Raw genomic sequence first — 72,089 nt, forward strand, 5'->3', positions numbered from 1 at the left:
CTTAGGCATCGGTAAAGCCGAATACAACCCTTATCAATATAACTCGGTGGATTAACACTTTAATCGATTCTACATTTAGAACTCTTGGTCGATAAAATTACATTAATATTTATCTTTAGCCCGAAACACATCCGGCAACCGTCAAGAATACTTTCGTTGAGTTCAACCCAAATTTCGAATAAATGTGTCCATGATCCAAATTTACATCAACTTGGGCATCGGTAAAGCCGAAAACAACCCACATCTTTATAAATTCAGTGGGTAGACATTTATCACCCACTTCCCCTACGTAACAAGGTTTGTACCCCGGTAAAGCCGAGTGCACTCCCTCACGAAATAGGTTTTCATGGTTTCTACTTTTTGGTAAGGCTAAGTCTCAATTGTTTATTTTTAGCGAGAGGTCATGTCAATTTATTATCTATCACGTTTTAAGTGAACTAAAGCGGTGAACTACGATAATTATAATTGACACGGTCGATAAACTCGATTAAAATGATGATGCATGTTTTAGTTATGGCGATTTAGCGATGCATGCAACATATAAATAAAATGCAAAGCATAAATTAAATCCTAGTATGGCCTTCCTAAAATAGAAAATCTAATTAACTATTACACATGGGGAAACCAACTCCATGGTCCCTTGAACTTCGGTTTTGGCACGCATCTCGAGGTAACACCGTCTTTATGTATCGCCTTCTTGAGTGACACCGTCTTCAAGGAACTCCGAAATAAATAAATTACATAACAAATTACATAATTTCCTATTATACATTTGTAATTAAAATAAAATAAATCTATTAAATTACAAAACGGTGATACGAGATCACAATAAATTACAACCGAATCGATATTCCCATACATTTCGGGTAATACCAATTAAAAACTAAGGTCATACTAAGTAAAATTACATAAAATAAAATTACATAAAATAAAATTATGACAATCATAAATAAAATGCAGCATTATAATATGTATGAATATGCCCAATTTTATGCTAAATCGCCTTTAAGGAGCCAATATCGTATATTAAACGGTTTTTACGGATTTGCGTGATTTAACCTTTTATAATCACAATAATTTCATAAATTCATATTTATGTAAAATTTAATTACCCTAACCAACTTAGGACTCAAAATTAGTCTCCACTAACATATTGACAATAATTAACTTATATTTCTTAAAATTGTTCATTAATGGACTCAAAATTACAGTAAAATGCCATAAACTCCAAATAAATCATAAAAATTTCAAATAAATTTGAAATTTGAAATTTAAACTCATGAACATTCTGGATAAATACCATGACACTCATAATGTTCAAAAACTTAGGTTAAAATTTCGAAAATTTATCGAAAAAACTATGTTGCGGTTTATCGGATTTATCAAATATAATCGTAAAACATGAGAAAAATTATATTTATCAACTTTTCAATTTTAGATCGTAAATGAGTAATAAAAAGCAACATGTGACGTTTTTCCTTAGTCATGAAGTATGTTTTAGCAATTATTCACTAATTGAAGTCACTATTTATGCTATTTTTCATCAAAAATTCATAAATCATGCATAAAGACTTCATTATAGCCTATTATTTAACACACAACTTGTAAAATTTCATGTGACAACATACTAAATTTCTATGACCAAATTCGAAATATATCTCATATTAACCTATTTTTCATCTAAATCCGATTTTTATAATAAAAAATCCATATTTCGAGTATAAGAACTCCAAAAGTTATGAAAATTTACATGTCATCTAAAAATAATATATGTGAAAACATATCCATAAACCACTGAACAATTCGAAGTTCAGCTAATTTTAGTCCGAAAATGACATTTTTATCATAAAATCACATTTTAATGCCATTATTATATAAAATGAACAATAAAAATCCATAAATTAACCAAAAAATCCTAAATACATTTTGGGACCAGAAACTTTAACATGCATAATTTATTTCGTGATATATCATAATAACACAAATTTATAAACTTTATATGTTAATCGTATAACTCGGAAAAACTATAACCGATTTGCATGCACACAACCTAAGGCTCCTGATACCGCTTGTTAGAAATCTATATCTCATTACTTAACATATTCATATATGTTACATTTTAATTTAGTCATAAAATTAAATACAAATCTTATGCATGCAAACTAAAATAGATAAGTGAAGAAATCGTTTTCCTTACTATAAATTTCGGATTAAAAGGGCACCAACAAGATCTCCTTCTTGTTAGTTCTTGAGCATTCTAAATAATGGATGAACAAAGATTCAAGTATAGAATCTCTCCCAAAAGTGAATACCCAAGGAAACCTCTCAATGACAAATATTATTATGATCTAGTAATAATAAAAGTCTAACTTAAAAATTGACACAAAATATTAATTTGTCTCTCTACTATTTCGGTGGAGAGGAGGAATTATTTGGAGTTTATTTCTCTAGAATTTTCACAAATTGTAGAGAGTATACATTTTTCTTATACTAGAAAAATTATATGTAAAATGATGAATGAATAAATTGAAAAGAAAAACTCTTTTCTTTTCCTCTATGGTGGCCGAAATTATTGGCCTTGGGTAGCATGCCCAATGCCTTTTATTTTTGCTCTTCTCAAAAGCTTGTAGGGTTGCATGGCTAGAGATTAGGCTTTAATAATTATGTTTTCTCTTATTAAAATAATCAACATAATTTTTCCACTAATACTCCCTCCAATTTTCGGTACATACAAAATAAAATGGAAGGTCCATTTTATTTTGTCATTTGTCAATTGTGACATATGTGACATGTTACTTGACATGTGAATTTGTAATGTATTTTTAACATATTAAAAATCAACATACTCATAAAATATGTCATTTACAAAATCGACTAGTAATTCGTAATTACTTGTACCAAAACGGTTTATCAAATTATAAATTACAACGTTTTGTATTTATAATAAATTATTCCTTCAATTTCAATTCCAAATTGTTTCGTAAACAATAATTTTATCTAAGTAATAAAACAATTCAATTAATTAGACCGTATCTAATATAATCGAATTACAATAAGACACGTTAATTTTACTCACAAAATCATCCCCCAATTTTTAAGCAATTTAATTAACTCGTATCGGCATACGATTAATTAAATAATCAATTAAGAGTATTTCCCTATAGGTATGACCTAAGGGGATCAACTGATCACTACCGTCGCACGACAGTAATGTCAAACTCTAGTTAGCCAATCATTACCGATATGTGTGGACCAGTTGACTGTAAAATATTACATCCCACATGTATTCTTAAAATGAGATTTAAACATGTGATCATTATGATCAACAGTTGTGATCGCATTATTGTCGGAGGACACATATTCCAACACTCATGTGGGCAACCATATCGACAGATGATATTGGTTTGTACGAACTTTGCCACATGTTTAGCTGTAAGAGCAGTATAGGATGCCGCTTCGACCCATTTAGTAAAGTAGTCGATAGCTACCAAAATGAAACAGTGACCTCCTGTACCGGTTGAAGTAATCTTTCCGATGATGATGATTCCCCAAGCAGAAAATGGCCATGAAGATGTCATGGTGTAAAGCATTGAGGGAGAAACATGTTGCACATTCCCGAAAATCTGGCAATTATGGCAATGTCTGACGTATTTAATACAATCTGACTCCATTGTCGTCCAGTAATATCCCAGACGCGTGATTTTCTTTGCCAACATGGGTCCGCTCATGTCAGGACCACACTCTCCATCGTGAACTTCTTCCATCACCTTATGTGCTTGTGATTGATCAAGGCAACGCAAGATGACACCAAGAGGTGTTCTTTTGTACAATTCTCCCTTCATGAGGAGGTATTGAGAGGTTAGTAGGCGTATGGCGCGTTGTCCCCTCTTATCCATATCTGGTGGGTATGCACCATTGAGTTTGAAGTTTAGAATGGCTTGGAACCAGGGTTCCTCTGAGCTTTCTTCCTCATCTGTAAGGAAGTGTACGTAGGCTGGTTCTAACCGTCGTTCGATGCATAAAGGCATTTCGACCATGTTGTCTGGCATATTGATCAAGGCCGCAAGTTTCGCAAGAGCGTCTGCAAATTGATTTTCTTCACGAGGTAGGTGTAGATAAGTGACTTGATCGAAGAATTGGGGGACTTGATCTATCCTAGCCTGATAGGGTGCTAGATTTCACTTCGAATTTTCTAAGAACCTGTACTTGGTTAATTATCAAGGACGAGTCTCCGTGAATTCGAATATTCATAATGCCTAAACTTACTGCTGCTTGTAGACCAATGAGGCAAGCTTCATATTCTGCTGAGTTATTTGTCCCTTCGAAATCGAGTTTGACAGAAAGTGGTGTATGCTAGCCTTTAGGAGAAATGAGAAACACTCCGATTCCAAAGCCTCTTAAGTTTGATGCTCCATCAAAATAAAGATCCCAAGAGTCTACATTGGTCTGTAGGATGTCCTCGTCTGGAAATGACCACATGTCTATTGCTTGGGTATCATTGATAGGATTATCGGCGAAGAATTCGGCAACGGCGCGTCCCTTTATAACTTTCAAAGGTACGTACTTGAGATCGAACTCTGAGAGAATCAAGGTCCACCTTGCCAAACGTCCGTTGAGAACGGTTTTCTCGAAGAGGTATTTGACAGGATCCATTTTAGAATACACTTTGACAGAGTAGCTAAGCTTGTAGTGGCGTAGCTTCTTCGTTGCCCACACAAGAGCGAGGCATGTCTTTTCGATAGGCGTGTATTTACACTCGTATTCTAAGAACTTCTTACTAAGGTAGTAGATAGCTCTTTCTTCTTTCCCAACAGTCTGTGCGAGCATAACCTCATGGCTGGTTCGGTGACTATGAGATATAAACCAAGAGGTTGATCTCGTTGGAGAGGCATTAGCACTGGTGGCTTAGCAAGTATCTCTTTAATCCTGTTAAACGCCTTTTGACAGTCATCGTCCCATATGGTGTGATCCGTTTTCTTGAGCTTCTTAAAAATGGGTTCGCAGATCATAGTATGCTTTGATATGAATCGGCTTATATACTGCACTTTGCCTAGAAATCCTCAAACTTCCTTCTCTGTCTGATGTTGTGGCATTTCGATCAAGGCTTTGATCTTGGATGGATCAATTTTTATTCCCCTCTGGCTGACGACATATCCCAGAAGCTTGCCTGACGTTACTCCGAATGCACATTTCTGAGGATTGAGCCTGATGTTGTACTTGCGCAATCTGAGGAAGAATTTGCGAAGGTTATCGATGTGCCCCTTCCTATCTTTGGATTTTACAATCATATCATCCACGTACACCTCTACTTCTTTATGCATTATATCATATAGCAATGTGGTCGCAGTGCGGTAGCTCCAGCATTGATTAGTCTAAATGGCATAACCGTATAGCAATACGTGCCCCACTGAGGGACGAAGGCTGTCTTATGCATATCTTCTATGGCCATCTTGATCTGATTATACCCTGCATACCCGTCCATGAAGGATAACAACGCGTGATCTGCTGTATTATCTACCAATATGTCGATGTGCGGTAGAGGAAAGTCGTCCGTTGGACTCGCTTTGTTCAAGTCTCTGAAATCAACACAAACCCGGATTCGCCCATCCGTTTTGGGTACGGGGACTATTTTAGCCACCTAGTCTGAATACTAGGAATCTTTGATGAACCTGGCTTTGAATTGCTTATCGACTTCTTCTTTGATCTTAAGAGCCCACTCGGCCCTCATCCGACGGATTTTCTGTTTTACGGGTTTGAAGCCTGGTTTGATTGGAATTCGATGTTCTGCAATATTCCTGTCGATTCCTGGCATGTCCTTGTAAGACCAAACGAAAACGTCCTTGAACTCGTGTAGGAGGTCGATGAAATTTGCCCTTTCGGTTAGGTTTAAGGTCGTCCCTATCCTAAGTTCTTGGGGTTCTAGTTCGGTTCCTACGTTGATGGGTTCGATGTTCTTTATAACTGGTGCCCCTTCCCCCTCTTGTAGTATTTCTTTAACTATATAGGGAGGTAATTCGACTGAGTTTGGGTCAGGGTCATCCTCATTATCATCATAGAATTGCATTCAGAAAAACACAAGGAGTAAGCAGAATCTGATTTATTCATATTAAATTTTGAAAATAGCTGAAACAAATAAGCCATATGTTCAGTAGTCAGTGGCAGTAAAGGGACAGCTGCTGGGACATTTCCCAAGGTACTATTACTATTTGATGCTATGCTAGGAGAAATAACGGGATGTGGAGTGACGGCAGAAGAAGACTCTCTAGCGACTTCTCTAGACTCATACTCTGGTTCCGACTCCGACTCCGACTCTGACTCGAATTCGTTGTCTTCAGGTTCTCCTTTAAACATCTCTCCTTCTCCAGTAGTGACCTTGAAGAGCTTTCCTTGGTTGTTAGTCCACTTGATCTTCTTTCTCCATCATTTCTGCTGATTCGGGCTGGTGTCAGTGATTAATGTTGTGGGGTTGAAATGGTCATCGTGAAGTATCATGGTAATAATCTCATCCTGCACTGCTCTGAGAAATCGGTCTTCTCCAAATAGAAGGCTAACGGCTTGTTCGTCTAAACAAGGTGCTTGACGAGTTTTGATGGTAGGAACCGTTTATGAAGGGATGAAGTAGCAATCGTGCAAGACCTCAATTCCAGCTAGTTATATTCCCTTATAATGCCAAGGTTCGGGAAACCCGTGAAAGTATTCTTGATTCCCGTTGTTTGGGCTAAAAATAGCACAATAAGGAAGGCCCACTTAATAAAATAAAATGCTAGGGGAGGAGTAATAAGGAGGAAGGAAGCCCAAAATTGGGAGAAAAGGGAAACAGGCTAAAGGAAGATCAGGAGCCCATCATAGAAGGCGTCCGAATTAAGGAAAGAGAAGTTAGGGAGAAGTTAGGGAGAAGTTAGGGAGATCAGGGAGAATTGGGGAAGGCGGCCGAATATGGAAAGAGTTCTTATGGAAATTACATTCCCTTTCCATAATCAAAGTAGGACATATCTAGGGTTCTCACCCTATAAATAGCCAAGGAAGCAAATCAAGAAGGACATTCACACATTCACATTCAAGAACACATCAACACCACGGCATTACCATATTATTATCAAATACACATCCGTTCAAGATCTTGCAGGCCAGACGCCTAGTGCCAGCAGGACTAGCCTTGCACCTCAATTGTAATCATCCTCCTATTCAAGTATAGTGCAACAATTGGCAGGGTATCGTCCCTCCCGCGGTTGTTCCCACATTGGGTTTTCCACGTCACCGAATCTCACGTGTCAATTTACTTTATGCGCTCTATTTATTAAACATACGAACGATCATACAATCAACCAACGAGTAAGACCGCATTGACCTTAATTAATCAACTCGGTAAAAAAATACCTAAACAGTTTGGCGCCCACCGTGGGGCATTGTGGTCGTCAATCGTTGATACTCTAGATACACAATGGATAAGCAAGCATCGGAAACCGTGTCAGGGAGCAGACAACCATCACCACCACCGCCCTCTACTCAAAACCCAACATCAACGGTGGCTACACAGGCTCCCGGACACACCTCAAGAATCATACCGACAACAAAAACCTCTTTACCTCCTAGGACCCCTGCTGTCGTGGCCCAAGCCAGATTAGATAAGGTAGCAGCAAGTTCAGGCCTCACCCCGCCACCTAGTCCCACACAAATCTTACCCACCGGCGTAGAAAATCTTCAGAAAGCTATGGAAAACATGAGAGAAGACCAGAGGAAAGCTGAAGCTGAAGCAAGAAAAAGGGACAGAGAGCTCTGGGCAAAGATAGACATCCTGAAAAAGCCATCTGCCACCCCAGCAAACAGGGCAGACGTGGGAAGGTCTCCACTAGTAGATCGACATGGGGGCATCGCAAGCAGAATCCACTTCGACAGATACCGATCGAATCGGTAACCAAAGGTTGGATCTGCCCACAATACCATCGAGATGGAATAATAACCCACAAGGGCCGGGATACTCACACCGGATAATCGCCGCGGCTAGCTATATGGAAGCACGAGCAGGTAGCATCCCCGTCAGTAGCCCCGCCACAATCGATCAGACACCTGGAGTAGGATCCGAGTCAAACCAACAAATGGACTGGCAACATGGGACAGTCGTTACAACAACTCCTCTAGCAGCTGGAACACATCAGAACCTTCAAGAACTCGGATCAGGAGGCAATATATTGAACCAAAGAAAAAGCGACGAAAGCGGACCCCCATTCAGCAAGATAACAAATCAAAGAAGATTGAGTTAAAAGAAATACTGAGTAGGGTCCCAGGATTGCCACTCCCACTCGAGAAAGCAGCATTAGACAGCTATGCCGACTCACCATTCGTGGACACCATATCTATCATAGCTATGCCAAAGGGATTCACAAATCCAAATATGCCTCTCTTCGACGGCACAGGAGATCCCTTCGATCATATAAGCCAGTACAAGCATAAAATGATGACAGTAACAGCTGTAGGGCAAGTCAAGGAGGCTTGCATGTGCAAAGGGTTTGGGTCCACCCTAACAGACCGGATTGATGGTTTGTGAGCACGCCAACAGTCGATATCTACATTTGCTGAATTGGTGAACGCATTTTCTCAACAGTTCGCAAGCAGTAGAAAACCACAGAAACACGCAGGAGATCTGTACAGAATCGTCCAGGGGGCAGTAGAGAGCATTGGAGAATACAATACTAGGTTCAACAATGAGAAGGTAGTAGTACGAGAGTGCGATGTCTCGACAGCAGTAGAAGCCTTCAGAAGAGGCCTCCACCACGACTCCGACCTGTACAAGCAGCTAACTATGCAGCCCTGCCACAGTTTCGAGGCAGTGCAGGAGAAGGCAGCTGCCGCAATCAGATTGGAGGAAGATATTCTAGCCAGAGCCAACTTACTAAGCACGCCAAGTATTTCTAGTACCTCAGCCGTGGAGAAATCAGGAAGAAAGCAAACCACCAGCAAGAAGGATGTGAGGTACAGACCATATGGAAGGGGAGTCAACAAAATCGAGGAAAATCAGCAACTCTCAACTCTGGCAGAGTATGGATTCACTACATGTATCGGGGGAATCTTGAAGGCACTCAGGGAGATGGGAGATGGAGTCTGGTGGCCCAACCCATCAGTAGGAGAGCAAGCATGGAGAAAGGATAGCAAGAAGAAGTGTGAGTTCCACCGTGATATTGGGCACAACACTGAGGATTGCTACACATTACGAAGAGAGATCAAGCGCCTGTACGAACAAGGAAAGCTGAGCCACCTATTACCAAGTGGGGGGCAAGCAGCAAGATAAGGTAGGCTCTGCCAAGCCTGCAGATCCACCCACATGCACCAAAATCATAAACGTGATAACAGGCGACTCAGACTTAAGCGGACTGACATACTCAACAGCTAAAAGACGTGCCACCGAGACCAAAGGAGACAGGCCAGCCAATTCTTGCAGGATTTCTCACAGTGACCTACCAGCGGTCAACTTTGATGAAGGAGATACATATGACGAGCGAGAACATCACGACGCACTTATTATCACCTTGTCAATGGCCAATTGCACAGTCAGGAAGGTCTTGGTAGATACAGGAAGCTCGGTCATTCTAATCATGCTAAAAACTATAGAAAACATGGGATTCAGCGAGAAGGATTTGCAAAAGAAGACTATTCCGCTAGTAGGCTTTAGTGGAGAAACAGCCAGCTCATTAGGCGAGATAGTCATCCCAACCTATGTGGGAGGAGTCAACAAGCAAGTCAGGTACCTGGTTATAGACGGCCCCTCCACCTACAACGTCATCTTTGGAAGACTATGGTTGCACCAGATGAAAGCAGTACCCTCAACATATCACCAGTGCATAAAGTTCCCCACACCATGGGGAGTAAAAACAATAAGAGGAGATCAGGAGGAAGCTAGAGGCTGCTATAAGAAGGCACTTAAGTGCACTGCTAGCCCTCCCGCATAACAATTCTGTACGGCCTATCCGGACGAATACATCGAACCCCCAGCACAAGAGCTGGATCAAATCAATCTGGACAATCTGCACCCAGAAAGAACCGTGCTCATTGGAGCAGGATGCACAGGAAGCTTAAGACAGCAACTATTCAAGTTCTTACAGGATAACATGGATTGTTTTGCGTGGTCACATGATGACCTGATAGGAATAGATCCGTCCATCATAACGCATAAGCTTAGTGTGGACCCAAAGTGTAATCCCATCCAGCAGAGAAGAAGAAAGTTTGCAGCGGAAAGAAACAAAGTGATCAACCAAGAGGTAGATAGCCTGCTGGCAGCGAAGAAAATAAGAGAAGTAAAATATCCAGAATGGCTGTCTAACGTAGTGGTGGTGCCAATGAAGAATGGAAAGTGGAGAGTATGTGTGGACTTCACCGACCTCAACAAAGCATGCCCTAAAGATCCATTCCCGCTGCCTCATATTGATGCAATGGTGGACGCAACAGCTGGACATGAGATGCTGACATTCCTGGACGCATGGAGTGGGTACAATCAGATTAAAATGGATCCTGCAGATCAAGAGAAGACGACATTCATGTCCGAAAGAGGAATATATTGCTACAACGTCATGCCATTCGGCCTAAAGAACGCAGGCTCCACATATCAAAGGCTAGTTAACCGAATGTTCAAAGAACAGATAGAAGAACAATGGAGGTGTATATTGATGACATGGTGGTTAAGTCAGAGAAGGCCAAAGATCACATGCGGCATCTGTCAGAAACATTCAGCACCCTCAGGGAATACAAAATGAAGCTAAACCCATCTAAATGCACCTTCAGAGTATCTTCTGGCAAATTCTTAGGCTATATTGTAACTCAAAGAGGGATAGAAGCCAGCATCGAGAAGATCAAAGCTGTCTTGCAACTAGAATCACCTGAAAAGCCTAAGGATGTTCAAAGACTAGGAAAGGTAGCAGCCCTCAACACAGTTCATTTCAAGATCTTGAGATAAATGCAGGTACATTTTTTACGACATACTAAGGAAAAGACGAAGTTTGAATGGACCTCGAGCACGAGCAAGCCTTTAGAGAGTGAAACACTACCTCAAAGCCCGCCACTCTTTGCCAAAGCCAAAGCTGGGGAACCGCTATTCCTATACCCGGCCGTCACGGAGGTGGCAAAGTGAGTCTTTGGTCGAGAGCAGGAAAAAGAGCAGAAGCTAGTATACTACGTGAGCAAGTCTCTACTGTCGGCAGAGACCAGGTATACATCCCTTGAAAAATTAGTGCTAGCATTGGTAGTAGTATCTCGCAAACTGCGCCCCTATTTTAAATACCACATCATACATGTCGTGACCAACTACCCGCTAAAATCTATCATGAGGAAGCCTGAACTATCAGGAAGAATGTCAAAATGGTCTGTGCACCTCAGTGGGTACGATATCCAATATGACCCCAGAACAGCAATCAAATCACAAGCACTGGCCGACTTCGTGTCAGACTTCGGCCCATCCATCCAGAATCTGGCACATACGGAGATCCTCACCCTAGAAGGAAGCAAGGAGACATAAGTCTGGCAGATGCATATTGAAGGAGCCTCCAACCAAAGGGTGGCAGGTGTGGGATTAATCCTGTGATCACCACAGGGAGACCTGATAGCGCAAGCAGTAAGATGTGAATTCAAGGCAACCAACAATGAAATAGAATATGAGGCCTTGATATTGGGAATGAAGCTAGCTCTGGAATTAGGGGTCAGGCACCTGTACATATCCAGTGACTCTTTGATAATAGTCAACCACGTAAATGATGAGTTCATAGCCAGAGACTCAAAGATGATTGCATACTTGAAAATAGCGAAGGAATTAAAACAAAAATTCGCAACTTGCAAGCTTAGGCAGATTCCCAGAGATCAGAATATCGAAGCAGACGCCTTGGCAACTCTGGGGGCAACATTTAAGCCAACAGAGCTGTCCAGCATTCCAATAGCACACATGTTGGAGCCTTCTATCCAAAAGGCAGACGGAGTAGACAAGGGAGAACTGGAGGATCCACAGAATGAAGAAGGAGCCCAGGCGGTTACAGAGGAAGGTGAGAGCTCACAAATCACCGATAAAACATCGAGCAGTGCAGATGACGGGATTGGCGTACACCTTACCTAGACTGGCTGCGTCATAACAAGCTGCCAGACGACAATAAAGAAGTGAGAGCTTTCAGAGTGAGGGCTTCCAGGTTCATACTCATTGATGACATATTATTCAGAAAATCACTAGCAGGCCCCTACTTACGGTGCCTGGACAAGAAAGAAGCACAGACTGTGTTACATTCTCTCTACAGTAGCGAATGTGGAAACCATGCAGGGGGTAGGAGTCTGGCAAACAAAGCCCTCAGGCAGGGATACAATTGGCCTACAATAAAGGCAGATGCAGTAGAGTACGCACGCAAATGTGATGCCTGCCAGTGCTCAGCACTAATGATCCATCAGCCAGCAGAACCCTTGCACCCTATCATTTTCCCCTGGCCATTCATGCCATGGGGCATGGACATAGTAAGACCTCTGCCACGAGCCACAGAAAACATAACCTGGATGCTGGCAATGACAGATTACTTCTCCAAGTGGATGGAGGCAGAAGCATTCACAGAAGTAAGAGATGAACAGGTCATTTCGTTTATAAAACGAAACATCATTTGCAGGTTTGGTATCCCATCAGAAATCATATGTGACAATGGTCACAATTCATCTCCAACGATACCGAGGGATACTGTGCAAGGTGGAACATCACCCTAAAAAAGTCAGCACCCAGGACTCCAAAGTCCAACGGGCAAGCTGAATCCAGCAACAAAATCATCATAGAAGAAGGTTACAGGAGTTAGGAGGAAAGTGGGCAGATGAATTGCCACTAGTGTTGTGGTCAGACAGAACGACACCAAAGATAGCAACAGGTCAAACACCATTCAGCCTGGTGTTTGGCGTGGAAGCAGTCATTCCGTCAGAAGTCCTAGTTCCCACTCACAGGTATGAAAATATGACAAGGGAACTAAACAATACAGAGATGACCAGAAGCCCGGACACAATTGACGAGCTGCGAGCAAGCGCAAAAATCCGTCTGGCCGCCTACAAACAGTCAGTGGCCAAGAGCTATAACAAGAATGTAAAGGTCAGGCTCCTGGAGGTAGGAGACCTGGTTCTCCGAGAGGTGTTTCAAAACACCAAGAATCGAAAAGCAGGCAAATTCGTCTATAAATGGGAAGGACCATACCAGGTAGAAGGAGTTGTTGGCCATGGCGCATACAGACTGATGACTATGGACGGTCAAATCATACAACGCCCATGGAACATACTTCACCTGAAGAGATATTACTTTTAATAATAAGTAGACTTTAGCTTTCAGAATGATGTATTATGAAAAGCCAAATCATTTTTAAAATTAAAATAAAAATCCCGGTAGTAGGCATCGCCAATTTCACTTTTATTTCTGGTGTCTCTAACTCTTTCAAAGCTTTAAACTACTATTAGATGGCGTGGTCTGGTAGCGTCCTGGGACCACAATTGCTCTGGTACCCCATGAGATGGTGGCAGGTACTTCACATCATTTTAATAGATTTTCTTATTTTTAGGCTTCTCTAAGTACATCACTTTGAACCCTAGTGTCTATGGTACTTTGAAAGGATGTCTAGCAGGACTGTCAACGCGGGGTGACAAGGCACATGGCACTCCAACATGCCTAACCTATTTTCTCCACAAGGAACACCCTCACCAGGCGAACTGTGGAACATATGAAAGGGAGCCTGGTTGACAGCTAAAAACACTTACACAGCTACCCCTGATACCACCCCCTGGACGTAGCTCGCACTAATCGCAATTAATCAGGGCCCCAGCATGCATGCACACGAACATGGAACGTAGGGATATCTGCGCTACGAGAATCTGCAGTCGTCCCATTGGTCCTAGAATGACGATAAACTTGCCTAAATTACGCCCTTGTTGGCTTTAAACGTGATGAACACACCTTGCGTCATGAACAAGGTTAAGTAGTCCAAAACTGCGGCATACGGCTAAATCAGCCATCAGGCTGACACGGCAACTAGCTTAGTCTGGGTCAACCTTTTCAGGCTGACCAGGCTGGTCTAAATTACCCTCTTAGGCTGGCGCGACCACTTCTCCTTACATTGTGGCACATGCCTAAATCAGCCATCAGGCCGACACGGCAGCTAGCTTAGTCAGAGCGTCATCCTTTTCAGGATGACAGGACTCGCCTAAATCAGTCAAGCAAGCTGACACGGCAAACCTCCTAAACTAAAGAAACTAGATAACAAGCACACAATATGAAGGATAAAACCTTGCCAAACTATGGCAAGGGGCATTCCAAAGAATGGCCAAAATACGGCCCCAAGTTTAACCGCCACCTTGGCGGAGCAACCACAAAAAGAGAGTTTTAAAATTTACAAGTCTGCCACCTCTGGGCCAGACTGGCAAAAAAGTTCATCAAAACATAAAAATACTTAATTATCGGTCATATTAATGACCTCCACCTCTGGCATCTCCTCTGCCTGCTGACCTCCCGTTTCAGGTCTTGCACCAGCTTGCACATCCTCAGCTGCCATAGCTTCCTGAGCTCCATCAGCAGCATCCTGGGACATTCCGGCGCCACCTCCAGCAGCTTGCTCAGCCAATGTAGGAGAATTCACCTCCCCAACTTCAGGCATCAGCGCACTCAGATCAGGTTGGGTGGGGTAGAGCATCTCCAGTTGCTTCTCCTCCTCCTCTATAGCTTGTTGGGTGGGAGCCTCCTCAAGAGCAGCACGCATCCCGCGGATCTTTCCCCGCCAGGTAGCATAGGCAACAACGTTGGTGGCCAGGGAGATCAGCTCGCTGATCTTCTCATCAGAGCGCTTGAGGGAGTCAGAGAAAGTGCTGCACACCACTTGAGTACGAGCCAGCTGATCAGCCCCCTCCTTTAGCTTCTTCTTGGTGACAGCAAGCTCAGTCTTCAGCTTCACCACACGTTCCTTCAGATCAGCCCGCTGCTGTGCCAGGTCAGCAATAGTCCCCTTCAGCTCCTTGTTTTTGACGTTGGTGGCACGGCTGGTGGTCTGCACTATGTTGATCATCTTCCTATTATAGAGTGCAGACTGGAGGGTCTGGTTCAAGAAAGTCATAAGTCAGCAAGAGGAAACTAAGCAAAAGCAAACAGACATGTAGAAAATAAAGAGTATTTACCATGAAGGCATTGTGCACGTCGTTCTCAGCCATCTCCTCTGGGAAGAACTCTGAGAATGTCTCCTTCAGAGGAGGGAATAGCAGCTGATCGATCTCCGGCCAATATAGCACTATGTCCACATTCCCAAAACCCTCTGGGAAATAAGCGGTAATGCCTCCGCTGGATGAAGCACGTGGACTGGCAGGAGGAGTAGGCGGATGACGAGATAATGGGTCAACCTCCAAGGGCTCGGGGGCAGCAGAACTAGAAAACGTAGGAGGAGTCTGGAAGGAAGCAGCAGGAGCACTCCTCTTAGAGGCAGAGGCCACATTAGGGCTGGCAGAAGGTCTCTTCCTTTTGGCACTTTGGAGGATGATTTCTAGAGGATCAACTTTGGAGCCTGCAAGCAGACATCACCTCAAGCGTTAGGGTACTTAAAATATCAGGAGAAACAACATGCAAATTAAAACAGTTGTAGAAGCCTTACCAGAAGACATGCTGTGAGCCGACTGGGGAGGGTTGGAGGAAAAGGCAGGTGAAAATCCAGGGAGCAGGTCTGGGAACCTTCTCTCAGACTCGAGATCTCGAACAATTCTGCGCAGGGGGATCTTGGCACCAATGCGGGTCAGGTCACAGGGGCCTGCACGAGGACGATGAAGTAAGCTAGTAAGCGGCGAGATAAAATAAATCAGGTGACAGGAAGGCTACTTACTCGAAGTCATAACCCATGTCTCGAAGATGTAATCAGCAGGAGGCTGGATGGATTTCTTCTTAGAGTCCTTCCTCACAAAGAAGAAATCCTCAAACCATTTCTCATCACGGGATTTGGACACGTGTTTGAAGGGAGCCTCTCCACGACCCCGGAATGAGAATTGACCCCTGCCCAGGGATCTGGTGTTGTACATATGGGCTAGATCGCCCAGAGTGACAGGTTTACTAGTGTTCTGGCCAGCAGCCAGAGAATAGAGAAGAACCCTCCAGATGGCAGCAGAAATCTATGCCATGGCGAAGTTGTTGGTAAAAATGAAGTCTTGGATAAGTTTAGGGAAAGGAAAACGGAGGTCGTATCTAAATGGGTAGAGATAAAAACTAACCCACCTTAGACGGAGGTCGTCAGCTTTCTGTCCCGGTTCAGGGATGGCAATGTCCACCCCGTCACCAAGACCAAGCAGACTCTTGATCATGGGAATGTCGGCCGGAGTCAAAGCGGAGTCACAATCGTGGGGATGTTTAAAAAGTCCCCGAGAAGGAAAGGTTGGGTCGAGATTACGGTCAGCAGGTGTGGAGGTTGATGAAGATTGACGAGTTTTACCCATGGCAGAGAGAGAAAATGGAAATCAAAGAAGATAAAGAGGGAGAAATACCTGGTGAAAGAGACGGAGGGGAGTGGAACAGTGAAGCCGGCAAAATGAAGAAGAAGGAAGGTTGAGGGTTTAGAGAAAAGAATATTTCTTGAAATGGATTGGAGTAAATGAAAGTACAACGTGGGAGTTGGGGTTATAAAGAGGAGAGAGGGAGTAGGGTGCGACAAAAGAGGAATAGGGCGGCTGACGTGATGGAGTGCATGAGAAGGAGTGTAAGAGACGGCTTAGGTTTTTAGCATACGTTTACGTAAATTCCTTGCTCGACACCTTAAAGCGTACTTCACAAGAAATTTGGGGCAAACTGTTTGGGCTAAAAATAGCACAATAAGGAAGGCCCACTTAATAAAATAAAATGCTAGGGGAGGAGTAATAAGGAGGAAGGAAGCCCGAAATTGGGAGAAAAGGGAAACGGGCTAAACGAAGATCATGAGCCCATCATAGAAGGCGTCCGAATTAAGGAAAGATAAGTTAGGGAGAAGTTAGGGATAAGTTAGGGAGAAGTTAGGGAGATCAGGGAGAATTGGGGAAGGCGGCCGAATATGGAAAGAGTTCTTATGGAAATTACATTCCCTTTCCATAATCAAAGTAGGACATATCTAGGGTTCTCACCCTATAAATAGCCAAGGAAGCAAATCAAGAAGGACATTCACACATTCACATTCAAGAACACATCAACACCACGGCATTAGCATATTATTATCAAATACACATCTGTTCAAGATCTTGCAGGCCAGACGCCTAGTGCCAGCAGGACTAGCCTTGCATCTCAATTGTAATCATCCTCCTATTCAAGTATAGTGCAATAATTGGCAGGGTACCGTCCCTCCCGCGGTTGTTCCCACATTGGATTTTCCGCGTCACCAAATCTCACGTGTCAATTTACTTTATGCGCTCTATTTATTAAACATACGAACGATCATACAATCAACCAACGAGTAAGACTGCATTGACCTTAATTAATCAACTCGGTGAAAAATACCTAAACACCCTTCCCTAACGAAGTATCCATTTAGGGTAGGGAGATAGGGTCGCATATGGATTCCTTTGTTTTTACGATTTTGGAACTGAGTAAGCATTTCTAAACCTTCTGCTTTTGTGGGCTTGTATCCCAATCCTAATGGTATCCTTTGAGAGTTTCCCTCTTTGTAAGGTGTAAAGATATTCTTCTTGGTGGGGTTTAATGGCATTCCCTGGAAGTAACCCTGTGACTTGAGTATATGGTTTACCACTAAATTGGAGTATGGGTTGAAGTATAGAGGCGACAGTTAGCTTTCTACAAGGTTTATGCTGTGAAATCCTCCAAGCTCATATACTGGGTCTGTGACTACTTGATTGCTTGACATTTTCTCTCACAGCCTTGATAGGTGACGAAGTGATCGTCACTACTTTACCATTTAGAGGAATTTTGATCTTCTGGTGCAAGGTGGGTGTTACCACTTTGGCAGCGTGAATCCAAGTTCTTCCCAAAAGTATATTGAAGGATGCCTTGATCTCCACTATTGGAAAATTAACCTTTCGCTCGATTGGTCCTGCGGCTACAGGGAGGTTGATTAGCCCTACTACTTTACGTCGTGTTCCATCGTATGCTCGAACACCTTGGTTGGCAGGAGTCCAATCTGATTCTTTCATACCCAACTTATATGTTGTCTTTAATGGTATAACGTTGACTGCTGAGCCATCATCCACCAAAGTCATTGGTACGTTCTTCTTTAAGCACGTGACCGTAATGTATAGAGCGAGGTTATGACTGGCGCCGAAAGGAGGCAAATCCTCATCTGAAAAAGTAACTGGGTTACTTTGTTTAACTGAGTCTTGGAAGACCAAGTTGACTACGTCATCAAGCATAGAGTTGTGCGCTACGTTCAGTTTAGCCAATGCTTGCAGTAAAGCTTGGCGATGGGGAAATGAACTCGCAACTAATTGTCAGACTGAAAGATCAGCCTTTGTCTTCTGCAGTTGTTTCAGTAGATGGTCATTAGATGTAACTTCGCCATCATTTGGTGTGCCGACATTGGTGTTAGTAACTGGACCATTGACGGTAGGACCGTTCTGAGAGACATTTTGATATGGACGTCCTGAGCGAGTGAGGTGGTCAATATCTTGATCTTAGCTAGCCTTGACTATGTCCTCACTGACCTTGACTAGTTAGTGTTCTGTGAGGTATTCGTCTTCATCGTCATCTGTCCATATCCCATTGATGATATTGAGTTCTCTCAACCTGATGATTTCAGCTTTTGGACTGATTATTTACTCGCCTAGATCGTCAACTACCACGATTACCTCTTGCATCGTAGACTTGAGATACACTAGCTAGTGGCACGTTTTCCCTAGTTGTGCTGGCTGGATTACGTAGGGATGCCACTATAGCTTCTTGTTCTGAAACCTGCCTACTCACACTCTTTGCCGATGCGATAAAATCGGCAATGGTAGGAGAAATGGTGGAAGAACTCCCCTCCTCTTCTAGTAGATGAATCTCATCCTCGTCTGGAGAAATGGGGTGTGAGAAATCCAAGATGGATTCTTCATCTGTGATCATCAGAAGTCCGAGAGGATTCTGAGTATTATTAGGCTTGCCTCCGGGAGGTATGGCTTAACGACCGTCTTCGATCATATCCTAAAGGACTTGATTCAGTTTAAAACATTTCTCTGTATCGTGTCCCTTTCCTCTGTGATATTTGTAGTAAGCGTTCTCATCCCAGAATTTAGACTTCTTCTCTGGGTCAGGCGTAGGTCCTATGGGTTGGAGCTTACTTTGTTTCATCAACCTTTTCAGAGCGTTGGAGTATGAATCACCAATGTTTGTGAACTTCCTTTGTGGGGTATTCTTCTTAGCAGATTCGACAAGATTAACCTCATCGGTCGTACTAGTGGAGCCATAAGAACGACTCGTCGAACCCCGATATCCACGACCTACTGTTTTTGACAAGAGTCCTTTACGGATGTCGTCTTCAATTCTCCTTCCTAGCACAGTCAAGTCTTTGAAAGTCTTTATGTTTTGGTACCTCAAATGATTTGTATAAATAGGTCTCAAATTATCCACGAACTTTTCCACAAGAGTGGCTTCATCTGGGCGTTCAACAAGTTGTGTGCTAGTCTTTCTCCACCTACTTAGGAAGTCGGTGAAACCTTCTTTCTCCTTTTGGGTAAGAACCTCTAGAGTGCGCATGTTGACTTGGATCTCTACATTATCCGCGTATTGTTTAGTGAACTCGATTGCGGCATCGTCCCAAGTGGCAATCTTCTTGTGTTCCAAAGAGTAAAACCATTGGTTAGGAATATTGTCGAGAGATGAAGGAAATATCCTTAGGAACATCTCGGGTTTGATGCCTTTGATAGACATATAATCTTTGAAGGCACGAATGTGGTTCAAAGGGTTTTCATGCCCTTTGAACTTTGGGATGTCAGTCATGTTGAAGTTGGTTGGCAATTGAGCATTTACCGCCTCATACTTGCGATTATTCTCCCTGTAGATGTCAACTCCCTTAAGGTACATTAGTTGCTCCTCCAAGTATTGGAGTCGCTTTTCAGCTTCACTAAGACCTAGTGGGGGGTTGACTTCTGGTTGTCCAACAAAGGGTGGAAGGTTATCATGCACGCTCATGTCAGGAACATCACTCTCTGCAAGAGGAAGTCTAGTTTCTACAACAACAATTCGGCCTTCAATAGCATTGAGGCGAGCATAAGCTTGGTCTTGGCTTGTTAGGAAACGAATGAGCGCAGCTAGGATTAGATCATTACCATTTTGGGGTTGTCCATTAACACTTGCGTGACTAGTTCCAGGCATCTTGGAAACTGGGAAAAGAGATCGACGACGAATCAAAACACGATTGACCATTTTAGCACACTTACTCAAAAAAAGACTCGACTGGTGAAGCGGGAGTGTGCCACTGTGTTAAGTGATGTTTGAAAATGATGAATTTTTAAATGTTTGTCCTAGACAACTGTAGTGTAGTTAAGTGCTCACTCGAGGTGAGTTTTTTTTAAATGGGTTTCGAGGCCTGAATTTTGACTGGACATTTGGATAGAGTTTCGACTCATTTTGCGCTATTTTAGGCCACTTTCAAAAACATTTACATTTTAAAAGGGATTTTGATTTTATAGAAATCTCGTCATGGTTTTGTTTACAAAATGGTGATCACATATGATACAAGCATTCATAGACACTATAACAGTATGCTGAGTGCATTTTGTTAGGTTTATTTACATCCTATGACCTAAAAATATTTTAGGACCATAATATTTAACATGCATAATTATTTCGTGGCTTACTCCTATAAATCACAACTTTTTAGTTTTATATGTTAACATTTTAACTCAGAAAAACAATAACCGATTATGCATGCAACATCCTATGCTCTGATACCACTTGTTAGGTTTATTTACCTCTTATTAGACTCCTCTAATAGTGAATTAATTAACCTCTTAATTATTTGTTCTTTATATCTAGTGCATGCATAACAAAATAAGAGATTTATAAGAAAAACAATGTCTCTTACATTGTTGGTTGGTTCGAAAATATGGGCACAAGTAAGGTCACCTTCCTTCACTTGTTCTTGAGCTTAATATGTTGGATAATCCTCCAAAAATCCCAAAGTAATGATCCTCCTTAGATTGCACCCAAGACTTATCCCTTAAACTAGTATACTAATTAACTAGATTAATAAACTAGTATCCTTAAAATTAATTCTAATATTATCACTATTACTACACTAGTAATCTTATTTTGATATTAGAATAGATGAACAAATGCTAGTATTTCTAAAAACTTGTTTTAGAGAGATTGAGAGAATATGTGAATGTTTTGCATGTAGGAGATGTGAATGAATGAGTAAGTGGAAAAATGAGAACAAAAGTTCTCATAAAGAGGAGGTGAGGCCGGGTAGGGTGTGTCCAAAGAGGGCATCTTACTTTTCTCTTTTTGTCTTCACAAGAATTGGATGTGTAAGATGTGTAAGAATAGGTGTAAGGCTAGTTGTAGGTAGGCATCATCATGCCATTTTATCAAATAAAATAAAACAACCAAAACCCACAAAAAATCCCTCCATTTCGGTCCAACCTCCATAAAATGGGCTACCATTTTATTTTGTCAATTTGTCATTTGTCACACAATATGATACATATAGTATTTTTCATGTTATTAATTAATTTAATGCATATTTATCACATAAATATCATTTTATAAATTAATTCAATTATATACAACAAATTGACTAGTGATACTTGATCACATAAATAGAATGGGTCTTATAATTATAATTCACAACATCTTGTAATTATAATTAACCATTCATTCTTATCTCTATTGTTTCTCAAACAATAAACAATTTTAGTAATAAAGCATTTTTATTACTAAAATAAATCTTATTTAATCCCATTACAATAAGATATCAATATTCTCTCTCACAAGTGAATTGTTCAATTTTAAGGAATTGATCACCTTGTATCGTCATACAATTAATCAATTTATCTATTAAGGGAGTTGTCCTTTAGGTGTAACCTTAGGGATCAAATAACCATCACCGTCATACGAGAGTAATGTCAAACTCTAGTCAGCCAATCATTACCGATTAATGACGATCAGTTGATTATATAATAAATCATCCCTTACGTATTCTTAATATGAGATTTAAACATGTGATCGCACTATTGTTGAGGACACATTTTCCAACACATTTAAAGAGTTTTGGCTTTGAAAGGTGGGTTGTCATACCAAGAAATCAAACCCTGGTCTGTGGAGAGGTCCGTGCCAAACATGAGTAAGGTCGGTTCCTAGTCCATTTTCTCGAGTAGTGAAAGCTCTTGATACAAACATGAGTATGTACCACGGTATGGTTGATGTGAATCGCTATCTATCCTTAGGCCCAGATAAGAAGTTGGACCACCCAGACGGGACGATTGGCCGAATGGGTTGGGTTGAGCCTAGGAAGGCCGAATAGAACGACCTAAGAAGGTCGAGTAATGAAAACCAACAACTGTCTCGTATAAACTATTCCCTAACCTCGTTCAAGTTTCACCCTGGGTAACACGTAAGTGAATCATACCCAGCGGAGTCGCCAAACTGTGGACATGGGCCACCTGCGGTGCGCGCAGAAGCGCTTGAATAAGCATGCATTTGTGGGGTCGCCACCAATTTTTAAGGGAAATTGGAACCGTTCGAATACCTCGCGCTATGTCAAGACACAAAGTAGTGACATGAACACTAAGAACTCGTTACCCTTAGCATTCTATGTCTAGAATGACTCTCGTGGATGCCAATGAACACGGATGTTCACAGAGATCTGGAGTAAGGGGTGAGGGTACGTATTAGGAAGTCCTTTTACTGAACACCTAATCCCGCCCGCCTCGATAGCGGCCTCTACTAATGATTAGGGAAATCGTTCGTATTTGTTATGTTGTCGATTATATGCATGCAATGCAACATCCGTAGATTAATCCTAGCATGTGAATTAAACTATGTCGGTTAACAAACAATTTAACAATTATTAATGTCGAAGTTGAAAGTTAGAATTGATTACATATGAATACAAGTGAATAAATCATACAACAAACGATAAATAAATAACGATAAATAGGGATAATTAAAATTACAACGAATTACAATGATTTAACTGATTTACGTCAAAAGTACACATAAGAAGGAATTTTGAAGAAAATAAAATAAAAAATTTAGAAATTAAAGTGACAAAATAGGTTAGATTAAGGGTGATACTACGACTATTAGTTAATTAATTACGTAATTAAAGCTGCGTCAAAGCGAGAACAGGAGTTCAGGGACAAAGATCATCTCAGAACAGGCGCAGCATCTGCTACGTCCCTTAGAAGAGGTGCAGCTATTCCTGCGTCTGTTCTTGAGTTGAGCTCTGGCTGTGAAGTCAGAACCGTCGGTAGTTAATGTTCTTTGGTATGTTTTACGATCAATTATCAACATTAGACTCAAGTTGAAGTAATTTAGCAGGTTAATTACATATTAAACCGTCAAAAAATGATAAAAATGAATTAAACGAATTAAAACGAGTTAAAAACGAATTAAATTTATTTGCGATATCGGAAACACAAAAGGAACGAACTTTGAAAGAAATTTGACAAACTGAAAATAAACAAAAAATATGTGTACAAAAGAGAATTAATATATATAAAAGAGAGAGAAAGGTTACAAAGAATTAGATCCGGAAAAATAGCAGAGCAAAACAACCGTCTGAAAGTGGGTCCAAAAGAAGAGAGAAAAGAGAGAGATAGCAAGAGAGAGAAAAAGGAGAGTTTAAACCTAATGACGTCTTTCCTATTTATAAGAAAGATAATTATTTGACCTAAGATACATAACAAGATACGAAAATCTTGCGTCAGATAGAAAAGTACTCGATCGAGGACTTTAGAACTCCTCGATCGATTAAATCCTAGCAAAAACCTCTCGATCGAGTACCTAAGGCACCATTCGATCAAGGACATTAGGTACTCGATCGAACAAGATAGTACTCGATCGAGCACTTTCCAGCGCACAATTCTTGCTTCGCGCACTGAATTTCAAACGGCCACCATTTCTTCGTTACTTGGGCAAACAGAGCGTTCGGTGGCGTTGGAAAGCTAAGAGGACAAGCTTTCATAACCAATTAGAATCACGTGAAAATGACTTGCATAACTAGAGATATGGCTATTCAAAATAGGCACTAGCAATATGAAGCTCTTCCTTTGCTCGCCTAGCTTCCTTACTTCTATGCGCATCTCAAAATAGTAGTCTCCAAGCTCCGACTCAACTCATATCCTAAATGAATGCATAGGGACATGTATTAAGCTTCAGTATGCTCCTCTCTGGTTCATACCTGCAAATAATACAAGCCAAATAAAAGTAGTCTATTTGGGGGACATTTGTAGCTAAACACTACTAAATATGCATTGAAATGCATGCAAATATGGTACAAAAAGTCTATATAAAATGCACGCATCAAACTTCCCCAAACCAAACCTTTTTTTTCGGTAAAATGTAAGTATATTGAAAAAGAAACGTCACCATAAAGAGAAGGCGGTGGAAAATCACCCAACCCGACCTTCTTAGAACCGAGCTATTAGACACCAAAAAACAAGAGCCCAACTAAATTGAGCAGTAAAACAAATCAGACATGCCTAATTTGTATCTTATCAACAAAAACAGGTAACTTCATTAATTCACTCATTATCGTCCCAACCTCCTTATCTGCCCCTTCAGTCTCTCAATCCACTGCAATCGTCCATCCTCTCTATCAAATCTCTGTCTCGACTTCCCACTTGCTCATGGAAGATTAAGGTACGACTTACTACCTCTTTAATAATCACATTCGCTACTTTCTCCGGTTTGAGAAGCACTAAATCATGTTTGCACAGATTTCGTTGTCTCCATATGGCATAGATACAGGCGTTAAGCAAGGCGTTGATAATCCCCTTTCTTATCCCGGAGCCAATCAATCGTCTTCTCCATTCTGTGGGGTTGTCTGGTGGAATGTTCTCTCCAATCCGATTGCTAATGAGGGAAAAAATTCTGGAACTGTACTCACATTCAAAGAATAAGTGTGAAGCCGTCTCTTATCCAAATCCACAGACTGTACAGGTATCATCTTCACCAATCCCCAACTTATGCAGCTTGAATTTGGTATTTAAAGCATTGTGAAAATATATCTAAGCTAGGAATCCATGTTTAGGGGTCGTGTATTTGTTCCAGATTAGACTCTACCATTGAACCCGTTCCCCTTTGATTCTTTTGAAGTCATAGCCTTTGGCAATCGAATATTCTCTCACCTTATCCGTAGTCCAAATATTCTGTTGGTAAGAGTCCTGATAAAGAGATTTGATTTGGCATATTTTTCTCCAAGACCAGCTAGAATTACTTGAGGGATAATAATCTAGCCACTACTTCCCTTTTATGTAGACTGTGTTGACCCATCTGACCCACAAGTGGTCAGGCTTAGTAGCCAACCACTAGACCAATTTTCCAACTGCTGCCCTGTTCCAGTGAATGGCACTATTTAGTTCTAGTCCTCCTTCATTCTTAGGTCTACAGATTTTTTCCCAAGAAACAAGAGGGGATCTCAGGTAATCCACCCCTTCATCCCAGAGAAAGTTTCTGCATATAGCCTCAATTCTAGTGATCACTCCAGTAGGTAGTATAACAATACTAGCCCAATAGTTATGTAGAGTCTTAAGAACAGCTTGAACCAGAGTCAGTCTACCTGCATAGGATAGTTTCCTAGCCCCCAAGTTTCTTATTCTCGGAACAATTCTATCAATGAGGGGCTTACAATCCTTAGCATTAAGTCTTGTGGTTTTTATTGGGACTCCAAGATATTTAAAAGGGAGAGACCTTCCACCATACCTGAGATCCTTAATATATCTTGTTTCAAATTAGCATTTACTCCATTGAAGTATGCATTTGACTTGCCTTTACTCATATTGAGACCTGAAGATTTGGAGAAAGTTGCAAAGGATCTGAGAATTGTCATAATTGAAGGTCCATCTCCTTTGCAAAATAAGAGCAGGTCATCTACAAACATAAGATGGGTTAGTTTCATTTGTTTGCATATTGGGTGGTAGTTAAAATCATTTGCCCCAGTTGAGTAAGTTAGCATCCTTGAAAGATATTACATGCACACAGTAAAGAGCAAGGGAGATAGAGGATCTCCTTGTCTCAACCCCCTTTCTCCTTTAAAGAATCCAAACACATTGCCATTAAGATTGAGGAAATAAGTAGCTGTTGTAAGAATCCAAACCAAACCTTTGCTTATCCTCAAGCAACCTAAATGCAAAACTAATGGAACAGAAAAAAAAAAAACTCAGAGCTAGCTACAAATTGGCCACTTAAACCAATTTAATGCAGCAAACTAACACTTACAGCAAAAATTGTCAAATGCAAACGAGTTATAAGATGTTTATAATAAAGCTGAACCATCGACCTTGCAAGACCTTTAATGATGGACTCTCACGGGTTACTCTTCTCTCATGAAGCAAAGGGTAAGCATATAAATGTAAGAGAGAAAGAAAAATAGTAACTCACCTAAACTACGACCCACATAAACATGCATGCAACTAATATGATAGACAATTATAACTACCGTACATACATTCCAACCAAACAAGGTCCTGTCACAACCGAGGGCTTACAAAAATATGGTAAAGTGAGGTAATAGGTAAGAAAAGGCAAAACATTTTTGGGAATGTGAGGTAATGAGCCAAGCTAGCTACCTAAACAGAACCAAAAGAACCATATCCGATTCTTAATCCATCAAAATTAAGCATAGTGCTCTTAAATTAGCACAACAGCTTGCTCAACCAAGAACATACTCCTCAATAGATATAAGTAAAGCATAGGAGCAAACCCGTCAACCAAACTTCTCATTCTTCTTTTTCACAGTTTTGTGATTTTTCCTTTTTTTTCTTTTCTTTTTCTTCACATTTTTTTTTCTTTTTCAATTTCTTTTTTTCCATCCTCGTTCTTTCTTTCATAAATTACCAACTACAAATCATCAAATACAAACCAACTTGGAACAATAAATTATATACCGCAAAACATACACTAACTAGCTTGACGAGGCAGGCTAAATCTGGATGTAGTTAAGGGTCAACATGCAAATTTGGCTAATGTGGAGTTACATGGGTCAAAGTGGAAGAAAAGGGAATCTAAGTACCTCCCTGCATGTGACACCAACCACTAACCCGAATGTACGTAGGCAAAAAGCAATTGAATTTCATATATGTGCAAATTAATGAACATGTTATGCAAGGAGTATACTACTCACAATCCTACATGAAACCGATCACAAATGACACAAGTTTATAAGGCTCTAAATCTTAGAAATTATAAGTAGGTTGCCAAAATTTCAGGTCAAGTCTATTCGTTCAGCTAAATTTCAACATTAACTCGTAGATTATGCAATAAGACAATGCTAAAAAATATTAGTTATTGCAAGGCTTAAGCAAAAGGACAAATTATAGTGCAATACCATCATTGAAATCTACTGTTCTGACTCGACCTATATGCAAAAGTAAACGTGGAATTTTTGAATAAAATTTTTTAATTTTTATGAGTTTTTTGATTTTTTTGAAAATAAAAGACAATGCAAGCGGAAAATTAAATGTGATAACAGAAATGCAATAAAAACAGTATGCAGACACAAATATGGATGCATAACCTCCCCAAACCAAACTGTGCAATGTCCTCATTGTACCCAAAAATAGGGAAAGGAAATGTAAACTGAAAAGGAAGAGTGAAGCCAGCAACATGGGAAGTCACTAAATAGCTCCAGAACAGCGTCATTGGAAGTAAATCAGAGCAATCTTACATGATGGTACTCGATCGAGAGGATTTGATACTCGATGGAGTACATTGGGCTACATAAGTGTTCGATCGAGGAGAACAGGTTATTCGATCGAAATGTCCGTTTCTGTAGGTGCTCGGTCGAGGAAAAGGAGTGTTTGATCGAATGGCTCAAGCACTCGATCGAGTAAAAAGAATGCTCGATCGATTGGTACCTCCAGACAAATGACGACCGAAAACCAATCCTAAATCTTTCACAGTCTATGGTTTGAAAACCATTTATTACACACACAACAAAAACTGAAATGTAAATCAACTAAAAACTTAAACTCCAGGTTGCCTCCCGGACAGCGGTAGTTTCAGACAGGTCCCAGCTCGACCATTTTTTCTTCATCCCGTTGCTCCAGTTGGTCACAATCAAAGAAACTCAAAGCTCTCAGCATGATATCATAAATTTGCGCATGTGCTACACAAGAGCATAAGTAGCACCAAAATAGAAAAGGAGCATATAAGAGCAATCTGAAGTACTGTCTCAGCCTAACAAATTTTCGATGACAAATATGGTGAAATTTAATAAACTTATTTGTCCAACTAGGAGGGGGTGGAGTATTGAAATATAAAGCATAAGTCATATGAGGTAATTTACTATTAGTTATAGCAATGATCATAAAGTTATCGTTAATTACCTCAGGTCGGTTGCTCCTAACGTCGGAATCATTGATAAAATAATATATTACCTCTACCGTGCTAGGAACATTCTCGGACTCAGCTACCTTCTCATTCCCCTCCTTTGTGGGTTCTATCCCGTATATTGCAGCCTCTAGAGCGTCCAACTCAGTTTTCCAAATGGGGGATTCACCATAACCATTGTCTTCTTCAAAATAATAACCCGAAAGGAACCCAGATGACATAGCAATGCTCTCCGTGGCCATAATGTTCAATCAACCAAATATAGAATTCGATCGAGGGCTTTCCTCCTGAATTCTACTCGATCGAGCACATATAACTTCTCGATCGGGTGGTTCCTCGTGCAAAGTGTTCGATCGAGCGTTGAATTTTGTTCGATCGAGCTCTTGTTGCTGTACAGTGCAGAAGTCTTCGTATTCAGCTATTTAAGACTCAAATTCCTTGATACGAGCCTCTCTAAATGTATCAATTTCTTGCGCTTGAAGCGCAAGAGCGTTCACCAAGGACTTCAATTCAGCAATCTCCTCTTTCTGTTTATCAGGAGGAGGAACTTGTTGTTGCGGTGGCCAGACGAATGGAGGCTTTTGATAGCCTCTTTGTTGAAACGGATGTGGTGGCACATATGCAAAGAGTTGACTAGCTTGTCTACGCTGCCTAAATGCATATACTTCTTCGTTCTCCACCAAGCAAATAACAGCATTGTGCCGAGGAGCACCACATCTCTCACAATAGACCACCTGTTATGCCATAGGATGGAACATAGGTGGAAGATCAAAGGTACTCAAGCCTTCCCTTTGATGATCTTTTACCTAGAACTGTCTAGGTAGGACCCGTATGGCCTATCAAAACAACACTGAGGAAAAAGATAAGAACTACCTCAAGGAATAAATCCCTTGAGGCTAAAGACAGACAAAAATAAACAAGTAAATAAAATTGTTGCCTCCCCGGCAATGGCGCCAAAATTTGACACGGTTGTCGCAACCCTATCAAAAATAAAACCAACTGGCTCTACTAATGCAGCAGAGGTAAGTCGGGTATCGTATCCACAGGCAGGCGGTCACTACCTACTCATTAATTCAGTCTGTCTAAGGTCACAAAATGGGGGATTTGAGTATTTGAACTAAACTAATAAAAGCAAGGGTTGAGAGAAAATAAAGAGAAAGATGCTAAGATGTCGGGTTATCATGATATTACATAAATCAGCTAAAGGTAGGTCAGTCGATCTGATGTGAGAAGGGTAAGGGAAAGGTCCTTCCGGTCCGCTATCCGCCCTAAAATATAACTAGCTTAGCTTCCACCCTCACTATTGTAGTCTATTGCTCATAACAGGTCTATTCATTCCAATATTCCGATATAGGTTTCAACTTAACCAGATTAACTAATTCAGTTGCATGCATTCAACCAAACGATTATAGTTATATTGTCAATGAAACAATTCACATTAAATCTCCTAGACCAACTATCGCATCATTGCTATACTACCATGACTCCCCTAATCCTAGCATTAAGGGATTAGCTAAGCATAACAAATAAAACAAGAATGAGAAATAAGGCAAGAACAAGCATGATGAAGAAATAAGCAAAAGAGAATTAATATATATAAAAGAGAGAGAAAGGTTACAAAGAATTAGATCCGGAAAAATAGCAGACCAAAACAACCGTCTGAAAGAGGGTCCAAATGAAGAGAGAAAAGAGAGAGATAGCAAGAGAGAGAAAAAGGAGAGTTTAAACCTAATGACGTATGTCCTATTTATAGGAAAGATAATTATTTGACCTAAGATACATAACAAGATACGAAAATCTTGCGTCAGATAGAAAAGTACTCGATCGAGGACTTTAGAACTCCTCGATCAAGTAAATCCTAGCAAAAACCTCTCGATCGAGGACTTTAGGTACTCGATCGAACACTATAAAAAAGGTACCATTCGATCGAGGACATTAGGTACTCGATCGAACAAGATAGTACTCGATCGAGTACTTTCCAGCGCACAATTCCTGCTTCGCGCACTAAACTTCAAACGGCCACCATTTCTTTGTTACTTGGGCAAACAGAGCGTTTCTTATCCAACTAGAATCACGGGAAAATCAGTTGTAGAACTCGAGATATGGCTCTTCTAAGTAGGCACTTGCAATATAAAGCTCTTCCTTTGCTCGCCTAGCTTCCTTACTTCTATGCGCATCTCAAAATAGTAGTCTCCAAGCTCCGAGTCAACTCATATCCTAAAGGCATGCATAGGGACATGTATTAAGCTTGATTATGCTCCTCTCCGGTTCACACCTGCAAATAATACAAACCAAACCAAAGTAGACTATTCAGGGGACATTTGTAGCTAAACACTACTAAATATGCATAGAAATGCGTGCAAATATGGTATAAAAAATCTATATAAAATGCACGCATCAGAAGGTATCCCTGATAAGTTTAAACTTTTTGTTGCCTTTGCCCCAGGAGGTGAAGGCTTGGTAATGATAGCAAGTTTGCCTTTCTGGCTTGCTTTTTTATTTCTGGACTCTTCATTTTGTTGTTTTCTCAGTTTCGCTTCAACCTGTTAACCTATAAGCAAAAATAGTTTTTGGCCTATTAAAATGTCGTACGTTTTATTAAATCTTTAATCATATGCAGTTTCTTTTTTATGATTAAAGTGGGTGGGATCCGGCCTGACTGGAGGGCTTATGTCCCCTGCCTGTCTGGAGGGCTTGGTACTCGACCTATCGGGAGGACATTTTGACAGTCGTTAGGGTCTCTCACCTTCTTACACGTCCAATGATGCATCCAACCATTGTAGAGGTGTGTAGTAAATACCTGTGTTGGGCAATAATCATGCTTGTATTTACCGTATCTTGTGTGGGTTACCAACCTTCGTTTGGGCACGACAGGGTATAGGAATTTATTTTTTGAGAGGGACTTAGAAAAGTACAGGTAAAATAGGGTAGCCCTCAATCCTGGAGATTTTATTCATGTAACAATAATTCATGTATAATATTTTCAGGATTCAGATATTATATTAAGCAAAGTTGGACGTATAAATCATCATACAGGGTGCACATAGAATTTGATCATATAAGGCAAGCAATTTCATCAAGCAAAGTAGGCAAGAAACACATAGTTTATGAGTTAAAATTTGAATTTTACCTTATCGGGACAGGGTATAGCTGTTTTTATTTCAAGAGCTAAATATGAAATAGTTTCAAGTGAGTTACATTCCAAGACTTTGGGATCATTTCTCCTTCTAAGGTTTGTAGCCTGTATGCTCCCTGTCCGACGATGAATTCTATTAAATATGGTCCTTCCCATGCAGGGGCTAATTTGCCTGCTGATTTTTCTTTTTTGTTTGGAAATACTTTTCGTAGGACAAGATCTCCTTCCTTGAAAACTCTGATTCTGACATTCTTGTTGTAACTTCTAGCTACTATTGTTGATATAAGGCTATCCTGAATCTAGTGGAGTCTCTAAGTTCTTCTGCTAGGGCTAAGTTGTCTTGCATCAGGTTGACATTTGTCTCAACATTGTTTAGGTTATATCTTGAGGTTGGTATGTGCACTTCTGCAGGGATGACTGCTTCACAACCATACACCAGCGAATAGGGTGTATGGTCTGTTGACGTCTTTGGGGTTGTCCTGTCTGCCCATAGTACTAGTGGAAGCTCTTCAGCCCATCTGCCTCATTTACTTTTTAGCTTCTTTTTTAAGCAGTTGATGACTACCTTTTTACTTGAGTCGGCCTGACCATTTGCTTTTGGGCAGCCAGGAGTTGAGGTCACCAAGTTGATATTCCATTCGTCACAAAAAGCTTTGGTTCTTTTTCCAACGAACTAGGTGTCATTATCATAGACTATCTCTGAGGGGCTCCGTATCTGCATATGATATTTGTCCTGATGAAGGATATTACTTCCTTCTCAGTAACCTGCCTGAAAGAATCTGCTTTAATCCATTTGGAGAAGTAGTTAGTCATGGCTAGCATGAACACTTTTTGGCCTAGTGCTACTGGGAGTTTTCCTACTATGTCCATGCCCCACTTCATAAATGGCCAGGGTGCAGAAACTGAATGTAGTAGCTGTGATGGCTGATGAATGATAGGGACGTGTATTTGGCAGGCTTCGCACTTCGCACAATAATTTAGACAGTCAGCCCTCAGGGTAGGCCAGTAATAGCCAGTCCTGAGTACCTTGCTTGCCAGGCTTCTTCCTCCTTTATGGTTGCCACAATATCCTTCATGAATTTCTTGATGTACTTGTTTGGCTTCATGTGGTTCAAGGCATCTTAGATAGGGTCCAGTCTGTGATCTTCTAAACAGAGTGTTATTAATGATGGAATAAGAAGAGGCCTTAATTTTAAATGCTCTTACTTCATGCCCGCCCTGAGGTAATATACCTCGCAGGAACCAGTCATAGTAGGGTTTAGTCCAGGAGTCACTATCTTCGTTTACAGGACTAACTTGTTCAGGTTTGTTGATAGCAACTTCAAGTATATGAACAATACGTATTTTATCAAAAATAGCAGGGGTAAAATTTGAGCCAAGGCTGGCCAAAGCATCAGCCTGGGTATTCAGGTCTCTTGGTATTTGCTCAATGTCAAATAAAACGAATTTATCGCGAAGTTTTTTAGCATATACCAAATATAAAATCATTTTTTCATCCTTTGCTGTATAAATTCCCTTTATTTGATTTGCAATTAAAAGCGAATCAGTTTTTACCTTTAAGTTTTGAACACCGAGGTCTAGACATACCGTGAGTCCTACTATGAGGGCTTCATATTCAGCCTCATTGTTAGTAGCTTTGAATTCACAACTCACAGCCTGAGCTATAGTGTCCCCTTGTGGCGATTTTAGCACTAATCCTAACCTTGTACCTCTTATATTGGATGCGCCATCAGTGAACAGGGTCCACTGTTGGTCAGGGGTTTTATTTTCTAGTTGGTTGACTTCTTTAGCAAAATCTGATTCTAGGTTAGGACTGAAATCAGCCACAAAGTCTGCTAAGGCTTGTGATTTGATTGTTGTCCTGGGTTCAAAGGTGATATCATAAGTGCTAAAAGCTGGACTGACCATTTGGCCATCCTGCCTGATAGTTCGGGCTTACGCAGGAAAACTTTTATTGGTAGGTTGGTCTTAACAATTATGGGGTGAGACTCAAAATAAGGACGCTACTTGGCACATGACATGATTAAAGTTAAAACATACCTTTCAAGTAAACCATACCTCATTTCTGCATCTAATAGACTTTTACTTACGTAGTAGACAGGGTGTTTCTGGCCTTCTAATTCCTTTACCAAGACTGCACTTACCGCGATTTCAGTGACGAAAAGGTTTACTGACAGGGGTTCCCCTTTTTCTGGCTTGGCCAGTAAAGGTGGAGATGAGAGAGATAGTTTTAAATCTTGAATGGCTTCTTCATGTTCAGGGGTTCATTGGAACTGTTTATTCTTTCTGAGTAGGTTTTAAAACGTTTTACACTATTCAGATGATCTAGATATGAACCTGATCAGGGCTGCTACTCTTCCTGTTAATTTTTGAATATCCTTGACAGATTTGGGTGGCTGTAATACTAGAATAGCCTTGATCTGTTCAGGGCTAGCTTATGTGCCTTGTTTGGTCACCATATAACCTAGGAACTTCCCTACAGAAACTCCAAAGTGGCATTTCGCAGGGTTGAGTTTCATGTTGTATTTTTCCAAGATTTGAAATGCTTGTTCCAGGTGCTTCACATGGTCTTGTGCATTCTTAGATTTTACTACCATGTCGTCAATGTAAACTTCCATGGTGTCCCCTATCTGCTCCTTGAACATCATGTTGACCAAGCGCTGGTACGTTGCCCCTGCATTCTTCAGACCGAATTGTTAGGTTCATATACCCCTATTAGACTCATCTAATTCATTTTATAAATTACTCATTAATTTATCTCATGGATCTAGTTGCATGCATAACAAAATAAAAGAGATAAAGAGGAAAACTTGATGTTCTTACATCATATGGACGAATTTCAGGGCACTAGTTTTGGACTCCTTCCAAAACTAGATCTTGAGCTATTACCATTAAGGATGATCCTCCAAGAATCTGCATGCAATCAAATGTAGAATGCCTCCTTTTAGTTGCACCCAAGACTATCCCAAAATCCTACAAATATTACTAACTAGATAATATAAGTAGTTTACCGTAAATATTAATCTAATAAAATTACTACACACTTAGTAATATATTTGGGATATTAGATCTACGAACAAAATTGAACATAAACAATTTATGTGTTTTTTAGAGAATATGGAGAAAAGTAGTGAGATGAACATCAAAAGACCATCCATACAAAAATGAGAACATCCTCTCCTTTTCATATGGGTGGCCGGTTTTTTGCTCTACCCTAGAGCATGCATTTGCTTTTTTCTTATTTGCCTTATCAATGCTCTAGGTAGGTAGTCTAGGTCTTAGCATGTTATCATTATGTTTTTTATCGTTTAAAAAACAAAACCAACATTGCCTTAACCATCTAAAAAAAACCGGTTTTATACACTTAAAATGGACCTCCATTTTATCTTTGTAATTTGTCATATGTAATTTGTGTGACATGTGACATGTAACATGTCATTAGGCATAATAACGCATATTTAACAAATTAAATATCATTATATATTAAATTAATTACAATTAACAAATTAACAAGTAATTCACAATTACATGTATATAAAATGGGTCATATTAAGTCTTGTTAATATAATCTACAACATTTTGTAATTATAGTTAACTAATTTCTCTTATCTCAAATGTTTCATAAACATTAATCAATTTTAGTAATATAACATATTAATTACTTAATTGAATCTTATTTAATCACATTACAATAAGATATATAATTCTCACTTTATAAATAAATTTATTCAATTTAAGGATTTAATTAATCCGTATCAATATATGATTAATGAACTTTACAATTTGAGAATCGTCCTATAGGTGTGACCATAAGGGATCAACTGATCACCACCGTCAAACGACAGTAATGTCAAACTCTAGTTAGGCAATCATTACCGATTAATGTTGATCAGTTGACTATATAATAAATCATCCCTTACGTATTCTCATTATGAGATTTAATTATGATTTTTAATCATGTGATCGCACTATTGTTGAGGACACTTACTCCAACAATCTCCCACTTGTCCGAGACAAGTGTGCGTCACCAATTCTCTTGTCCTATTACATCTCCCACTCAATGCAAGGTGTCTTGCAGGTCGTACTTGCATTTGATCATATCTTGAATGGTTTCCTCGATCCAGAGAGTAACTGTCTGACCGGAATTATCTACCGTAGATACCTTCCAAGCGTGGCCACGCATTTTCAGTTAACTACTACTCGAGTGGCCAAGAGATTTTCAACAACCCTGGCAAGGAGGTGGAAAATTCCTATCACACTATTCCCTTCATTTAGCCACAGATCATTATGACCCAAAATACACTCATTTGACTTCAGTTACGATAGTCGTAGAGTATAAATCAAAGCCAATCATAAACTTGTGCCAACTTGGGCGAATGGTCTCTAGTCAAAAGAATTGACTCATAAGAATACTATAGTAGATTTTGCCACGCCCAGGCTGTATATGAATTACCAGAAATCTATAAGCAGTCACTGCCCGATAGAGTGTCCCATACAGTCTGCCTATGTGATTGACTGGTCATCTCTTATGACTCTATGGCACTTGAACTTGCCATCAATCGCATCACACTCTAGTCAGTTCGAGACGTCACCTCATATAAGTGACTAGGGGCTAATACTATGTTAATCCAGTTCACTTAAATAGGGTTCAACATTGTCTCGACAACCTATTTGCAAAAACAAAGTATTAAAGAAAAGAGTTTTGTATAAAACTTAAACGATGATTGCATTATCAGATATGTAAAATTGATACAATATCAATTACTACATAATCTATAATTCATTCTTAATTTTGTATATAGTTAATCATCTTAATTCAATTGAAATGACATGACTTATCATGCTAAGCCTATGAGAAGCCTTTGGTTAGTAAGTCTTAGCTGCACTTTGCACTTTCCTAACCTTACTATATACCATTTCCCTTTGTTATGTATAATCTTTATATTAAAAACTTTTTTGAGTATGTGTCTAGATCCAATCTGGACATAGGCTCCTTAGCCTTGGAATAACTCCCACTGTCCTCACAGTGTGTAGGGATATGACCTTCGGTTATTGGAACGAACTACCATAGTTCCTCTAATTCATAAAACCGAATCATAATATCATCACTTCTTTCTTGCATAGCTCATTATTGCAAGTATACTCTATTTCCGTTGTAAATCTCTCATTGTTCTACTGCCTAGAATGTTTCTAGCAGATATCCTCCTTAAATAATATAGCCAAGATGGTTCTCTAACCATCCTAGTGTGTTTAGAATATGATTATCGTCTAACTCCTTGCACATAAATCCATATCATTTCTAATCACTTAGCTTCATTTCTTTAGTACTCCAAGAGTACCAACTAATGAACTATATGGCTATATAGGGACTTTTCTCAAAAATTCGATTTTTAACTATTCGTCATATTCTAAGTATACGAATTATAAGAATGGCGATACATCATAGCGTAATGAAATAATCCCGCAGCGGAAGCAAGTGGATTTAATTTCTTCATGTTCAATACTTTTGAACTTGTCAAGATTCTTATTAACATAAGAATATTAACTTTATGCTAATATCCATCGAACTGGATATTTTAGAGATGTATTATTCTTCTCCTACTTCTTTCATCAATCACAATGATCAATATGTCATTCACATATAAGATTATTAACACCACCATACTCCCACTAAACTCCATGTATAAACTACTCGACAAATCGAGCAAAACATACAATTTAACTCCTTAACTTCTACTTAAGACCTCTTCTTAAGTTTTCCTCCTACCTTAGGATAGTTGCGAATTTCAAAACTCATGCAAGATGATTTTAAAATCCAACTGTTAAATTATATCTGAATTCAATGAGCCGTTGTTGTTGCATGCAAAACCCTTTGCCACCAATCAACCAAGGTTTATGCTCATTTCGGACTTTTGCGGAGTTGAAACTAGATAAAGCATCTTAATAAGTTACAGGTTTGTTACCTTCAAAAATATCATGACTCCTGTCCACTTTAGATTTCGAAGACATAATTACTGATTTTGACTAAGAAGGAACATCTTCCTACGTCTTATTCTCAGTTTGTGGCTCTTGAACATTTTGTCCCACTCTGTCTTTAAGAAAAAAATCATCTTTTCTTAATAGACAGCATCACGAGCCACAAACTTGATAAAGCATCTTAATAAGTTACAGGTTTGTTACTTTCAAAAATAACACGACTCCTGTCCGCTTTAGATTTCGAAGAAATAATTACTGATTTTGACTAAGAAGGAACAACTTCCTACGTCTTATTCTCAGTTTGTGGCGATTTGACATTTTCTCCCACTCTGTCTTTAAAAAATAATCCTCTTTTCTTAGTAGACAGCTTCACGATCCACAAACCATTTGTTCTCGTGATCATGTAGGAAGAGAGAGCATATGTTTACTATCGAAACAAGCTACAATTTAGGTACCATGCCTAACCATATCTCATATGAAAAGTAGATGATTGATTTAATCATGTTTTATTTTAGTGGAAAATTTAAATGCTAGACAATTTTATAACAGAAACTACCTCCAACTGTAATGTAAAGATTCAATCATATCATAATGAAAGTGAACTTGCGATACCATATCACACTCCTTTTGGTATAGATAAAAGTCTTCACTTTATTGTTCCTTATTTTAACAAAGTACTAATACTTTGGTTTTATAATCTCTAGGTTAAATAATTTCTCTTCTTACCTCATTAAGTGGATACCAAGTATCTACCTAATTCGTTGGTAAAAGAGATGAAGAAATAATAACCTTTTCTGATTGAAATTGTATTCGACCATACACTTCAAAGTGTAAATATGGCGAATATCTTGCTCTATTCGTAATCCTTTTCAAGAAAAGTCATGAATTATCTTGCTTTGAATACAAGATTCGCATAGACCAAGAGATTCCCAATCAAATGGTTTGGGATACTAGTCAAAACTAGTTTCTAAATGCGATTTTCAATCGAGAATTGAGAAACGATTGGAATCACCAACTTGAGTCTTGTATATATGGCATTTTACTTCTAGTTCGAATATAATTACCTTGATTTGTATGGTCTCACCATGAACTTAATCATGGTATGTAAGGGCACAACGCTTGTTTTAATTGCATAAAAGAGAAACCCTTTGCGTTTTATACAAAAACTTGAATTATATTCTTATTTAGAGTTGGTGTACATCATAACAATTATTGAGGTACATTTCTAAATACAAAACTAAAATGATTACACTTTAACACTTATATGTCCATGGACGAAATGGCAACTACCCTAATTCCATTCATGCAAATTTCTAAAATTATCCTTGCTAGTCGTCACACGATAATGGCAAGTATTATGATGAAATCCACAAATTTGTATCAAATACTCATGATGTGGTAATTGGCATGAATGCAATGTCAATGTCATATATATTGAAGGAGGAATATGTTGGATTTACACGACCAACTTCCTTGATCTTTACTTATTGGGGTTTGTATCTATTTAAGTGTCTAACACCTTCTATTTCGAGCCTAGTTCTATCCTTAATAATTAAGATAGGAACTTTACTTCATATTGCTCCCACTCACTTTAAGAATTTCTACTTGATGAAGACTTATGTTCATATAAATTCCTAGTTAATCCTTTACAAGGATGAACTCTATTGTGGTATTTGGTCAATCAACATTTCTAACAAATTAATTTACCAATTTAACATTGCCATGTTCTTAACAACTTAAGTGCTTGATGACAATTGTTTAGGTTGAGCAATAAGACTTTTGAACCATGGATGCATAGAAGATTTAATCAAAATATATTTTGACTAATCATTACCTCTAGTCATATTTCTGCATAAGAAATCATACATAGGTATGTTAGGAATTTTAAGATACTAATCTTATATAACATAGGAAAACTCCTATGAAGTTCTATGGAGTAGAACGATTCCTATGGAGCTAGTCCACAATCTATGATACGATTCATTTTAGAAAGAGATTCTTTGTTGTTAGCAATAGTGGTTTAGCGGAGACTCGTGTTACAATCGAATGATATCGCATATGAGTAGGAGTAGTGAAATAGAACAACATAAACAACGAAATAGTGGGAAGACTAACATTCATCGTAATATATGAAAACATTTTAGCATGTTTTAGCATTTATATAACGACCTCCACCCAATTATATAAATGATTCCGAGATCCAAATCCATATTAACTCGGGCACGGGGAAACCGATACATCCCTCATTAATATAACTCGGTGGGTTAACTCTTTAACCGATTCTACAATTAGAACTCTCGGTCGATGAAATTACGTTAAGTTCATCTCTAGCCCCGAAACATAAGACTAGTCTTCATGTCCCGTTGAGTCCAACCAAATTTTGCGTGTAATAACGTTTTATTACCCCACTTACCCAATAATAAATAAAAGCACCTCGGGAAAACCGAACCTACTCCAAATGTCACGGGGATTAATGGGTCCTACTATTTGGTATTGCTTAATCTCAATTTTTAATAACGTGACAGGTCGAGTCAATTTATTATCTATCAAATTTAAGTGAACTAAATTTTTGAACTAATGATAATTATAATTGACACGGTCGAATAATCGATATGGTATGCATGTGTTGTTTATGGCGATTTGGCAATGCATGCAACATATAATGAAAAATGCAAAAGCAATAAATTTCCTAGTATGGCCTTCCTAAAATAGAAAATCTAATATTCTATTACAAATTCGGAAACTAACTCCATTGGTCCCTTGAACTTCAAGTGACACGCCTCCCAAGGAAAACACCGTCTTAACCGGAAGTCCTTTTCGAATGGGTCCGTCTTTAGGAAACTCCGGAATTACAAAATAATAATAAAAATACATAGCTATTCATATTATACATTTGTAATAAAAATTTAAATCTATTAAATTACAAAACGGTGATGCGAATCAAATTAAAATTACAACCAAATCGATATTCCCTTTCAAAACGGGTAATACCAATTAAAAACTAAGGTTATACTAAGATAAAATTACATAATTAAAAATTACATAAATAAAATATGACATTCATCAATGAAATGCAGCATAAATATATGTGTCTACCATGCCAAATTAATGTGCCAAATCGCCCTACTTAAACCTTATATCGTATATAATCCGGTTTTATGTAAATGCGTGATAATAACTTATTAAAATCACAAATCAATACTTATATCACATTTAAGCTCAAGTTAATTATCCTAACCTTCTTAGGACTTAAAAATTAGCATTCACTAAACATTTGACAATAATTTAACTTGGTTTTGTATTATTGCTCATTTAAACTTCTTCTAATCATAATAATTATGAAATAATTCCCAATAAATCATAAAAATTTGGAAAAATTCGAAATCACATTTTTGTAAATACTGGAATATTATCAAGATTTCAAAAACTTAATAAAATTTGTCCACAAAATATTTATAATTTATTTGATTAATAAATCGTATAAATCATAACTTTTACCATTTAATTCCAAATTAAACATAAAAATTATGAAAAAATAAAAATCAAAATTTTGAACATTCTTAAAAAAATTTCCAGAACCTGGAAATGGCAAAATTTAAACCAAAAATTTCGAATTTATGTTTATGACTAATAAAGTTGTCCTTTTATCGATTTTATCACATAAAAATCAATAAACATATCAAATCAATCAAAATTAATTATGCAACTTTAGATCTGATGTTCATATCAAATATACAACATTAGGAAAAAATTGCATGCCATAAAATTAATTTTAGATATTTTTGCTAAAAATAGTCACTATTTATATAATTTTAACCATTAAAATCATAAATCATGCATAATAAATCACAATTATCTAAAATTTTACATAAAATCTGTAAAATATGCATGTAACATCATATTAAAATTTCATGGCCTGTTTCAAAGGTTAACTATTTTTAGTCATTTAACCTCCATTTATACCATTTTTATCACATAAAAATCATAAATCATGCAATATTAATCACATTAATACGAAATTTTACATACAATATATAAAATATTCATGTAAGGTAATACTAAAAAATCACGGTCAGTAGTTAAGTTTAACTATTTTTAGTAAATAAAAGTTCATTTTACTCCTAAAAATGTAATAATTTCACTAAAAATCATTAAAAGCAGCATAAATCATGCATAAATCATCAATATGACCTAAAAATGAACCAGAATATACAACATGCATTATGATTTCATGAATTTATCTAATAAATTATAAATTATTAGTTTTAATTAAGTTACTTATAATTCGGAAAAACCAAACCGATTATGCATGCAACACCAAAGCTCTTGATGCCAACTGTTAGGTTCATATACCCCTATTAGAATCATCTAATTTATTTTATAAATTACTCATTATTTTATCTCATGGATCTACTTGCATGCATAATAAAATAAAAGAGATAAAGAGGAAAACTTGATGTTCTTACATCATATGGACGAATTTAAGGGCACTAGTTTTGGACTCCTTCCAAAACTAGATCTTGAGCTATTACAATTAAGGATGATCCTCCAAGAATCTTCATGCATTCAAATGTAGAACGCCTCATTTTAGTTGCACCCAAGACTATCCCAAAATCCTACAAATATTACTAACTAGATAATATAAGTAGTTTACCTTAAATATTAATCTAATAAAATTACTACACACTTAGTAATATATTTGGGATATTAGATCAATGAACAAAATTGAACATAAACAATTTATGTGTTTTTGAGACAATATGGAGAAAAGTAGTGAGATGAACATCAAAAGACCATCCATACAAAAATGAGAACATCCTCTCCTTTTCATATGGGTGACCGGTTTTTTGTTCTACCCTAGAGCATGCATTTGCTTTTTTCTTATTTGCCTTATCAATGCTCTACTTAGGTAGTCTAGGTCTTAGCATGTTATCATTATGTTTTTAATCATTTAAAGAACAAAACCAACATTGCCTTAACCATCCACAAAAAAACCGGTTTTATACACTTAAAATGAACCTCCATTTTATCTTTGTAATTTGTCATTTGTAATTTGTGTGACATGTGACATGTAACATGTCATTAGGCATAATAATGCATATTTAACAAATTAAGTACATTATATATTAAATTAATTACAATTAACAAATTAACAAGTAATTCATAATTACTTGTATATAAAATGGGTCATATTAAGTCTAGTTAATATAATCTACAACATTTTGTAATTATAGTTAACTAATTTCTCTTATCTCAAATGTTTCATAAACATTAATCAATTTTAGTAATATAACATATTAATTACTAAATTGAATCTTATTTAATCATATTACAATAAGATATATAATTCTCACTTTATAAATAAATTTGTTCAATTTAAGGATTTAATTAATCCGTATCAATATACGATTAATTAACTTTACAGTTTGGGAATCGTCCTATAGGTGTGACCTTAAGGGATCAACTGATCACCACCGTCAAACGATAGTCGTATCAAACTCTAGTTAGCCAATCATTACTCATTAATGTTGATCAGTTGACTATATAATGAATCATCCCTTACATATTCTCATTATGAGATTTAATTATGATTGTTAATCATGTGATCGCACTATTGTTGAGGACACTTACTCCAACACGAATGGCATGGCAGTGTAGCAGTATATGCCTCAGTCAGTAATGAATGCAGTACTCTCCTGGTCAGCAGGGCACATCTTTATCGGATTGAATCCACTTGAAGCATCCATGAATGTCAGCATCTCGTGTCCTGCCGTCGCATCTACCATAACATCGATGTGTGGAAGAGGGAATGGATCCTTTGGACAAGCTTTGTTTAAGTCGGTGTAGTCGACACAGACTCTCCACTTGTCGTTCTTTTTCTGCACGGCCACTACGTTTGCCAACTATTCAAGGTACATTACTTCTTTGATCATGCCCATATCAAGGAGTTTATCTACTTCTTCATTGATAATGGCGTTTCTTTCCGGTTCAAACTTTCGTCTTTTCTGTTGCACGGGCTTGTAAGATGTGTCAATATTAAGGTTATGAGTGATAACATCAGCACTAATTCCGTTCATATCAAAGTGAGACCATGCAAAACAAGAAGATTTATTTTTAAGAAAACTTACTAATTATGGTCTGAATGAATCAGGGGCATCAGAGCCAACTAGAACATACCTGTCAAGGTACTCAGGTTTGAGGATTACCTGTTCTGTTTCCATGTTGGGCAGTGCCATATAAGTGCTCCTGATAGGGTACAGTAATTGCTATGCGAGAGACTTACCTGCCTTGGAAGGTTTTAGGGCCTTAGTGTAGCATTCTTGGGCTGACTTATGCTCACCTTTAATAGTTGCCACTCCCCAATCTGTTGGTATCTTGATGCACTGGTGGTAGGTTGAGGGGACAGTCTTGATATTGTGAATCTAGGGTCTGCGTAGGATGACGTTGTAAGAGGACAGGCAGTCCAGGACTCCAAATATTTCGTAGGTTGCGACGCCTTCCTCATAAGTAGGGAGGTAGATTTCTCCCAAGGTGCTCTTTGTCTCGCCATTGAACCCTACAAAGACACTAGACTTTCTGGTAATTTGATCGTCCTTGATCTTCATGGCTTTGAGCACGTCTAGCATGATCAGGTTCACTGAGCTGCCTCCATCTACTAAGATCCTCCTTACATTGGCAGTTCCAATTTGCATGGAAAGCACTAGGCCATCATGATGGACGTTAGGGATACCTACCAAGTCACAATCGTTGAATGTGATAGGTGGGATGTTGTCAGGCTCGCAAGGTGACTAAGTTTGAGGTGTCCTGGCTATTTTCTTTGCTGTTGAACTGGTCAGGCCACAAATCTCTGATCCTCCATTTATAAATCTCACTTCATAAAGTGGAGGTGGTGGAGGGAGATTGCGTTCTTGCTTCTGCTCTTGGTTGTTTTTGCTGGTTTCTTCAATCCTGCCCTGGCTTTGATCAGGTCTTTGAGGTGTCCAGTTTTCAACAGATAGGCTACTTGTTTCCCGAGGGTAAAGCAATATTCTGTTGTGTGTCTCATATCTATGTGAAACTCACACCATTTGGTATGGTCCTTCCTTGGATTCGGGTTGTCTAACTTCCTGGGCCATCTGACTACTCGTCCTATGTTGTCCAATCGTTTGATCAATCCTGCAATATCAACACAGAAGTTATGTTCAGATATAGGTGGATGAATTTTAGTCTTACCTTGCTGTTCTTGCGTCAGGTTGACTTCGGATTGATCAGGTCTGGTATATGGACCACTACTGTAGTTGTTGCTTTTGCCGCCACTTTTTCTATTTGGCTTGTCATAGTCTTTTGGATTGCAGGACCCTCCAAACTTGTAACTCTTGTCTTCTTCTAGCCTAATATAGGCAAGCGTCTTTGCCTGGACATCTTCAAAGGAGTGACATGAATACTTGGTTAATTCTACATACAGATCGCTCTTGGGTAGCAATCCCTGCATGAATTCTTCCACTGCTGTAGCGATGTCACATCTAGGTATGGAAACTTTTTCTTTGTTGAACCTAGCAAGGAAGCTCCTGAGGCTCTCATCTTTGATCTGGGTAACCCTGTATAGATCACTGGAATGTTTCTCCAGTTCCATGCTGCTAGCAAACTGTTGATTGAATGTATTGACCAAGTCAGCGAAGGACTTGATTCTTCCATTTGGCAGGTTAATGTACCATTGTAGTGTAGGACAAGTCAGGGTAGTTCCGAATCCTTTGCACATGCATACTTGCCTAAACTCACTGGGGATAGATGCAACCAACATTTTTTGTTTGTAGAAGGCTACATGGTTATGTGGATCTGAGGTTCCATCATAGGTTCTTATAGATGGAATTAAGAATTTCTTGGGAAGATCTACTCTGGCCATCTCATATATGAAAGGTGAGTCAGCATAACTTTCCGGGGCAGCGTCTTCCATGCTGGCAGGGACTCCAGGTATTTTTTTCGAATTTTTCATTGAGTTTCTTGATCTCCTGGACTATTCCCATCATGACGGCTGCTCCTGTTTTGTCAGGCTTCTCACTGTCATCTTTGGGGATATTATCATCTTCAATATTGATTGCTTTTCTTAGGACCACTTGGACTCCCATAGTTCGAGAAATCGAAGTGTTTGATAATTGATGAGAATGGGGTTCCTAGCTAGATTTTGGAATTTAATCCTTTAGATTTCTCCAGTTTCTGTTTCAATGCTGATTCAGAATCTTTCAGTTGTTGGATTTCCACCTGTGATTGGGCCACTTTCTGTAATGCGGCAGCCAATTGCTCTTCTATGCTTGGAGTGGTCATTTTTGGTTTTCTTTTTGGATTTTGTTTGTGAGAAAAGGGGAAAAAGATTTTAATGAGCTAGATGCCTCACCGTGGGCGCCACTTGTTTTATCGAGATTCTACGCAGGGCTAAATCAGGTCAAGGTAGAGAGTTAGCAGGGTTAACTAGCTCATTTATCTTGGATGTGGCTGCAGGGCAGGCTTAATAAAGTGCCAAATGAAAGAAAATAAAGAAAACAAATAAGATAACAATTTTTGTACGTGGAAAACCCTTAAATGGGAAAAAACCACGGGCACCAAGCCAGGAGAGGTTTTACTATAATATTTGGAGAATAATTATACGTTGAGCTTAAACAATTATATTTCTAATCTAAGTGTTGTAATAGTAATGCTAGTAATCTTGTCTTGTATGATAGTGCGTATTGGAATGTGTCTTCAAAATGGTTTTGAGCTTCTCTTATATAGCAATCTTCATGTAATCGCAAGATCTTCTCCTTAATGACAGAATATTTTCCATAAATGACCCCCTGATTGCTGTCTTGAATACGTATGAATTGCCGGAAAAATGCTCCATGTATATGATTAATTATTCTCCTTTAATGAGAATATAATTACCATAATTATATGATAATTATTCAATATATTCCTCGTTGACTTGGTCAATTGATGTCTTCATGCTTAACCGTCGTCCTCTCCTGCTAGGTGCCTAGCCTCAATAATCCTTAGGCTTGGTAATTATTTTCAGGCCAGGGTACAATCATACCCTATATTCATTCTGGGAATGTCAGGCTTAACAGGATGGAATTCATCCTTGCATTGTTTCTCTCGCACCAAATATTGTAATTACAAGCTGTCCATATGAGAATATGAACATGTTTTTTCCATTCGCTTTTTGCACCTCTGACATTTCCTGAAACAAAGGTACTAACAGCAACTCTAAAGCCATACCAGAGCTGAATCAGAGCCATAACCTACTTGTTATACATGCACTCAAAGAACAGATGCTCTAGAATGTCAGGTTTCCTATCACAAATACAACATCTAATATCAGGGCAACTTCCAAATTGGAATAATTTATCAACATTCAACCCATTATTTAGAATAATCCATGTAATCATTGCATGCTTAGGGGTATTCCAATTATTCTAGACAACCTGATACCACTCTTGCTTGGTTCTTTAGGTCTCGGCCATTCATATCCATTGTTAATGGTATAACCCATAGCATTAGCAGGTTGTTAGTATAGCCATGTTTAATGATTTCTTTGATCTTGCAAATGTTCTTCCAAGACGAAGCAGCATCAGCTGGAGGAGAGTAATTATGCCAGTCTTCTTGTTTGAGGTAGACTTGATTAATCCACCTTATCTATAGTCTGTCAGCCTTACCATAAATTCAATCAACCAGTTTTGCCACATGAGCAGTGTTCCAAATTTCAGCTTTCTTTATTCCCAGTCCCCCTTCTTCCTTTAGGAGAGTAACCTTGTCTGAGGCAACAAGGGACACTCTGTGTTAGTCTGAATTTTTTCCTATAGATAATTTCTACATGTGACCTCAATTATTTTGATTACACTCTTGGGAATAAGGAATATACTAGCCCAGTATGAGTGCAAAGTATTCAGCACAAAATTAACTAGCACCAATCTCTCTGCATAGGATAATTTTTTTTTTATCACCAAGGCTCCTAATTCTGTTCACCATCCTCTCAACTAGGACATTACATTCTTTTTTAGTTAAGCCTACTTGTATATGAACTCCAAGATAATTGAATGGCATAGACCCTTCGACAAATCTTGTTGCCTATTGGATATCTTCTCTTAGAGATGATGATACACCATTGTAATAAACTTCTGATTTAGTATTGTTCATGGACATACCAGAAGCTTTAGAGAAAGAGGAGAAGGCTTTAATCAGAAGCATTATTGATTGTGCATTTCCTTTACAAAACATCAATAAATCATCAGCAAACATAAGGTGGTTGAGTTTTTTTCCCTTACGAAGAGGATGGTACTGAAAAAGGCCATCTTGTTGTAGCATAGTTGATTATCCTAGTGAGATAGTCCATACACATAGTGAATATTAGAGGGGAAATGAGATCTCTATGTCTTAGACCTCTCTTCCCTTTGAAATAATCAAAGCTGTAATTTAGGCATAAGGAGAAGGAGGTGGACTTCACACAGGTCATGACTTTCTGAGAGAAACTTTCAGGAAATCCAAGAGAGTTAAATAATTGTTCTACAAAATCTCATTTCATTGTATCATAGGCCTTATGTATATCAATGTTAAAGAGGCATCTGGGTGACACTGCTTGTCCATTCCACAATACCACATGCCTTATATAGATCAATTTTAAAGAGGCAATTGGTCTAAATTGTTTAATTGAGGTTGGCCACTCACATTTAGGGATCAAAGTGATGTTAGTAGCATTCAGTTGATTGAGTAGCTGACATGTATAAAAGAAATCCTTAATTGCCTTACAGATCTCATCACCAAATATATCCCAACTGTCTTTGAAGAAGGCACTTGTATAACCACTAGGTCCTGGAGATTTATCAATTGAAGTTTTTTTTAATCTCTTCATTAATAACAGGAGAACTCAACATTTCCATGTACTAATGACCTAATTTCTCACTTTTTCAGTTGTCTTCCTCCTACCCAAGAGGTGTTTATAATAATCCAAAAAAGCCTCTTGAATACTTTGACTGTTAATACTAGTATTTACATATTGATCATCAATTTGTATAACTTTATTCACATTGCATCTTTTCTTAATGGCTCCGTGAAAATATGCAGTATTATTATCCCCATGTTCTAACCATTGGATTTTAGCTTTTTGTTTCAAGAAGCTATTTCTGGCCACAATTAGTCCTTTAAGACAATCTGAAATTTCTAATTCTTTCTTATTGAGATCAACATTTTAAGGACCCCGTTCTATTTTTAGCTGAATGGCATGCAATTCCTTCTCAGTAATACTGGTAGCGTTCTCAATATCAGAAAATTAAAGCATTCCTTATTGATTTCTTTTAACCTTGGTTTCAAAGCTTTTAACTTCTTAATTACATAGAACATTGTGTGCCCAGGGTATATCTTTTGACATTCCTCCTGCACCCTTGTGAGAAAAGAAGGGGTCTTGCCCCCACATATTAAAGAATTTGAAACTAGCTATTCTTGTAGTCCCCAATTATTACTAACAGTACAAGGACTATGGTCAAACAATCCAAGCATGGTGAAAATGAGTCGTCATATCAAGGAATTGATTGAGCCAATCCAGTTAACAAGGAATCAGTAAAGCCTACTATAAACCCTAGTTTGAGGTTTCTGTTTATTGTTTCAAGTGTAATAAGCTCCAGTGACGGGGATATCAGTCACCCCACACATAGCAATACAATCAGTAAATTCATCCATGTCAGCTTATTTAGTATTGCCCCCAAGTTTCTCATCAGGATTTATCACAGTGTTGAAATCACCATCAAGAGCCCAAGAACCCTTACATTGGTTACCAAGCATCTCAAGTTTACTCAATAAATCGCTTCTATCAAAGACCCTCATTGAAAGCATATATCATAGTAACATAGAATTGTTCTTTGTGTCATTATTCGGATATGACACTAATGTCGATGAATTGAGTATCATCTTGAAGAACTATAACATCAAACAACTTTGGTTTCCATAGAATCAAAACCCTGCCTCCTTTATGGTATCTAAAATTAGTTGTGACACTCCAACCCTCCAACATATATACTATTAGAAATATTACTCACATTTGCTCCATTTGTTTTGGTTTCGAGAAGACCAAATAATCCAACATCTTTATTATGAATAAACCACTTAACATTATTATATTTATTTACACTATTCAACCCTGGAACATTCCAAAATTATTCATTTAAAAAAGGAGAATTGGGGTTACCATTTTGACATATACCAAACCCTTGGGGTCACATTTTCAATAACAAAGAACCTTATAAGATTTATCTATGACAGGGGAAGAAAAAGAACTAGTAATAACCTGTTTCATTGGGGAAGAGACAGTGTATAATGCCCATCCTTCTTAGTAGTTATCAGGGTCCTTATTACAAGCACGGCAAGTCGCACTAGTGTTTTAGCCGCAATAGGCATCCATACCTTCAGATATGAGCTGGTCTCTTGACAGGCTGAGCACCATTTCTGCAGTTTGTACGCTCATAACCAATCCCTGTGCATTTGAAGAAAACAGATGGCGTCTAGTCATATTCAACAGCCAATAAGACCATTTTACTAGTTTCATCCAAAAATCTCACTTTATTAGGGAATTTTTGGCAAACTGCTACTTCAATCATTACCCTAACAAATCCCAATCTTGTTTTTCTAAATAGTAGCCTGATCAGCTTTTTGAAATTTGCCAAGGAGTCTTGCAATTATGGAAGACACTTTCCCCAAAACTTCAAAGATAGTTCATGTATTCTAACACATACAAGGACATTCTTAACATTTTCCTTTATTAATTCTACTTCAGCATCCCACGGTCTTACAATTAATGGCTTATTATAGAACATGAAATACCCTGCTTGTAGTATAGCCTCCCTATCCTTGCTCTCCTTATAACGTACAAGGAAGATTCCATTTGACATGAATGAAATCTTATCAATATTATGCTTTTGCCAAATATGATGGATAAAACCATTCAAAACATCTCACGGAGGATTTGCTCCCCAAACAAAGCAATAAACAACATTGTTCCAGTGGTCTATTTCCTCCTTAATATCCTCCTTTGTAAAATGAATAAGATCATCTGTTGTATCATCTTTTTCCTCTATTAGTATAGTGTTTCTACCCCTTTTAGTAATCTAAAGATTATTCTCATCTATATCCTCCACCTTATCATCATCAAACGATAGTCCAGAAATGTCATTCACTTCATGCATGGGTGTTGTTCGAAAAATGTCATCTTCTATTGGTCCTGCCTTTCGTACCTTCTTACGTTTTGCACTTCCTTTCTCACCATATTTCACCATAGACAGCTTACTAGAATGCTTGCTCTTTGTTTTGCTAGAAACATTACGTGCCATAATGAAGAAATCAAGAAAACATTTACCCTAGAAAATGTCGTATAGTAGCCCAAATTGATAATTGAAGGTCTGGGATTTTGTTTAGAGCGGAGATAAAGAGGGATTATGTTACGAGCACTAAATAGTTACCATTATATGAGACAGTTTCCTATTATTACTTAAATTATAGTGAATTCTTTATGTTTTTATTGATGAATGTCTAAGTAATTATTTACGTTAATTTTATTTTATATTTTTGTTACAATGTGTTTTACTATATCACATTACCAAAATGCATGGCCATGCTAAAGTAGACATAGCAAACGGGTACCGGGTATAAGAGAAGAAGAATAATTCTGAAAAGCTTAATTTCATTAGCAAAGAAATACAACATATTTATAGTTTACAAGGAGCCTATAATATGGAAATACAATAATACAAAATACAAAGATATGGAGAATACAAAAGTTTATAAACTTGGAGAATAAATAAGCTATACAATGATTAAAAACTTACTCACTCAAAGATTTGAAACATGGACAAAAAAGCAAAAAAATTGAGAGAGAAAGCTAAAGAGAGGTCACTCTAAAATCTTAACCTAGAAGTTAGCAATGACGGGCATGAAAGCTACATAAAATCGATTTTCCCATGTAATAACTTCATCTTCTTCATCGAAAAGTACTCAAAAATCACAAAAACAGGTCGTTTTAAATGGAAAAACAAACAATGGTCTGAAAGATACTATCTTTACTGCTCCATCATCGTCAGATACAAGGAGAACTCGGTCAATGCATGATATTCAAGGTATCCATGTACTTGAAACTCCTGAAGATGATGGTGAACGCAAGAAAGATGGTTACTTCGCCATGGAGGAAAGAACGCCCCAAGAATGCCAACAATTAATGAGGAGGAAGAGTTTGAGGAACTTCTACAGTTTACACATGATGATATCAAAATAGAGGTAGAGTTCTGGAACAATTCTGTTATTTGTTATATTCTGGGTGCGAACCCTCCTTGGGCTACGGTGGAGGATTATATTTATGGTGTCTGGGATAGGTTTGGGATAGACAGAGTTTCTTTTCTAGATAATGGAGTTTTCATTGTTAGATTTACCAAATACGAGGATAGGGATGCGTTGATACAATCTGGCTATTATCTGTTTGATAATAAACCTGTTGTCGTTAAGCCTTGGGTTATGGATATGGAACTTGTAAAAGCAAAAGTTGATATGGTTCCTGTGTGGGTTAAACTCTATGACATTCCTCTGAAATTATGGGGGAGTTGTTTACCAGCAATTGCAGGTCTGGTGGGTAAGTTTGTTCAAAAAGATCAGGAGACCCGTGATAAAATTAGATTTTAAGTTTTGCAAGGGTAATTGTGGAACTATCTATGGATAAAAAATTGCCTGAAAAAGTAAAATTTTTGGATGAGTCTGGGCATGTGGTTTATGTACCTGTTGAGTATTAAAGGAAGCGTATATCTTGTATAAGCTGTAATGGGATAGGGCATAACTCCACACAATGCAGAAAACCGGTGAAGAAGCCTCACAAGCCTAAAACCCAACAGAAGCAAGTATGGAGGCCGGTTCGAAACACTGTTGTAATCGATGTTATGGTAGAGGCTGTGCTCTCTCCTCCCCCTTACTCACTCCAACAAACTTTCCTCCTCTACATATTGTTAGATCTGTGCCAATAAGATCTACTCCAGCTAAGCAAATCATGAGGTTGAATAGACATGAGAGTATGGTGGGGATGAGACTTTTTGCGAAATTCAGCAAATACTCTTTTATGGATGCTCTAAATAACTCTAATACTCCTCAGGGGGGTAGTAGAGGGTGGTAAGGACCCTCCTGGAGATACACTCAATGCATAGCATAGAGTTCTGGAATGTTAGGGGTCTCAATGAACTGAATAAGCAGAAGGTGGTTAAATGGTTTATGCACAATCACTACTACAGATACAAGCTATAACAAAGGGTAAAAACCGTTGTTAAAACAAAAAGCGGACGTTATTAAAGCGGCCGTTGTAAAAGGTATTTACAACGGTTAGGTTATTTACTAAAACCGTTGTGGAAATTATTCACAACGGTTAAAAACCATTGTTGTTGCGAGTAAGTCGTTGTGGAAAGTTAGACAAAATTTTGGTGGGAAAGATATAACAACAGTTATAATATAAAAAACCGTTGTTGTATATTTCCCACCAAAATTGTGAAGACTTTTAACAACGGGTATACGGAACATAACCGTTGTTGAAATTGTTATTAACAACGGTTCTTCTTTTAAAACCTGTTGTTGAATATTATGCGCAGGTATTTGTGAAAGGTATTTACAACGGTTCTTCTTTTAAAACCTGTTTTTGAATATTATGCGCGGGTATTTGTGAAAGGTATTTACAACGGGTTTTTTTTAGTAACCGTTTTTATTACTTTTTCGTAATTTTTTTTAAAATTAAATTTGTTTCATGTCATTCAAAATCCTGCATAAATCACAGCTGGGTTCATCAGAACTCAATAGATACAATTCAACCATAACAGCAGCATCATACTTCCAATTTCTTTCACTTTCAGATTAATTCATACTAACAATTGGATCACTTTACATAAACTAAGATTCCTAAAACTGTGCATCCCCCTAGCTCTATCTACAAAGATCATTCCCTAACTTCAACAAAAAATTTACTAAGCTGATCTAAGATCTAAGTATCATACATTTAGTCTTCATTTCAATGTTCAAAGACGTATTTGCCCAATAAGTCCCTTACCTCGTCTATTTGGTGCTTTTTGTACTCAGGTACTTGTGGCGCGTTGATTACATACTGCGGAAAAAACAAAGACAAGACATTATTGATTGACAGCAGCATTAGTGTTGTTCATTAATGTAACAACATACATCATTCAGCATAGCAACATCATGGTATAGCAGCAAGCAAGACAACATTAGCTCTAATTTAAAAAAAGTAATAAACACATTATTAAATTACTAACCTTTTCTGGAATAAGGATATATCTTCGCATAATAACCTCCAACATGAACCGACAAACGTAGTATCCACATTGTATGCTATCCGGCTGGCGAGGGACCTGTTATTACATAAACAACGAAGAGACGAGAAGGCCCACATCAGAATCTTGCACTTTAGGTATTGTATTTGCGCACGTATTATTATTAAAGACAGATTTTTGCACTTAAGGTATTGTATTTGAGCACGTACCCCTGTTATCGTAATAAAAGTAGGGCCATCATCAGAATCTTTCGTGGGTTGATCCTCGTTAGCTCTTTTCTTCTCAAAGGCCCTTTTTTTATAAAAAAAAAGGAGGTAGAAACTCATATTTTTGGGGCAAAAATGATCTTTTTGCTATAAGTAAAAATTGAAATTTAATGTTATTATAAATAAATAAGTATTATAAACTTACTTAATAATCAAGCCCTTAAAGGTCTCGTTTGGTTCTCTATGCAAAGAGTCCAACCAAAAAACTTTCTTCTTTGTCAGCATGATGGCTGCTAGCACCCAATGACTCCTACATCAAGAGACATCATCATTATTAACAAGTACATATATTAGTTATGAAAATACAATTGTAGGTGGAAAAGTAATATTAATTTGTTTATTACCCGATTTCATTATCAGGGGCAAAAATGACCTTTTTTTTTGTCGCCATTTCCCGAGCAATATAATCTACCCGATCTTCGTACGAAATCAATGTGATATGCATAGATAAAATATAGGGGCACAGGAATCCGTATTGATCACATGGAATCTTGTTCTCGGGGATCACTCTCGATTTCAAGAACCTACATTATTACGGTATTAATTCCGGTATTTAAAACACTATCTAGTTAGAATATTAGAATATGAAATGATTTATTAAGAAACTTACTTCATCCAAACAAATAGGTGTTGGACCTCAATCTCGAGAAGGCGGACAAATGGCTAGTGTGACTCCCATGAGTAATTGCTTCGCGCTCAATCCCTAAAATATCCTCATCGAGCGAAATAATTATCAATTGCTCGTTTGCTATGCAACGGCTAGCCTCCAAATACAGTTGTCTCATCGTCAGCATTCTTACTTTTTGCATGTATTCGCTCCCACAAAAATTAGTGGAGGTTATACTCCTAACATCTTTCAGTTCGGGGAAATAATGCTTTTCTCTTTTTGTGCTACTACTAGCCTATACATGTAGATAAATAAAATAATAAAAAATCCAAAGGTAATATATCATAGTTGGAGTAATAAAAATAAAAGAGTACTTAACTAAATACCTCATCAACCTGCTCTTTCAATGATGAGGCAGTAGTAGGCATGTCTGGGGACTTAGGCTTATCCGTCTTTTTTGTCCCCTACACAAAATTTCCATGCTTTTTAGAAATACAGAAAAAATATAAATAAAGGGAGGTTTTTAAAAAAATGGAGAAGTTAATTAAATACTTCATCAAGTTGTTGTTTCGACGAGATAGTTGGCATGTCTGGGGACATAGGCTTATCCGTCTTTTTTGTCCCCTACACAAAATTTCCATGCTTTTTAGAAATACAGAAAAAATATAAATAAAGAGAGGATTTTAAAAAAATGGAGAAGTTAATTAAATACCTCATCAAGTTGTTGTTTCGACGAGGTAGTTGGCATGTCTGGGGACTTAGGCTTATCCGTCTTTTTTGTCCCCTACACAAAATTTCCATGCCTTTTAGAAATACAGAAAAAATATAAATAAAGAGAGGTTTTTAAAAAAGTGGAGAAGTTAATTAAATACCTCATCAAGTTGTTGTTTCGACGAGGTAGTTGACATGTCTGGGGACTTAGGCTTATCCGGTTTATCCGTGTTTTTTGTTCTCTACAAAAACAAATAACATATAAATTTAACATATAAAAACATTTAACATATAAAAATTTAACATATAAAGGTATTTTTCTAACCCCAACTGCTTTCGGTTGAGGCGGAGACGAACGAGCCAGGAAGATGTGAGAATTAGGCCATTGGATGAAACTTCCAACCGCATTTGCCAGAATGGTAATGTCGTCATATGAACTGGGACGGGCAGTTGAAATTTTTTATGGCCTTCAAAGACTTGAGTTATCTCCACTTTTCTATGATTCGGCAAAAGTGATTCGCCATGAACCAATAAAGTTTCACGATTTGGTGGGCAAGTCTACGAGACCCGGCCAACACGCATAGGTTTCGCGGAATTAGGGTCGGAAGAATAACTACCTTCTTGTTTATGGCCTGAAGAATACACATACATTATATATTATATCCCAAAATTTAATAGAATTCATATAAATTTCACTAATAAAGACTTCATGCATACCTTGCCGAAAACTGGGAACTGATTTGATGGGGATGTATGCTGCTGGTTTTCATCAGCCGTCTTCTCAAGTTGCATCCCCTGATTATTGTCAGCTGTGGCGGATAACTCAAGTTGCGTCCCCTTTTCAGACTCATTTACCTAATAAAATTAACCAATGGCACGATGTCAAAAGTTATAGCATTAGAGCTGGCAGGGAACACGCCCCCTGATCTTACCCAAAAAAAAAATAAAAAAATAAGGAAGTCATATATTTACCTTATCGGCTTTAGTTGTTAAAACTTTGACGTGAGGTACCGATCTTTCGAATCTCGTTGACCGATACTTCCTCCTCATGTATTGCCAAGGTAGTAGTGTTCTCGGCCTCTTGACCAATCTGTTGTACCTTACCCCGTTTAATGACATCCTCCATCATCTTCAATTCTTCTTCGGAAGGCTTGCCTCAAGAATTCATCTTTAGTATCACGGATGCCAATAACTGAACCTGCGTGCCAAAAACGTAATGTTTAAGCAATTTGTTTAAAACAATAACATGTGAACTTAAATGAAAATAATAGAATAAATGGTACCATGTCAACCTTCTCAGCCTTAGCCTTCCTTTTCTTCTTTTTCTGGGCATTTGTACCATAATATTTCGTGACTCCAACATGTAACGGGACGCCCCTCAACCGACCTGGATGTTCGAGTCGGCCGATCGCTCTAGCAAGTACGTCATCACGACCATTGGGAGTGAATTTCCCTTCTTGTACCTCCTTCAATACCTTCTCCTATAATATATTAAATAAACTTCAAATTATATTTGTGACTAAAATAATAAAGTTAGTAATGAACTCGTCTTAATAAAATAATGCTTACTATGTTGGCCAACACTTCCTGATCATATTTGTCACACGGCCAGGATCCTTTAGGCTTGTGCCCTTCTTTATAAGTTATGTGCCGATTCAAGTCGGTCACTCCCTTTGCCACCTACACATTAACATGGTAACAGTTATATATATAAATGTGTATCATGTCCAAGTGTGATTAAAAAAAATCAAATAAACAGGGGGATGCTACTTACGAGTTGGTCTTCTATCAATCTGTAACCGCCTCGAGAACCATACCATTTTCCCTTCTTACATGAAATGTTAGCACGATTTCTTTTGCTAACGGCCTTCAAATTATATAAAAGCGCAAGTAGATGAGGTAATAATAAAATTATAGAGAACTCATTAATTAAAAAAATCGTAGGTAAATCATTAAAAGGCGGGGATACTTAACCTCAAACTTCTCACTAGCTCGAATCGCTTTGAAAAGATCTCATTGTTCCTGAGTGATGGTGGGACACTTGTTTGACGGTGGGCTCTTACGCATCTCCCTCGTCTCCTTGTCCACATACAACCAATACTTACCAACGTCACATTTCCACTGCCTTAAGACGCCTCCTGCCTTCTGTATTAAATACTTAGCATAGCATTCGACAATATCAAAGGCTTCCTGTATCATCATATCATCATTCAATTTACATAGCATTCAATTTACCTCCAAAATAAAATGTTGTTTCGCTACATAAGTTATCATACCTTTATACGATCCAAGAATAACTTCTCCAATACAGGATTCAAGTTCCTGATTTCATCTAAATGGATAGGCACAAACTGTCTTGTGCAACATCCAATTCAAGTGGATAAATCCTTCGCATTTGGACCAGTAGGCAAACCCTTCGCGTTCCATGTTATACTAAGCGGCTGTTTAGCCGCTATAGCTGCAAGGGCTGTAGGGCACTTCGTAGCACCCCTCTCACGAGGCTTATTATCCTCAGGCTTATTATCCTTTTGACTTCTTTTCCGTTTTTCACCCATGATAATCCTAAAACCCTAAATATGAATGAAATAGGAAATGAACAAAGACATGCAGAGTATCTAAAACCCTAAAGAGGAATGAAAATTTAAAACAACAGTTTGAGCTTCTAAAATCCTAAAACCCTTATAAGAGGAATGAAGTAGATGATGCAGGATGATAAAGATAACAAAGAAGACGAAAAACAAACAGATGAAAAACAAAAAAGATGATCTTAAAACCCTAATGACGAAACATAAAAGTGAACATACCTGATGATGATGATGATGATGATAAAGAGAACGAGATGAATGATCAGGGAAGGCGACGGAATCTGGGCGTCGGAAACTAGGCGACGGCCGGCAACGAGAATGTAGAAAGCGGGGGAGAGAAAATAAACTCAGGATACCAACAGTTGAACTGTTGTGTGTATTTGTGTGGTATGCTGTATACCTGTATGTGTTTGTAAATTAGTTTTTTATTAAGACAAACTATTAACAACGGGTCCTTAAAACAAAACCGTTGTGATATGTTAATAACAAGGGGTCAATAAAAGTCAACCATTGTCATAACTTTATTACAGCGGTTCAAATATACCCGTTGTAATATATTTTCACCCAATTTGCGCCAAAATGAAATATGTCTAAAAAAAAGCAATGACAACGGGCAGAAGTACTACAACTGTTGTTGAAAGTAATAACAACGGGTAATGTCAATATAACCGTTGTTATTGTTTAACTCTTTTTTTTTTTAAATTACTGTAATTGCATTACAGTCCAATCCTGTAACAATATAGCAGCATCACAACTGTAACAGCATAAACAGAAACAGCAAAAGCACTATATACTATAACATTAATCAGCAATTTCAACAACAACATCCACATCTAATAATAAGATCAAGAAAATAAGACAACAACAACAGCATGCATACTGCATATCTACAGGATTTACCATGCCATGCAAATTTGGGAATCTTTAACAATGACCATTGCTTCTATTGGCTTTTTAATGCTACCAAAAGCTAAAGACAACATACATACACTCCAACAACACATCTCAAACTTGCTATAAATTCAGAAAAGAGGCATCCCATTAGCTCAGTATCCAATAGCTCCACACAACTCACAAATAAACCATCAAATTACTGGTCTGAAAATGACTCAAAATGTTGGTCGTCCATATCACTGTGTCCTGATGAATGCCCCAGGCCACATAGATATAGGCAATGGAAAATTTGCTGCCAAAAGCTTTAATCCTTTGAGGAATAAGCTTATTGAGATGGGATACTCGGTCAGCAGAATTAAGCCACAATGGGGGCCATGGGGATTCAAAGGGAGTCTACTCATTCAGTTTGGAACATCACCTGCACATGCAGAATCAGCATTTAAGCTTGACATGATGTTTCAACTCAGAGGCCATGGCAGGAACGACTGGAATGCTCCGAATAGATCAACACTCGAACCATACCTCTGGGTAGCCACAGACGAGGATGCCGAGCTTCTGAAGAATACCGTGGACTATGTCCAAGTGCCGTATGCGACCATCTTTGATGGGCGCGAAAAACGATTCGAAAAGTGTCGATGCCTACAACCAGGTTGTGGCTGTTTTCTAAGCAATGTACCCCAAAACCCCTACAAAATGTGTCTGTGTCTGTGGCTGAAACTTCCAAGCAACGTCGCATGTTATTTATTGAGTGTCAAAATGTGTGTGTCTGTATCCGCCTATCATAAGCAGTGTCGTGGGCCTGTATGAAAAGGCAACTTAAATAAAGGTAATGTGTAACCCTGTGGCCTTGTAAGATTTCCAGTACTGTTGTATAAGTAACGTTGAGAGTATCAGGGCTTTACGTTTGTATTAAATATGCAGTTCCTAAATACAAACCTGTTCAGTGGAAATAGTTATTTAAAAAAAAAAACTAAAAGGAAGATATATATATATATATATATATATATATATATATATATATATATATATATACTTTTAAAAAATAAAAGCTAATAACTTACATTATAGACCATCTCAGGATCGGGGACGTTTCTTGGATGTCATAATTTCTTCGTTAACCCAAATACCTTCACCATGGTCATCACGCATATAGATGCTTTCAGTGTCCTCATGATCAGTGTCAACATCGTCGAAATAAGATACAGTGGTAGAGTGATCCATTCCCTCAAAAACGACATCCTAATCATCATCGCCATTATCGGATGCACTACTCCTTCTACTCCTTATAGATAGTACAACAGACCACTTCTTATCTATAGGATCGGTGACATAGAACACTTGTTTAGCTTGGGATGCCATTATGAAAGGATCATCCTTATTATTGTCAACCTTACCCAGATTGACCAACGTAAATCTCATCTTATCCTTTCGGACATAATGGATGTTGTTATCAACCCAGTTACATCGAAACCAAGGCATTGTGAAATCAATGTAATCTAATACCAATATTTCTTGAATAACACAATAATAAAGGCATTTTCCCCAAATAAGCTTTTTATCTTTTGAAGTAGCAAAGTGCATTACCTCAAATTCAGAACTCACACCACTATTTTGCATTGTGCTCAACTCATCTTGCTCGCGGGTGTAAAAAGTATATCATTAATGGCAAAACTACTGTAAAAGGTGACCCTGGCATTTGGACCTAAACCAACACGTAGTAACCTAGGAGAGATGTCATCACCAGTTTGATTCTACTCTAAGACAATATTCCTAAACCACTCTCCAAACGTCTTCGTATGCTCGTTTGCAATCCACTTCTCGGTCTTGTTTGGGTGATCGTATTTGAGCTCATATTTGTGTTGTTGAATATAAGGTTGCACCTCATCTTCGTTGTTTAGCACATACGTGTCACAATTTTTTCAACCCGACCCCTAATACCTTTTCTGGTCATCCAGTCACTATGGTGATTCTTAGGAACGCCAATCAACTCCTCAAGGGAGAGATGAGCGTAACAATATGAAAGAGCTTCGTCTAAAATAGCGCGTTCAGCAATACAACCTTCCGGACGATACCGATTAGATGTATAGCCCATGTAGACTTTCATCAATCTTTCGAAAGGATACTGGTATCTCAAGTACACGGGCCCAAGGTACAAAATCTCCCTAAGCAAGTGAATGGTCAGATGAATCATGATAGTGAAGAAAGAGGGTGGAAAATACATTTCCAACTGACAAAGAGAGGTTACAGCGAGGTCCTGCAATGAATCCGCGTCATCAGGATCGATGACTTTCTCGTATATGGACTGGAAGAAGAGACAGAATCTAGTTATAGCATATCTTACCTTTTCAGGTAAAATGGAACGAATAGCCACACGTAGTAATTGTTGCATCAAAGTGTGACAATCATGTGACTTTAACCCGGTGAGTTTTAGGTCATGCATCGACACTAGGCTTTTGATGTTCGACGAATAACCATGTGGCACTTTAATTCCATTCAAGCATGCACGAAACTCTTTTTTCTCCTTCCTTGAAAGGGTATAAGCTGCTGGCGGTAAAAATGTACGATTACCTCTCTTCTGTGGTGCCAACTCTAGCCTAATACCCATCATTTTCATATCTTCCCTAGCTGCGGCGTTATCCTTTGTTTTACAGGGAATATTCAGAAGGGTATTGATAATATTATCACAGACATTTTTCTCAATGTGCATGAAATCGAGGCAATGCCTGACCCCTAGGTCAGGCCAATGTAGATACCTCATTTCTGCACCTCCCGCAAACCACCCGGTGCTGATTGGGCCGCATGTTTGGTACGCGGAACAATTTGTGACTTCCCAAGCGCCCCCGTGGGCCCATTGTCCACAGCTAATATAAAAGCTTATCAAAAAAATATGGATATTTTCTTATACCCACGAGTAGACAATTTAGAGCCGCTCTTCTTCCCATATTCTATCTCAATATGCATTACTTTCTGATAAACTTCATGCCCACTCAACATTCTAGGAGGTTGACGAAGTTCTTGTCTTCCATTGAATGATTTTTGCATCTTGTGACAACAATGGTCATGATACAAGAACCTCCTATTTTCCATATACACATACTTACGAGAAGACTTCAAGTATTCAGACTCGATATCCTCCCCACACAATGGACAAGCCTCTTTGCCATGAACTGTGTGCCCAGAAAGTCGCCTCAGGCCAGATAGTCAGATATTGTACACAATAACATCGCTCTCAAATTGAAATTTTCGTTCTTATATGCATCAAATACTTCTATCCCACTATCCCATAACATTCGCAAATCATCTAGAAGAGGTTCCAAATAGACATCTATATCATTTCCAAGTTGTTTAGGGCCGGAAATTAACAACGACAACATCAAATACTTTCTTTTCATGCACACATATGGAGGTAAGTTATAAATAGCCAACACTACTGGCCAAGTACTATGTTGGCTACTCATGCTTCCGTGTGGGTTCATTCCATCAGTGGACAGCACTAGACGTAAGTTTCTAGGTTCATTGCCGAACTCGGGATAATTAGCGTCGAACGATTTCCATTGCATACCATCTGCCGGGTGTCTTAGCTTTCCATCATTTATTCTTCCAGTTTCATGCCAAACTAACATTTTTGAATCATCACTATTCGTATAAATCCTTATGAATCTTGGTATCACTGGAAAATACCACAACACCTTAGCCGAGATCCCTTCCTTATCCTTATAACGCCACTCAAAACATTTAGGGCAATTGGTTAAGTTTTGATATAATTTCCGATTCAATATGAAATCATTTGGACATGCATGTATTTTCTCATATTTCATACCCACTCCTCTTATTAGTTTTTAAGCCTCATATGTCTTAACAGGTAGAACATTACCATCTGGAAGCAACTCCTTTATCAAAGCTAAAAAACTAGTGAAACACATGTCACTCACCCCATTTGCCCCCTTGATATTATACAACTTCACCACAACCGACATTTTTGTGAACTTACAACCAGGATACAGAGGTGCTTCAGACTCACACAACTTCTCATACATGTTAAGGTCATCCCAATTAATAGTGTCATCACCTACATCTTGAAAAGCATTCGACTCATCATCATTCTCTTCATTATCTATAGACCCAACATTAAACTTGTCTGATTCCAACTCTTCCAACTCAAAAAACTCGGCAAACTCAGGATCATCAGTTAGCCTTTCATATACCTCAACATCATCTTCTTCAAAGCTATTCTCGTCCTCTAATGGTTCCCCATGAAAAATCCAACGTGTATAGGATCGACTAAACTCCACTTTTCTAGGTGTATTTTAACGTCCGGAAAAGCCATATACCTAATATTACCACATATTTCACAAGGACATGGAATACTAGAAGAACCTTTCAAATTGTTCGCGACGACTTCATAAAATTCAAAGCATGCTTATAGTTGGGGTCACTCATATTTGCAGCAATCATCCAAGTTCGAGTCATTTTTCTACATTCCTAATATATAGGCAACTAATTCAGAAAATCCAAAAATAATAGGCAAACAAATAAACGAAATTCTGGAAATCAATTAAGCTAAATTATCAACAAATTAGATAATAACCCAACTGTGGACAAGGCCCTCGGGAACTGCATCCGCAGGATCCACACTAGGCATAATCGACTCGAGGTTCTTTCGAATCGAATTAAGACAAATTAGAGTCGCCACCAAGTTTTTTGGGAACTTGGAACCGTTCAAGTCAACTTTACACCTTTCATCGAAAAGCATAAAGCCAATCGACTACGAGTGATTAAAGATAAAGACTTGTACCCTATATCACTCGATTTGAATGACTCTCGTAATCCAATGGTATTTAGACGGATCCACAAACCATAGATCTTGAGTAAGGGGTGAGGGTACGTGTTAGGAAGCCCATAAGGACACCTAACCCCGCCCGTCGATAACGGCCTTTACTAAGTCAAGTGTCGGATTTCAAACAAGGTCATAGCTACTACGATATATGATATGCAAACATCGTTTTAAAACCCTAGCATGTGAAGTTTCTATGTCGATTTAGATGCAACTAAACTAACTTTGTCAAAGTTGTAATTTAGCATGTGGGTTGATTGATCTAACAACATACAAAACAAAGCAAATAAGGCTTAAGGGGGAATGGGGGAGCCGTGGGATCTACCTATTACAAACCAGGCATTTCATGCCGACACAACGATAAATTAAAGATACAACTCGATCTAAATACAATTGCTATATACAACACCATACACGACACATGGCCATTCGGCCTAGGAAAACGTGCACAAAGGGGTGACTCACGGCCTACATGACTCACGGCCTTGGGTCACTCCTCGTAATGCGTGCTTCCACTTAATCTTATCGAATTAGACATTGTGCCACACACCAAAGCATGCATTAGCATAAATAGGGCCATGTTGCTTTAAACAACATGCGATTTACTACGCTCTTACTTGCATTAGGGCACAACCATCTAACCAAACAAGACTAAGGTTTTTAAAAGAGGTTTTGACTCGATAAAAGAAGGCTAACTCGAAAATTACAACTCGATAACAAACGATAAATTACAAGCGACAAAACAAATAAAGAACGAACGATGCAAAAACAAACGAAACAAGAAAGGCCAAAGGCCACGGCCAAGTCTCATGGCCCAAAGCCACGTCCAAACCTAGGTCCTAGGTCAGGTTCATTAGGTTAGATAGATGATTGCAAAACGGGATAGGAAACAAGTTAGAAAACGAATTAGAAACAACGTTGATCGATTAGAAGGATGTCGCGCAAAGGTGTATTCTACACGGCCTAAAAGGGGTCAAATTAGGTCAAGTTTGCTAATTAAGTTAACTCATCGAGTGTTAATAAGAAGGTGCTAATCACGCACTCTTATACTAGCGAGAAATTAGGTGAAAGAGAGAGATGCGTTCATTAAGTTACAGAATTGTCGATTGATTTTAAAAGCTATGTCGAAGCACCCTAGCATGTCTAATTAGGTTATTTAAATGATCGAATGTCGTCTAAATAAGTTATATGTTAACAATCAGAGGTCATACTAACATGTAAATGGTCCTCGGGTGTGTCGAATTGGCCGAAACAAACAAAGGGTCAAAACGAGGAGCGAAGTTAGAAGTTCGTTTTATTAATGCCCTACCTTGAACACGAGGATATGTAAATGAGACGGGGGTGTACGACCGACTGATGTAGCGGTTTCTTTCCCATCTCAAGTCAACGCGGGTGTTCATGGTGGTACTTAACTCATACTCGGACTAAACTAGTTTCATAGTTAATTAAACAATCGATAAACAAAAACGATAAACGAATAAAAACAAACTATAAAAAACAAACATAAAAAAACGAAATAAAAGGGAGAAAGAGGAGGATTTGATGCACCCTCAACCTACATGTATCGTTGACACCGTCTTGGGTCGTAATCGATGGTAGATTTTATCTCGAGAGGCCGTCGTCGACGAAGAAACAAAGCAAACACGCGTTTTTATCGAATCTGGACAGCAACTTTCAAACAGCGATTTCTCCCTCGTTTCACGATGAAAATTCGATTTAAAAGATGTTTTGAAAACTAGAAAGAGAGGAGAAAAGAGATATTAAAGCAACCCCTGCTCTTTTCGAATTATTGAGCACAAAAAACGAGCTCAAACAGAACTGGACAGACAGGAACAAACTGCGAAAACAGAGTGTATAACACTCTGTTTTTCGAGGGATTTCGTGTACTCTCAAGGGCAATTTGGCTCGTAAATCTTTGTCTAATGTGTAAATGGATGTTATATGGTTAATTAGGAACAAGAAACTCGAGTTTTGATGGAGGTTTGAAAGAGGAACGAATTGTTTTTCGAAGAGAACACACAAACTGTTTCAGTTTGGATGTCGGTTTTGTGGAAGGTTTTTGAGAGGCAATTAGGGTTTGTTTCTGAGGTTTAAAGCTTGTGAGTGAAGGTAGGATGTATGGATAACTTAGAGGAATGAATGTATGGTGAAGGGGTGGTATTTATAAGGAGTTAAAGTAGGGTAAAAGGGGGGAGAGGCAGTCGGGCCTGTTCGTGCATAGCTGCTGTCCAGCAGCTTTTGTGAGGGTTTGAGAGGCTTTGTGACGGGTTTTCTTGGTGGTTTAGGTAAGGTAATATGGGTAGGATACTAGGGTATGGGTTAGGGTTAATGGGCACGGGTTTTGGTAGTGTTTGGAGCGGGTTTTGGACTCGGGTTTGAGCTGCAAAACGGGGGGGGGGGGGGCTGCTTTGTGTATGCGGGCTGTTTGGGGGTGATTTGGGACGTGATTTGGGCCATGGATATGGGGTTCGAACTGGGGTTCGATGGGTAGAGGCTTAGGTTGGTTAGTGTACTCGAGATTCATGCCGAGTCGTAAAGAAAACGGGCTCAAAAACCGAGCTATAATCGAGCTCCAAAACACGCGTTTAAAACGAGCTTTTTTCGATTTTTAAATCGATTTTTCAAATGGATTAACACATTAAAATAAATGACTTTTCAAATCAAATATACTCATAAAATGATTTTTCAAATCAAATATTTATTTTATTTTCAATAAAATAAACTTGAGAAAATAAATTCAAAATAAAATAAAATAAATTGAATTCACTTAAAAAAACATTTAATTTAAATATCATTTAAATTAATAAAATACTTCGTCGACAACGCTCGTTCTACATCGTAAAACGAACCCAAATAATGACAAATGACAACTAATAAATACATGTGTCCTATCATCATCGGGCGTTTGTCGGGTTCTCTATAAATTCCAATATCGACGGATACGGGTATCTACAGATCCCCCACTTTGACTGAGGCTTGGACAAGGCGAAAGTCAAAGTATACCCCAGGTCCCTCTCGACCTGAGGATTCTTCGGGTCGTTTATAGTCCATTAGACTTGCGTATATAAGCTACTTGACCATAAGAAGAGATCATACCTGAAACTTCGTTGGGGATTGACTCTTGCTTCTGTTGTGTCAAATTATCGTCATTGGTCGTCGACCCACAAATTGCATATATGGTGGATTGAGCCTTATCCTTAGGCGCCTACGTATCCGTTTCTGACGGAATCAAACCCGCGTCGTAGTTCGGCAACTGCTGACACATGCCCAAAGTTTATCATTTTCGGCTTTGTCCGAAATTCATCATCTGCTGACACTTGCCCAAAGCTTATCATCTGCTGGCAGGTGTCAAAATGGGACGGGACTTTCCGAGGAGGTTGCCGCCGCTTTCATCATTTGCTTTCAGCTACGGAATTCTTCCATCTCATACTCTTGTATTGAATTGAATTCTTGGTGGATATCATCCTCTACATCTTGATAATGGTCTTTGAAGCCTACGGCTTCAGAGCCCCCAGTTTGCAATGGCTCTAAAGTCGAAGACTTTAGAGCCCCCAGTTGAAGCATATCCTGCTATATTTGAAACATAGAAAATGTACGAGCAATAATCATCACATAAGCACATTTGGATCATCGATCTTGAAATTGGATCATTTGAAAGATTGGGTCATCGACCCGAAAATTGAATTTGAAAATTTTGAAAAACTGGGCCATCGACCCGAAGTTTGAATTTGACATCACTTGGAATGTTGGGCCATCGGCCCTTCAAAAATTGAATCTTGAATTTTGAATTTCGAAGAATTGGATCATCGACCCACAAACATTCCACTACTTGGATCATCTATCCATAATTCGCAAAAAGTTTTTTTTTTTTTTTGGAATTTTGAAATTGTTTGAAGTCGAACTTTGATGGGTGAGCATGAAATATGACTCAGACACTCTGTATGACCCGTAAACAAACGTGGGCATAGCACGCTACCGTAAAACAAAAAAGGAAAATAAAACCGTAAGTGTGCACGAGTTTAAATTCAATTATTGACTTGTTGGGGGTAGAAATGTAAATTGGCCATTCTGGCGCCAAAAGATGGCAAACGGGAATCACAAGGTCGTCGGACTTGGGACGAAGATTTCGTATGGCATGGGCGTGCTCCCGTGGGCACATGGGAATCAAGATCACTTGGCATTGACAAGGTGGATTAAACTCACGGAGCAACAACGTTGGCTTCGCCCAGACACTAAACACAGACTGATTTTATGAGAACACTTAGACATCCAACATGACTTTTGTCGGGAACATTCTGTCACTCTTCTCCTCGCCCCCTTTCTTTTCAGCGAGTTTTCATCATTTTTTGCCAACGCCTTCTTTCTTTTCAGCGGGCTTTTACTATTTTTCTTCCACGCCTTCTTTCTTTTCAGCGGGTTTTTCATATTTTCTGTTCCCAACAAAAACCTACATCTATATGTTGGCCTAAACCGGTCGATAAAGCTCATTCTGAGACTAGACACTACTCATCTGAATCTATATCCTTATCCTAGCCTACATCGAGGGCTAAGACCGACTCAAACAAAGGTGGCTTCATTTGGACTTGGTTAAGACCCGTAAGAAACCGACAAGATGACAACTTGGATGATGGGTGGATTGAATCCCTTATTCTGAAGGACTGCCTACGTATTCGCGTGGAGCGAAATCAAATCCGACGTAGTTCGATCATGGTACATAAACATGGCATTTTGATTGTGTGTACACACTCGAAGGTTTCACCTAAGGTATCATGTCGTATCCCATTCTAGCCTGTAAGGTACCGTTAAATCCCGTGTCTGGGGTTAGGTGTAAAAGGCTTGGATCATTTGGGATGTGGAGCTTGGTAAAAATAGGTTCGCAAGGTAAACCATCATTCTGAAGGTTCGTTTTGTGGTGTTAAGGCCAAGAGCTATGGCTTATAACGTGGTTGGAAATGGTGTCTCAGGTTTGATGAAACCCGAGTACAAAATGGGTTGGGAATCGATGTGGGTTCAAATTTCCATGTCTGGATCCTAAAGGCTAGGTATAACAACACAAGCGGAATGATTCTAAAAATTCCCGACTATCCCCTCGTAACTGTCCCAGGAAGGACTTAGAGGGTAAAGAGGTTATTACTTAAGCTTTTGGGCTTCGCCCATTGAACTTCAACTATGGGTACTTGACTTGACTTCTGGCTTCCGTAACTTCGACATTCAACCAAAAGCGTTCTGCAATAACATCTTTTTTCCTTTTTTCTTTTTCTTTCATCTTTTTTTCATTTTTCTTTTTTTTTCATTTTTTTTTCATTTTTCCAATTTTTCTCTTTTTCTCATTTTTCATTCTTTTTCATCTCTTTTTTTTCTCTCTTTGAAAATGATCTTCTATTCATTCTCTTAGTCATAAAAGGATACACCTTGAAAACTGGGCTTCGCCAACTAAATTGGGTAGGAACTAACAATTTCTTGTTAGAACGGGTTGATATCTTCTCTCTTCGAGATGGGATGATTTTGTTGGGGAAAAGGCTTGCCTTCCATCATCGATAGGGGAAACAAGGAGTTAGTCCGGGTTTGTCATAGAATCATCTAAAAGCTTGTGTTAAGCATTGGTTTTGATGGAGGTTTTCTACCGCCAGACATGGAATAGGTAAAGGAATCGAACACGGAATCCTATTGTACCTTACGTTTTGAAACGGGACATATTTCTACCCCAGGGATCTCTTTGAGTGTGTTGTGCATTTTTATCATGCTTTCGGAATGATTGAGGATTGAAAACAAGACATATTTGGAAACGTAACTGCAACTTTTTATTGGAATGGCAAAAGCTTAACAGACTCGAAGGAACGACTCCTAGGACACACCCTAGGTCATCGCGGAACAAACGACTCAACTTCAAGAAAAGAAAGTCCTAGATTCGACTCGACTAAGATAAGAAAACAGATCCCGACTCATAATTTTCAAATCTGGTCTTGAGCTTTCTCTTGTTCAGCTGTCAGCTTAGATGCTCGACTCTTGTCCTTGATCCCTGTGATGGTTTGCCTCCATCCCGAGGTAGTCCTCTGAGGATCTACGCCAGTGATGAAGGTTGGTGAATCGAATTGCCTTTTATTAACTTCGTTAATGAGAGGAGTACATTCTAGAGCAAGACTCCCGACTTGAATTTCATTCTTCGGGTTTGGCAAGAATTCAAAGCAATCCACAAATATTTTCCCGATAAACACCTCTTTCAAGTGACATGGGCGGATAAGATGGGAATAATCGACATTGTCTTCGACAGAAACAAAGTTGGCGTGATCGACAAATGGATTGATGATGTTATTGGGTTTAACAGTTGGGATCGGGAGTGTTCCATTCTCGATCATGTCTTGAATTTCGTGCTTCAGTCGATAGCACCTTTCAGTATCATGGCCTTTCCCTTGATGAAAGGCACAGTAGGCATTTGGTTTATACCATTTACCTTGTTGATCAGCGGGAGGGTCCGGAGTTGGACCAATAGGCTTTGACTTTCCCGGGCTATGAGCCTTTGGAGAGCGTATGTATAAGTGCATCCGATATCGGTGAATGCCCTAGGTGTTTGGCGCTGCGACTTCTTCGATTGCCCTTCTAAGAGATTGATGACTTCATCAATATGGGCCGTTGCTGGAACCTTTCCCTTAGATGATGAGGCCCCTTGGTACCCTTTCGGCTTTTCAGCCTCTGCCCTTATGACATCATCTTCTACCTTTATCCCGATTCTTATCAATTCTTTGAAAGAGCCAAAATTCTGGTATTTCAGAGCATTGCGGTAAATAGGTCGTAGATTCTTTACGAACTTATCTACCATTTCAACTTCATCAGGCTTCTTGGCTAGTTTCACGCTTTCAGCGCGCCATCTTGCGAGGAATTCAGTAAAGCCTTCTTTTTCCTTCTGTGTCATCACCTCCAATGTTCTTATGTTGGTTTGAATCTCAACGTTGTTAGCATAGTGCTTACAGAACTCCACCGTAATATCTTCGAAAGTGGGGAAGTTCTTAAGGTCCAGATTATAGAACCACGCCTTCGGGTGTTCATCCAGAGATTGAGCGAAAATTTCAGAGAGCATGTCAGCAGGTACTCCCTTCAGTGCTAAGTACCCCTTATAGGCCTTAACATGGTGGACTGGATCTTCTGTGCCCTTAAACTTTGGGATGTCAGTGAGTACCATGTTCGTGGGCAACTTATCCTGCACCGGGGCATAGGCCCTAGCATTCTCATAGTGAATGTTCTTCCCCTGGGAGAGTTTCAAACGGTCTTCGATGAACTTGAACCGTTTTTCCGATCGATCGGTGGTGGAGGGGAATCTTCACCCAGCTTAGATTCAATTGCATCCATTCGGGTCATCATGAGGTTCACGGCCTCAGTAAGCTTGTTAACAGCATCTTCCATTGCTTGACGTCGGGTTTTGGGCGGCCTTTCTACAAGAAAACCCCGAACCGAGTCAATATTTAAAGTAAGAGCCCCTGCACACTTAAGGACACGACCCCAACTTGACTCAAACAAAGACTCGACTTGAGATTGACTAAACAAGGGTTCGACTCACGGTTCGATTTAGACCTTGGTTCATTTTAGACTCGGCAAAACAACATGACTCAAACTGTCATGACACGATTTTAAACTGGACTCGGTGTGACTAAACCCGTGATTGGACTAACATAGCCCATAGGTTCAGGTGAAACGCCCTAAATGGCCTAGCTTGGGCGTTTTTATGGACTATCCTAGACCAAATGGTCGACCAACATGACTCAAGGCCCAAGAGGTGAGCTTGGGTGACCCAACAAGGTCGTGTTCTAGACTCTTAGAGCGAAACACACCCGGCCTAACACGGCCATGACCCGGACACGACTTGACGCATTTCATGCTTGGTTGAGGTTCGAGAGGCATTTTGGATTGGTTTTGAAAAAAACGAAAGATTGATTCGAAAATGAGATTTGAAATGGGCAGCATGCCGGCTATAAAAGCTCATTTTTGGGCCGAAAATTCTAGTCCTATTTGGGCAAAGATTCCGCGTTTTTAAAACCATGCTATTTTGAAAGTAAGTTGTTCAAAAGTTCGGTTTTGAAAAGGACATGGGAAATTTCGAAAAAGACTCGGGAAAACAAATTGCACATTGTCATTCTCATGTTATAAGGATGTATGCTCCTAGACATCTCTAAGTCTCGGCAAGTCTTCTATAAGAAGGTCTATGCCCTCCATCCTTTTGCGGTCTTATAGAGCAAGGTGTCTTAAGGTAGAGTACCTAGAAGATCGTCCCCACCATCAAGAACCACGCGAGGTGAAGTGGAAGCGAGCAATGTGCAGCTTC

At 38.8% G+C, this 72,089-nt stretch overlaps 1 protein-coding gene across 1 annotated transcript; it reads right to left on the reverse strand.

The window, feature by feature from the left end:
* Positions 1–43,996: 43,996 nt before the first annotated feature.
* On the reverse strand, positions 43,997–45,507 carry LOC141617345 (uncharacterized). The gene is made up of 3 exons (XM_074434531.1): positions 44,787–45,507; positions 44,637–44,729; positions 43,997–44,304 (listed from the first exon to the last, which is right to left on the reverse strand). The coding sequence occupies exons 1-3, from the start codon at positions 45,505–45,507 to the stop codon at positions 43,997–43,999; spliced, it is 1,122 nt and encodes a 373-aa protein (XP_074290632.1).
* Positions 45,508–72,089: the final 26,582 nt, after the last annotated feature.

This window comes from Silene latifolia, chromosome X, assembly GCF_048544455.1.
Source record: "Silene latifolia isolate original U9 population chromosome X, ASM4854445v1, whole genome shotgun sequence".
Classification (NCBI taxonomy): domain Eukaryota; kingdom Viridiplantae; phylum Streptophyta; class Magnoliopsida; order Caryophyllales; family Caryophyllaceae; genus Silene; species Silene latifolia.

Bases quoted from the DNA above. Each gene is read 5' to 3' on its own strand.
- LOC141617345 (XM_074434531.1), bottom strand. From the start codon at position 45,507: ATGGAAGACGCTGCCCCGGAAAGTTATGCTGACTCACCTTTCATATAT. The intron at 44,730-44,786 runs GTAAGACTAAAA...TTGATATTGCAG, and splicing joins CCTGACGCAAGAACAGCAAG to GATTGATCAAACGATTGGAC. The intron at 44,305-44,636 runs GTGAGTTTCACA...GTGACTTGGTAG, and splicing joins GAAGGACCATACCAAATGGT to GTATCCCTAACGTCCATCAT.